Here is a 69,143-nt window from a genome sequence, read left to right as displayed (position 1 = left end):
GCTCCCTTGAGTAGGCTAGGTGGCTATTGAAGCCACCTGAGCCATAAGCGACGCAGATCCAGGAGCCAAAAACTGAAGGTTGTGCCCTCATCAAGCACAGCGCTGGTGAAGTCGAAAGATGCCATCGAGTTTTCCGGTGGATGCTCGATGAACACCCCTACCTAGCGCACCAGCTGTTGGTGTTTAACCTCCAAGCCCACCGGAGGATATCCCCGAGGTGATAGATTGTAGGTGGGGTGTCGCCGATATCTGGAACTTGAAAGTTCAAGAAACATGAAACTTTAGACAGGTTCGGGCCGCAGTATGCGTAATACTCTACGTCATGTGTGGTGGTTTGTATTGCCTTAGATGTGTATTTTGGAGGGGGTCGATGCCCGTCCTTATATAGTCTGCGGGACAAGGTTACATAAAAATCTTAGCGAAATACTAACGAAATACTAGCTTAGGAGTCCTACCTAAGTACTACTTGGTTAGTTTCTTTTTTTTGACCAGTCCTACTCCTGTACTTGTAGTTACAACTGGTGTAGAGTGTGGATCATGTCTCATCTCTTATCGTAGAAAATATACGCCATATGCATAGTTCCGTGACCTCGGGTCTGACACCCTGTGAGGCTGCGGCGGAGTCCCGAGAGTATTGAACCCTGATCGCTGTTTTCTTTGGTACATTCCATCAGCAGCTCAAGCAGAATTTGCAATGGTATTTTATTTATCATATATAAATATAGTTCAGGTGATGCAGACAGTGGAAATGTCTTAGTCCATATATCAAACATTTTCCATGCACAAGATGTGATGGACCAAAGGTTAGGGTGGATCCAAACTATACTGAGAAATTAGAACAAATTGAACATTAGCAAGTCAAGTAAGATAAGCATTAAGGACCTAGAGACTTTTTGAGTTTTGCTCCGATGGTTCCTTCCATGAAGTTTGCATGAATATTAACGCAGCTAACAATTAATTTTATTTTTTTCCACCTATGTATTGTTTGAGCTCGGCTCTACCCATGCACTAATGAGGCCCGGCCTAGGACCAAGGATAGGTACCCTGGACGGAGCTGCAACAACGTATCTGCATAGATTTAACCCATGCTATCCTTAAATGTTCCTTCAATCCTCATAACATCCTGAACACAGATGCAAGTGTATCACTTCTAAGGGAGCGTATCCAGTGCAACCCGATTGGGGGTGCAATCGGTGCAACCTTTCAACGGTAGCGCTTCGATTAAAATTGAACGGACCAACTCAATCCCGCAAACAATTTTACAATTAACCCCCCGCGCCCTGGCAATTGCTCCCAACGCGGCCCTTCCTTCCCGAGGAAGCGAACCGGTACGCTCGATCGATTGGAGGCAGAGGGGAACGACGCAGCGGAGAAAGAAACCGGCAGCCGCCCCCAAATCACGCGCGCTCTCCGGCGGCCGCAGGTCTCCGGGGGCCGCGCAGCTCTCCGGCGGCCGCGCGCGCCGCAGGACTCCGGGGGCCGCGCCGCTCTCCGGCGGCCGCGCGCTTCGCAGCTCTCCGGCGGTCCGGCGGCCGCGCGCTTCGCAGCTCTCCGGGGGCCGCGCCGCTCTCCGGCGGCCGCGCGCGTCGCACGTCTCCGGCGGTCCGGCGGCCGTGCGCTTCGCAGCTCTCCGGGGGCCGCGCCGCTCTCCGGCGGCCGCGCGCGTCGCAGGTCTCCGGCAGCCGCACCGCTCTCCGGCGGCCACGCGCGCCGCTAGCCTTGCCGTTGTGCATCCCGAGGTTGCCCTCCGTCGAATCCACGCGCCGCCCCTAGCTAGCTGTGCGCGACGTCAAGCGCCTACAGCTTCCTCGCCGAGTGGCTCTCGGTTCGCTCGGCTCGGACCACCATCCCCTGGCGAGCCTCGCGCCTACAGCAAGAGCCAAGAGTGACGTTTTTAGCTGTGGAGTCATGCTCCTGGAAGTCTTCACTGCAAGGCGACCCATAGGTCCTATGTTCACAGGAGAGCTGAGCATTAGGCAGTGGGTGCATGAAGCCCCCAAATCTCTGTAATCTCCGGCAGCCGCCCCAAATCGCGCGCGCGAGTGACAGAAGCGAGCGACGCGCCGGCCGCCGCCTGGGCGTCCTCTTTGCAGGACGATCGCCGTTGTTTCCATGGCCTCTGCATCGAGTTTCCCCGCCGCGTCGCCCACAGCCGACGGCCTCGCCCCGAGTTTGGGGACGGCATCACCTAGCCCCGCCGCCTCCTTCTCCATTAGGGGCGGCGCCTCAGCTTCTGTTAGGGCTGTCGTTTGTTCCGCCTCTTGCACCCCAAGGCCCGCCGCTGGCTCTGCCTTGACTCCCTGCGCCATGGACGACGCCTCCCATATGCCTGTGGCAGCCATAGACGATGCCTCCGATGTGCCTGTGGCAGCCATGGACGGCACCTCCGATAGGCTAACAGTAACAAATGTAATGGGCAACCGCTTGAGTTTTTCTTCAAATATTATATGTTCATTACAAAACATTTTCATCATGTTTCCTGTGTTGTTATTTTGTAGGGTTTGTCATATGTTCGCGATGTTGATTCAAGTTCAAAGCCTGTGATTGGGATGACATTTGATAGCATTGAGGATGTGCAAAATTTTTACAAAGACTATGCGCATGATGCTGGCTTTTCGATTCGTATTGGTCAGCAAAGAAAAGAGAATGAGGAAATAATAGCGAAGTATTTTTATTGCTCAAGGGAAGGCTATAGGAAGGAGAGGAAAACAAAAATTGTTGATCAAGCTGGAAAAAAGAGGAAGCCACCTAGTGTGCTGGAAACAAGGTGTGGGTGTCAGGCACATATTTATGTCAAGCTTGGTACTGACAAGAAGTACCAGATAACTTCCATGGTTGAGCATCATAATCATGGTCTTGTTTCCCCAAATAAGAGGCATTTGCTTAGATCGAACCGCCATGTTAATGAGAGGGTCAAGAGTACATTGTTCAGCTGTCATAAAGCTAGCATTGGAACCTCACAGGCATATCGACTTCTCCATGTGAGTGAGGGTGGATTTCAGAATGTTGGGTGCACATTGAGGGATTTGAAGAACTATTACCGTGACCTTAGGTCACGAATCAAGCATGCGGATGCGCAGATGTTTGTGGCTCAACTTGAAAGAAAAAGGAAGTGAATTCTGCTTTTTTTTATGAGTTTGAGGTGGACGCGCAAGGAAGGCTGATGCGTGTGTTTTGGGCGGATCCAACGAGTAGAAAAAATTATAAGCATTTTGGTGATGTGGTATCTCTGGATTCGACATATACCACCAACCAATACAACATGATTTTTGTACCGATCACTGGAGTCAATCATCACTTGCAAAGTGTTTTTGTAGGAGCAGCTTTCTTGTCGAATGAAAAGATCGAGTCATATGTGTGGTTGTTTGAGACTTTCCTTAAAGCCATGGGTGGAGTGCCACCTCATCTAATCATAACAGATGAAGATGCGAGCATGAAGGCCGCTATTAGTAAGATTCTACCAGATACAACCCACAGACTTTGCATGTGGCATATCATGGACAAAGTACCTGAGAAGGTCAGCCCATCTTTGACAGAGGACCGCGAATTCTGGGATAGATTGAACTCGTGTGTTTGGGGATCTGAAACTCCGGAGGAGTTTGAGAGTAGTTGGCCTTCTTTTATCAATGATTTTCAACTCACTGGAAATGAGTGGTTCTCCACAAGGTATTTGATTCGAGCATCTTGGATTCCGGCGTATTTTATGGACGTACCCCTGGCAGGAGTCCTTAGGACTACATCACGCTCAGAGAGTGCAAATTCATATTTTAATCGTTTCATTTGTCGAAAATTGTCTTTGGTCGAGTTTTGGTTAAGGTTTGATACAGCTTTGGAGTGTCAACGTCAAGAAGAATTGATAGCTGACAACAAAAGCATGCATAGTGAGCCGACTTTGAAGACATCATGGGCCATGGAGAAGCAGTGCAGCACGATATATACACATAAAGTGTTTGCCGAATTTCAATCTCAATTGCTAGCTGCTAGAGACCATTGTTTCATTCAAGGCATTACCGACAATGAAGAGATGAAAAGTGTGATAGTTAGCAGCCGTTCTAGAAAGGAACGAGTGGTTACTTTGGATAAATCAACCATGTTTTGGAAGTGCTCATGTAAATTTGAAGAGTCCTATGGCATCCCATGCCGTCATATCATACAAGCGCTAAGAACTGAGAAGAAAGATGAGATACCGGTGATTTATATTATGAAGAGATGGGAGAAACGATGTAAAAGGTACATATCTTTTTGCCTATTTGTTATACCATTATGCCGGTGATTTATGTGTAAGATTCCTGATATAGGTTTTTATTGTGTAGGGAAATTTTCTTTGATGAGGAAGGTAACATACTAGATGAAAAACCTATAAATCCTATGGAGTTGTCAATGAAGAAAAAATTTCAGATTCCCGTAACAAGTTTGAAGATCTTCTCCAAATGGCCAAGCAATCCGAGCAAGGCTTGGACTATTTGTTTTCTAGTATGTGCAATCTACATGATCCCCTCCAAAAGATTGTCCCTCATGCAAGTACTTCCAAGCAAGATGAATTCGAAGCTTTCATTGGTACAAAGATTCCAAATGAAATCAATATACACCTTCCCAACGATGTCAAGTCCAAGGGGAGATGCAAGAGGATCAAGAAAAGCAAGGAGATGAAGCAAGGAAATAAAAAACGCACGTGTGGAAACTGCAAGCAACTAGGCCATCATGATGCACGTACTTGCCCAAACAAAGTGATAAGCAATGCTTCATTATGAAACTGATGTATTTAGTGCTAGCAATGTTGTATTTTGTGCTAACAATGGTGTATTCTGTGCTTTATTTTGTGCTAACAATGGTATGATCAAAGATTGGTTTCACTTATCAATATTATGTGTATGTGCTGACTCTTTATCAAACATCAATTATTCAGTATTGCTGATCTCGATTTCAGGTAATCCCTTTTTATCTTCTTCAGTGTCACGACGAAGTCGACAACGTCTCATCCTTTTGTCAGCTGAATCACCTTAGCAGATCAAACCCAGCCCGAATCACTCCTTAGTCCGTACAATCTCTCTGCATCATTCTCCAGTTGTTCAGGGGCTGCATGCTTTGCTCTACTTTCTTCAATTACCTAGAAAGGCTGATGTGCTCCTAGTCGAATATGACACAGAATCAGCACTGCTTATTGGTGTGTACTCAAGTGAATACTGAATTCTACATTTCGCAGGACACAGACTTATTTCGGACACGACCAGGAGAAGTAAAAGATAGCTGATGATGTTCTACTTCTGAAGAGATACGCCTGCAGATGAATACTTTAAGGATAATCGCAAATCGGTTCTCACAGAGTGGCGCTCTGCGTGCTTGCTGATATCAAGTTGGCGTAGTTCTTCTTGATTTTCTTCAGTGCTACCATCACATCCCTCATTGTGATCCTTTGGTTAGGTGAGTCACTTGAGAAATTGCAAACCCAGTTCAAACATCGATGAAAGAGTGACATTCAGGTCACGGATAGAAAGTGCTTCAGCTTGCAGCAGTCGGTTGTCCAGAACAGAGGCAAGCTAGGCGCTTGACGTCACGCGCAGCTAGCTAGGGGCGGCGCGTGGATTCGACGGAGGGCAACCTCGGGATGCACAACGGCGAGGCTAGCGGCGCGTGTGGCCGCGGGAGAGCGGCGCGGCCCCCGGAGACCTGCGACGCGCGCGGCCGCCGGAGAGCGGCGCGGCCCCCGGAGAGCTACGAAGCGCGCGGCCGCCGGACCGCCGGAGACCTGCGACGCGCGCGGCCGCCGGAGAGCGGCGCGGCCCCCGGAGAGCTGCGAAGCGCGCGGCCGCCGGACCGCCGGAGACGTGCGACGCGCGCGGCCGCCGGAGAGCGGCGCGGCCCCCGGAGTCCTGCGGCACGCGCGGCCGCCGGACCGCCGGAGAGCTGCGAAGCGCGCGGCCGCCGGAGAGCGGCGCGGCCCCCGGAGTCCTGCGGCGCGCGCGGCCGCCGGAGAGCGGCGCGGCCCCCGGAGACCTGCGGCCGCCAGAGAGAGCGCGCGTGATTTGGGGGCGGCTGCCGGTTTCTTTCTCCGCTGCGTCGTTCCCCTCTGCCTCCAATCGATCGAGCGTACCGGTTCGCTTCCTCGGGAAGGAAGGGCCGCATTGGGAGCAATTGCCAGGGCGCGGGGGGTTAATTGTAAAATTGTTTGCGGGATTGAGTTGGTCCGTTCAATTTTAATCGAAGCGCTATCGTTGAAAGGTTGTACCGATTGCACCCCCAATCGGATTGCACTGGATACGCTCCCCACTTCTAAATAGAACAAAAACTCAATGTAGAAGGTAGTCTGAATCATGTCCTTATGCAAAGACAAAATGGTAAAAAAATAATTGAAACATACATATGCAAGGTAATCTTACTACCACTTAACTGTCATTTCTTTCAATCCCATCTGAAAAGGAGTAAATTGGAAAAGACTCTGAGTTCTTCTCACTCATGGAAACACGATACAACCTGAACAGGAGCATACTATTGATGGATCAGGTTTCAAGATATCCAATTAAATCCAACAAATTATCTAGCATTCTTCTAAAAAACGAATTCATCTTGGGCAAGAAAAGACATGCTTTTTATATTGGCATAAAAAAGGAGTTGAGGATTTGTGCCCTACATCCAATACTACAGCTCATCTCCCCAGTCCAAAATAACCATTTATTTTGACAATAAAAAAATCTTCTCCCAATATACATCTCACCACCATGAAGGTATTGTTTAGATTGTCTTCAACTCTTCATAGTAAAAATTCGCTTTATCCCAAATAATATCGCAACTCTGTGCTTATGATTGTATTTCCACTTAGAGGCCAAGCATATGCAAACATGGTAAACTGAAGAAGCTGCCTAACAAACTTTTTCCCAATATTATATCACTATCCTAGTAGCACTCGGACTGCAATTTGGGTCGAGTGTTTGAAATATTGAAATATCCTCAAATGCTAGACTAGCAGCTTTCACAGGGCTACTGGTATATAGAACTGATTCATTTTGATGGGAGAGAATATAGAGAACCCTATAAGGACTTCTTAAATTGTGTCATTACATTCTTATATTATTGCAAACAAGGTTGATGATGGATCATACTTCCAGCTTTGCAACCCAAGGGTTCAGCTCTATCTTGACTCCATCATCATCAGCTAGACAGTGCAATTGCAGGTGTATCCAGCCTTGTCTCCATTGGAGGCAGGTGGCCTCAAGTCCTCAACTAAAACAAACAAACAAACAAACATAATGGCCAGTCTCGGCCGAGCTATGGATGTGGATGTTTTTCCTCTCACATGATCTTTTTTTCTCAAAAAACAGAGATTCTCCCTCACATCTTGTTGCTTGTCCAATTCCAATTGATGCTGGAGCATGGGAGTACAGACCATGGATAAGAGAAAACAAGTCATCATGCTCATCAATAACTGGGTTTGCCCTATACATCCAAATGTGTTGGATATCACCAAACAATAATGAGATTATGAGAAGCCATGAGCGCGAACAATCTCATCTGTTCTTTGGGCAAAAGAATATACTTTCTCCGTCCCCAAAAGAATGCAACTCTCACTTCTCAAGGAGTCAAACAATTTCAAATTTGACCAAATTTATACAAAATAATATTAACATTTATATTACCAAATAAGTATCATTAGATTAATCATGTAATATGATTTATACTAATTCTGTTTGGATATATAAATTTTAGTAACTTATTATATAAATTTAATCAAATTTAAAAATTTTTGACTCCTCTGGCCGAGAGTTGTATTCTTTGGCGAACGGTAAGTATGTATTTTTTAAAAAAAAGAAAAGAAAATTCGAGCAGTGCTGTGTTTGCTCATTTTTGGCCCATCGGATGACTTTCTGGCCCAATAGCCCATTCCGGTGCCCTAGTGCCCTTCCTTAAAACCTAGCTCCATCCCGTCCCCCACCCACTCCCCAGACGCAGCCGCCACAAACCGGGAGAGCACGAGCAGCGACGCGAGGGGCACCGTCACCTGCGCCTCCTCCTCCCGACGCAGCCTCCTTCTCTTCCTCAGGTGCCGTTTCTTCTTGGCCCCTCTTCGCTTGATCTGTGCTACCCGATGCTGTCGCGAACGGGATCGATGTTATCTTGTGTCGCCTCTTTGCGCTTGTGGCGATTTGGCGGTCTGGTGGTGACTGGGTTGTTGGTACTCGTATCACCGATTCCGTAGGGTTTGTGGGTCTTGCGCGCTTGGATGATTCGACGATATGATTCTTATGGTTGGATTTCGTCTGGATCCGTATAGTTACGTAGATACTTTAGGTTGATTTGTTAACTATACTGCCTTTCAGATTCGGTGCTGATACTTGCTCGTTTTCTCTGTTTAGTATTTCTAACAACCGATTCATCTGGTGCAGCGGTTTAAGCTTCACACGCAGCCATGGGTAAGGAGAAGTCCCACATCAACATCGTGGTCATTGGCCACGTCGACTCCGGCAAGTCGACCACCACCGGCCACCTGATCTACAAGCTTGGAGGCATCGACAAGCGTGTGATCGAGAGGTTCGAGAAGGAGGCCGCTGAGATGAACAAGAGGTCCTTCAAGTACGCGTGGGTGCTTGACAAGCTCAAGGCCGAGCGTGAGAGAGGTATCACCATTGATATCGCCCTGTGGAAGTTCGAGACCACCAAGTACTACTGCACTGTCATTGATGCCCCTGGACACCGTGACTTCATCAAGAACATGATCACGGGTACCTCCCAGGCTGACTGTGCTGTCCTTATCATTGACTCCACCACTGGTGGTTTTGAGGCTGGTATCTCCAAGGATGGCCAGACCCGTGAGCATGCTCTCCTTGCTTTCACTCTTGGAGTGAAGCAGATGATCTGCTGCTGCAACAAGGTATAATCCCAAAAATCCCTGTGTCAGTTTTGTTTGTAGGGTGAGCTGAATATGCATGTCAGTTCTTGAGGGTCCAGCATTTGTATAATTCTGTCTGTTCCTTAAGTTTGATGCTTCATGTTTCAAGGAAAAATATGAGCATTCGAGTTGTTTACTGAATTTAGTACACGGTTTAAATGCATGCATATTGACTGCATTACAAACCATCAGTTTCCTGTACATTTATGCATGATAGTAGTTTAGTCTTAAATTATTTGCCATGAAGGTTTTTAGTAATTTAGTTTTAAAATCCTGCTCACCTATTCGAGTATTGTTCTGATCCAAGTGGATACTTAAGTTGTCATACAAATTTGAGCACAAACTGCTCATCACCTATAAAAATGCTTGCTATTGTTCATATGCTGTTTTCCTTTTACTTGAATGTTTTGTCGTATATGCTGAGAAATCTGTTTGTCTGCTGTGTTACTGGGATATGGTCATATACCTCATGATGTCTGTAGAAGTACTAGATGTTTGCTACTAGGTTTGTCCATGCTTATCTACCTGTATACATTTGCTTATAGCTGTTGAGATGCCATTTTAAAAAGTTGATTCTCTGAAACAGTTTTGGTTGGCCAGTGGATTGTTTGATGTGTTCTCTATTCTCTTGTGTAAAATGTGAATTCTTGCTGTTGAGATCACTAGTCTCATGAACTAATAGTTATGATTTGCTGCTTTTCTCTTTGTAGATGGATGCCACCACTCCCAAGTACTCCAAGGCCCGTTATGATGAGATTGTTAAGGAAGTCTCCTCCTACCTGAAGAAGGTCGGCTACAACCCTGACAAGATCGCCTTCGTCCCCATCTCTGGTTTTGAGGGTGACAACATGATTGAGAGGTCCACCAACCTTGACTGGTACAAGGGCCCAACCCTGCTTGAGGCTCTTGACCAGATCAACGAGCCCAAGAGGCCTTCGGACAAGCCCCTGCGTCTCCCCCTTCAGGATGTGTACAAGATTGGTGGTATTGGAACTGTCCCTGTTGGTCGTGTTGAGACCGGTATCATCAAGCCTGGTATGGTTGTTACCTTTGGTCCCAGCGGCCTGACTACTGAGGTGAAGTCCGTCGAGATGCACCACGAGGCTCTCCAGGAGGCCCTTCCTGGTGACAATGTTGGCTTCAACGTGAAGAACGTTGCCGTGAAGGATCTGAAGCGTGGGTATGTGGCCTCCAACTCCAAGGATGACCCTGCCAAGGAGGCTGCGAGCTTCACCTCCCAGGTCATCATCATGAACCACCCTGGACAGATCGGCAACGGCTACGCCCCAGTGCTGGACTGCCACACCTCCCACATCGCTGTCAAGTTTGCTGAGCTCGTTACCAAGATCGACAGGCGATCTGGTAAGGAGCTTGAGAAGGAGCCCAAGTTCCTCAAGAACGGTGATGCTGGTATGGTTAAGATGGTTCCCACCAAGCCCATGGTGGTGGAGACCTTCTCCGAGTACCCTCCTCTTGGTCGTTTTGCTGTCCGTGACATGAGGCAAACGGTTGCTGTTGGAGTCATCAAGAGCGTGGAGAAGAAGGACCCAACCGGCGCCAAGGTGACCAAGGCTGCTGCCAAGAAGAAATGATGTGTCTGGTGGTTGATTCCGTGTCTTTTTTTGGGATACCTAGATGATCTATTATCATGACTTACTTTTTGTCCATGGCCATTTCTGTTATCGTGTGAACTGTTAGTTTGCCTGTGAATTGCGCCTTTGGTCTGTCGTTCTATCGCTGTTTTTGTTATTTCGGCTTAGGAAAAACTGGAATGCTTGGACTGATTAGTGCCATTATCAACCATGATGAATCTGAGTCTTTAACTCTTTGTATTGCTATAAGTAACGCTTTGTTTTCTTATGTTGCTGTTTCCCTCTTGATATTTTTGTCATTATCATTGATTTCCTTTACACGTTTGATCTGATGCCCTGTATGCTACATCCAAAAAAAGTTTTCAGTTTACTTGGATTGTATGTGGCGTCTACAACTACTTGTGTTTTTATACTCATCCTACCTGACATTTTAAACTTGTGCTCTTTGTCTGAGAAAGGTTCAATCTGTACAGTTTTGCATATTTTCTTTGTCTTTTGAGTGCAGACTTGATCTTTCAGGTTTGCATTTAGCTGGTGTTTGGTTTGCAACGTTAAAATGCGAAATGTTTGTGTTCTTTGCTGCAATGTCGCATTAGTCCTTGAAGAGGTGTGGTTACCTCTAGGAAATGCTAATTTCCAGATTCAGACTGTTGCAAAAACTGATTTTTCTCAGAAACAACTGTAGTTATGCTTGTAGAACTGAGAATTACAACATCGAAATTTGGATGGCAGTGCTTGAGAATTAGAAAATACTGAAATTTGAATCAACAGCGCCTAAAATTGAATGCCTTACAGCGGTTAAGATGCCTGCCAACCCAAAATAATTATGTTATTCAGAGTTCATGGCAAGTGAAGAAAAACAATTATGTTACACATTTAAGTAATCGCATACTTAAATCAATTCTGACCGAGTAAACAGTCACAAACACTTACCCTACAAATAGAAACATAATCAATTGACGCAAGTGCTAATCTATTGCTGATATAAGAAACAAAGAAATGAAAAATAGATCAATAGGAGGCAGAGAGAAGCAAAATATTGCATTTCATAGTTCTACCCCTGAGAGAGAAAAAGCGAATGACTTTCTTGGACTAAAAGAAGCTACCTCTTACAAAATGTAGCACCCATTTTTGTTGTGCAATATAAAATATAAGGAAACCACCAGTAGATAACAGTGCAATACACTCTGTAGTCTCAGGGACCAAGAAATAAAAACTAAGATTGATCAATCATTATTAGAAGAATGAATGAAAGGTGAAAAATATAGAGGCTGCTTCCTTTTCATGTGCCCAAATCCAAAAGGACTGAAGATGTTGCCTAATGTAATGAAAGTAAGGGAATGGTCGCAATATGCAAGTGTGAAAATCTTCAATAGGTTTTGAAGGCTATTCTCTCAGTATTTAACTAAACAAATCTCCCTTAGCATTGCCGGACATACAGAACAGGTGCTAGCTGGACCACAAAAATTAATTTCATACCACAAAAAAGTGCATCAAATCATCCATGTCCACGGTCCACTGGAACGAAAGATTGGATATCCAACTGTTACTAAATCATTTATTGTTTATCCATAGTTAATTTCAAAATTCAGATATTTTACTCAAAGTTTGAAAGGAAATATCAATTATTTTAGAACTTTTGATAGCACAGGCACTCGATGGGATTGCGAGGTCAAGCCTTGCTGCCCTGGAGCTGAGGACGACCGTGAACACAATAGCTCTGGGGGATAACAGATAACTTGCTTGATGTTCCTGATTACAACCCCGGCTTACATAATGCCGGATGATTCACATGCCCTGCTTTCAAGCCTACAAACTAATCTAGATTTCAATATGCTTTACTAGATCCAATCTAGAGTTCAATATGCATACTAAATCCCCATCCTAACGACCGAAGCAACTAACTTGAAGCAACTCAAAACAACTATATAACTTCGCCGCCAGCCAATCCATGTGCTTCACACACTCTTCTTGCGACATTGCCCATATGTGCGGCCCCACATAACAACTTTCGAGTCTACAATAAGAAATTCTCATTGCTTTATAACTAAATAAAAATATTTTAGCCAACCTTCAACTCATCACGATGCTCCTGAAGAATATTTAGATCCCAACAGCATAACAATATTTGTATCATGTCCACATCCATGCATCTTACCAAGAACTTTTCTCTTGTGTTCCCGTTCCACACTTTCCTTTAAAACAAGGCATCTGTTATAACTAATGGACAAATACAGACTATTGTAGTTCAGTTTGCACTACTGAAGTTTACCACAATTAAACTATTGATAATAAATAACTGAGAACTGATACTTAGAAAAGGTTTAAATTTAGGGTTTAGTACATTGAGAAGCAGCTCTCCACATATATTGAGTGTATTAATCAATTGGACTGTACAAGTTATGGACCTATTGCACCAGGAAAATGTATGCAGCACACATTAGAATCAGGTTTTTCAAGAGCTGGTAAAACAGAAAAGAAACCGGATATTGTTGGTACATACGGACAGGGATACCTCCTGCGATGGTGTCCGGCTCCGGCGTGTGCGCCAAGCGCATCGTGGTGGACACGCACCACCACATGATGGGCCGCCTTTCCCCAATCATCGCCAAGGAGCTGCTCTACGACCTTTCCCCAATCAGAGCAGATCTGCGTTTCCGGCGGCCTCGTCCGTCGGTAAGTCATCCGACAGGGTATCCAACCAGATGGGCGTAAGTTTATCCGTAACCTCGCCCTTGTCCTCCGGGTGACGGGGCGTACGACCCGGGCCTGACAGCTGGGGACATAGTCTCCGGACCTTCCCCCCCCCCCCCCCCCCGTGCTCATATAGGTCCGGCGCCTCCACATGCCCACAATGACATGGTGCTAGGGTCTGGCCTCCACAGGCCCGGACCCCCCAGGGGGTCCGGCACCGCCACGTGTGGGAGCCAGACCCCTATGGGCTTGTCCACCCGGACTGGCCTCGGGGGCCCGGACCTCCCTTTCCCCCGGGAAGGGGGTCCAGTGCCGCCACGTGCTGCCACGGGAGGCGACGACGGGGCCATCCCTGCCACGTGCCCGTGGCAGAAGGCATCCCGTGGGGTGCCAGCTCAGCTACCGCATTAAATGCGGGTAGGTGGGCTGCGCGTGCCCAAGTCAGGGCATGGCCCACCCACTGACACACTGGGCAGGTGTGCTGCCACCACGGTAAGCCCGCCTATTTCCAAGGCGGCGCGTCACTGTGCTCTGTGCGCGGGCGGACGGCGTGTAGTCACATCACGGCGCCGCTTGCGCGAGTAATGATGGCTTGCTACAGGAGAGCCGGGCGTGCGCTGCCCCAGTGTGCGTGGAGGCGACGGCGCGGCGGGTCAGCGCAACTCCTTCGCCTGTCAGAAGGTGCTGACCCAACGGCGACAACACGACTTCCACTGTGCGTAGTCACTGACAGCAAGTACTGTGCCGGTAAGGCGGCACATGACCATATTCTGGCTGTAGATACGCACATCAACTTCCCTAGCGAGAGGACTACAGGAAGGAGCTGGAGAAGAAGATCACATATCTCTCATATTACAGGCTCCTGTCGCCGGGCCCACCTGTCGGGGTCCCGCTCAGTGTATGCACCTCCCTTAGTCTATAAAAGGGAGAGTGCGCTCGTTAGAACACAAAGGGAACAAGTCCATAAGATTCACAAGGCCCAACAATTTCACAAGCTTTCTCAAGCAATACAACACTCAAGTGGACGTAGGGTATTACGCTCCGGCTGCCCGAACCAATCTGAATCCTCGTGTCTTTCCCATGTTCGTCCACCCTTTGATCAAGCGTTCCTAGGTCTCCCCCAAACTTTTCCTAAACTAGGATTAGGCGGGTGCATTCCGCCACCCGGCTGGATATTTCCTCCGACATTTGGTGCGCCAGGTAGGGGGATTTAGATTTGGTTTGCGCTTGATCAAAGCTCAAGACTGCAATGGTGCAGGAAAATGGGCATCATGACCTCCTCTTGGGCGAGGAAGTGGCGTCATCCACGCCACACGCCACGCGCTGTCCCCCATCCAGGGTGGCAGCGCGTGCTGCACCACAGCGTGCTGTGGAGCGGGCCTCCGTGGCCCAATCGCTGCCTGCACCAAACGGGCCGCTCGAGGCAGCCAGGGTGTTGCTCCGCAACCCGCCTAGTGAGGCAGCCTCGCTTGACGCCCAGAGGCAGTGGCGTGACGACGTCGACCGCCTACTCAATCTGGCACAGGCCTCCCCAGACTCAGCGGGGGGATCTGCGTCCAGACAGCGCCGTCGTCAGGGCAGCGCATCCGGCTCTGTGCACTCACCATCAGTAAGGAGTGCAAGGACCGAGGATCTCCAGGCATAGCTCAACCGCAGACGTGTGGGAGAGGATGCCCGCGTCTCCATCGAGCGAGCACACAACCGCCGACTCAACATTGAGGGTCGAGATCTCGTTCCCGAGCTCAACGCGGCCCTGGTGAGCCAACAGGGACTCGCCCAGGCACCGGTGTCGGGGGTGGGCTGTGCAGTGCTCGCAGACCACCTTCGTGCGGTCGCCTGGTGAAGCGCCCCGACCCAGAGGATCGGTGCCAACAATGTATTGATATACCAGAAAACAGTCTCTGGTACAATACATTACATAGGTGGAACCAAAGTCATACAAGCTTTATTTTTACACAGTTCATCACGAAGATTACAATCACTAGAAACACGATCACAATCATCATATCGGCACTAAGCTGCTCTTCACACGTCATCGGCACTACCGCTAGACTATGGCTCCACGAACACAGACTTGGGTGCGGGCACGGACTACTCGACGTCTTCTGGAACGTAGTCAGGATCTTCTGAAAAATATATCAGCAACAGGGGTGAGTACAAAAGTACTCAGCAAGTCCCACCTCGCCCTTACGGAAGGGGGTTAAAGCAGATAAACAATGCAATGATCAAGTAGCTAAATAATGCAATAACAAATGCAACAAAAGGGTGACAAATAACAAGCATTCCGGGTTTATCTCACCAATGACCATCACATAACAGGGCTAGAATAGGCTGGATAGACACCTCGTTGTTATGTCCACACCGTAACCTGTCCTGTACCGAGGACACGGCCATTCGAATGGATTTGTACACTCTGCAAAGGTAGCACGCTGTACCCACACGCACGATACTACCAGAGACAGTATCGATATAGCTGACACCCAGCCATGGCATAACCTCACCTAGCCGCCCACGTACCCTCGGGTCCTGACCACTCTCGGTCTCCACCCATTCATAAACACATCCACCTCGGACGACTACCAGGCTAGCCAGTGGGATTAGGCTAAGTCCGTCCCATTCCGGAACGCGTGGTCGCACTGAACATAGGTTAGGTGAGATGGCAAAACAACTCGGTCCTTGGGTTTCACCAGGGCAGTAACCATCCTCAACATCACAACCTCGAGCCTACCACCACGGTAGCACTCGAACGTAAGTCTACCACCACGGTAGCGCTTACACATCCACTGTCCCACACTGCCCCGGTCGACATCTCATCTCATATCAGGTTCAACTCAACATATCCAAGGACAATAGGCAATCATCATGCAAGACATCATAATAACATGCTATCAAGGTAGTAACTAGGTCCATCTCAATCACTCGGTAATTATCAGCAGCACCTGCAATGACCTATACTAAAGGTTATAATAGGTAGTTCATCACAGTAGGCGCAATATGATCAAGCAGGGATCGATGAGACTTGCCTTCGCTAGCGTAGCGATCCTCCGCATCGAACTCCGCGTCATTCGGTTCCTCTGGTTCTCCTTCGCGTACGGGTTCTGATTTTGATTCGTAATCACGCAAACAAACCACATTCACATACAAGGAAATATCATCACATCATACAAATATTGGTTTCATTTGATAGCTCTTGATTTTATATGAATTTAGGAAAAAGAATCAGGTCAATCGGAGTTCGGATGGGTGAGATACGGTCTAAACAGTGTCGATGTTTGGTTAACTACGAAAATAAAAGGAAATGGATCGGCTTGGGCTGCACGAGTGCATTTGGCCTGCTGTGCAATCGATTTGGATCCAGTTAATTAGTGTACGTGGGCTTAGGCATGGTTAGGCTGTGTGGGCTCCATTTACTCAGCCCATCACGTGGTGACTAATTGGCCTCAACGGAGAGCCTGTGTCTTCTCGGCTGCCATTGGAGAGCTCAAGCGAGCTCTGGCCAGCATGGGGGAAAGGGAAGGAGACGGCCAGGGAGCAGGGGAAATCAATCCTTGGTTCACAGCTTGCTCATTTGAGGTGTCAGCTCGGGGAATGGCCATGAGAGACAGCAGCTGCGTCGGGGAGCTGTGGCCATGGATGCAGAAGCTCGATGTGGCCTCGGGAAGATGACGGGCAAGCGATTCAACAGAGGGGATAGGTAGAGAAGGAGCTGCTGGTGCTCACCTTGCTCTCGGCTGGCTCGGAGAAGACTCGCGGTGCAGATCGATGGCGGCGACTGCGACGGCTCGAGGTTGAGGAAGAAGTACGAGCTCGGCTTGTGGTTCACTGCAGCTGGTCTCGGTGAAGGCAGGGCAGAAGCGACACCGAGGCAGGCACTTTATAGATAGGCAATGGCGGTGCGCTCGGCAAAAATCTCCATCGGTAAACGAGGCTGCTGTGCGCGCGTGCTTGAGCACAGTCCGAGCGTGGACTAGCTCGAAGCGGCGCTGCCCGACGGGTCGCGTCGCGGCCAGCGGACGGAGCTCGGGATGGGTCCGACTGGTTCAGCGGTGATTGCGGTTGCGGCTTGGTCTCGGGGGTGCCCGCGGCTGTCGACTCTTGCCGGTAAAAATCTTCACCGCGGCCGCTGTGCGCGCGGACGCACACATAGTGCAAGCGCGGACTCGCTCACCCACAATTCAGACTGAGCTGCTCAACGGGTCACGACATAGTTAGGAAGGTGGTGAGTCCCTATGGCGTGCAGAGGTACTGGTGACCGTTTACCGGAGTAAAGGTTGCGTACGGCTGTCTTCCGAAGGCTTCGGCGCGTGCGTGAAATTGGTGAGGTGCGCGGCTGCCGAGGCTATCGGTCTCGCCGTCGCGGCGTGCGTAAAAGCAGAGGGGGAAAACAGGCAAATTTTGCAAAACACTACGCAAGGCTAGCGGGCATGCTAGTGATACTTCATCGGCTTCGACTAGAGGTAAACGGTGAATGAGATTCTACGTTGTGCGGTGGACTCGGAAAAATTACAGGGATGGCGAGCAAGAACGGTGAGCTCTACTGATGATATTCTGGACTGAGGAGGAAGAAGGGTAATAGGATTAGAAGATTAACACGGTCATGTCGGAATGAGATAGAAGGAATTCAGTTGGGTTTCCAATTTAATCAGATGGAGGTCAAGATGAGTCGGATTGTGGGTTGACAAGGAAAAATACAAGGGACGGGTTGCATTTCGGATGAGAACAAAGTTTGAGCGACTGACATTATTTTATCCCGAGTACTTTTATTAATTTAATTAATTACTTAATTCTTAAGTACAGTTTTAAGCATGCGTAACATTCGGGATGTTACAGACCTACCCCACTTAGGTGGAATCTCGTCCTCGAGATTCGGGTGGTTCCTGAAAAAGGTGGGGAAACTCGGCTCTCAGCGCTTCCTCTCTCTCCCATGTCGCTTCCGCTTCTGAGTGCCTGCTCCACTGGACTCGGCAAAGCTTGACGGTGGACGTCCTGGTCTTACGAGTCACAGTGTCCAAAATCTTAACGGGCACCTCTTGATACCTCAAGTCATCTTGCAGATCGATGGTGTCCCGTACCACTTGTTCTTCTGGCACTCTTAAACATTTTCTCAGCTATGACACATGCAAGAAATTGTGCACATCTGACATCTCCTCCGGCAGCTGGATCTTATAAGCTACGGCTCCCACTTTCTTCAAGATCGGAAAAGAACCGATAAATCTTGGGGCCAGCTTTCCACGCACTTGGAATCTGCGCGTGCCACGGATTGGAGAGACTTTAAGATACACATGATCTCCAACCTCAAAGTTGAGCTCACGCCTTCTCTTATCCGCATAGCTTTTCTGGCGTGACTGAGATGCCTTCAAATTTGCTCTTATCTCGGCCACTTTGTCTTCTGCTGCTTCAATAAAATCCGATCGTTCCACGATGCGATCCCCAACTTTAGACCACATCAGTGGGGTCCGACACTTCCTTCCATAGAGAGCTTCGAACGGTGACATCTTGATGCTGGTCTGGTAACTATTGTTGTAGGAAAACTCGGCATATGGCAGACTATCTTCCCAGTCCTTGCCATAAGTGAGGACACATGCTCTCAGCATATCCTCTAAGATCTGGTTAATCCTCTCAGTTTGGCCATCTGTTTGAGGATGATAAGCCGAACTGAAATCCAGCTTAGTGCCGAGTGCCTCATGCAAACTCCTCCAGAACCTCGAGGTGAACTGGGTCCCTTGATCTGAGACTATCCGCTTGGGTACGCCATGCAGCTTTACTATACGGTCGATGTACAGCTTAGCTAGCTTGTCACCGCCGTAAGTGGTGCGCATAGGTATAAAGTGGGCAACCTTTGTGAGACAGTCGACCACTACCCAGACGGAATCATTACCACTCTTGGTTCTGGGTAGACCAGTAATGAAGTCCATACCAACTTCATCCCATTTCCAAACTGGAATTGGCAAAGGCTGGAGCAGTCCACTGGGCTTCTGATGCTCAGCCTTGATTCGCCGACATACATCACAGTATGCTATGAACCTAGCTATGTCACCTTTCATTCCATTCCACCAGTACTTTTCCTTGAGGTCCAAGTACATTTTGGTGGCACCAGGGTGAATAGAGTAAGCTGAGTTGTGTGCCTCATCCAAAATGGTTTGACGGTAATGACCTTACTTAGGCACACACAACCGCTTTTTGAACCAAAGAGCTCCGTCCTTATCCACCTTGAAATCTGGGGCCTTGTTTTCTCCTATTTGGGCCTTGATCTCCATCAACTTCTCATCATCCTTCTGAGCCTTTTTGATCTGATCATCCAAAACTGGTCGAACACTAAGGTTGTAACCATAGGAATGGGGTACAATACTTACGTTCAACTTTTGCATTTCCTCACATAACCGAGACTCCTGGGTAACCAAGTGGTGGCAATAAGCTTTTCTGCTTAAGGCATCTGCCACTACATTTGCTTTACCCAGATGATAATGGATCTCCATATCATAATCCTTAATTAACTCCAACCATCTCCTTTGCCTGAGATTAAGGTCCGGTTGGGTGAAGATATACTTAAGGTTCTTTGATCCGTATAGATCTCACACTTATTTCCAATCAGATAATGCCTCCAAATTTTCAGAGCATGCACTACCGCTGCTAGCTCCAAGTCATGAGTCGGGTAGTTCTGCTCATGGGGCCTTAACTGACGGGAGGCATAGGCTACAACTCTTCCTTCTTGCATAAGCACACAGCCTAAGCCTTGTCTGGAAGCATCGCAGAAAATGACGAAGTCCTTGTGAATGTCAGGCAAGACCAACACCGGAGCGGTAGTTAGCCTTTCCTTTAATTCATGAAAACTTCGCTCACAAGCTTCTGTCCAGACAAACTTCTTGTCCTTCTTGAGCAACTCCGTCATTGGCCTGGCTATCTTAGAAAATCCTTCAATGAATCTTCGATAATAACCAGCTAATCCAAAAAAACTTCGGATTTCTGAGACGGAGGTTGGCTGCTTCCACTCTGACACTGCAGCTACTTTCTCTGGGTCTACTGCTACTCCTTCAGCAGTCAGGACATGCCCAAGGAAGCTTACCTTCTGTAGCCAAAATTCACATTTACTGAACTTGGCATACAGTTGGTGGCTCCTAAGCTTGCCCAAAACTACTCTGAGGTGCTGCTCGTGCTCTTCGGCACTTCAAGAGTAGACTAGTATGTCATCGATAAAGACAACGACAAACCGGTCTAACTCCTTCATGAACACCTTATTCATGAGGTTCATGAAGTAAGCAGGGGCATTGGTTAAACCAAACGGCATTACCGTGAACTCGTATTGACCATAACGAGTCACAAACGCCGTCTTAGGCACATCTTCCGGCCTAATCTTTAGCTGGTAGTATCCTGACCTTAGGTCTATCTTGGAGAAGAACTTGGCTCCTTTCAACTGATCAAACAAGTCATCTATCCGAGGCAACGGGTACTTGTTCTTGATGGTGACTTCATTAAGGGCTCTATAATCCATACATAACCTCATGCTTCCATCCTTCTTCTTAACAAAAGGACAGGTGCTCCCCACGGTGATGGGCTAGGTCTTATATAACCTTTCTGCAGGAGCTCATCTAATTGCTTTTTCAACTCGACTAGCTCTGGGGCTGCCATCCTATAGGGTCTCTTGGCAATAGGGGCTGTACCAGGGGCTAGGTCTATGGTAAATTCTACTTCACGCTCTGGAGGCATACCCGGTAATTCTTCAGGGAACACATCCATATACTCTGCTACTACCGGTACCTCCTTTGGGGTTTCAGCCTTTAGGTGGTGCAGCATGGGGCCTGGTCTACTGACCTTAACATGGCAAGTGACCGTTTCTCCATGATGATTGGTCACGGTCACTGTCCTTTCTGCACAGGCTATGCTTCCTCGGTGTTTGATTAGCCAATCCATCCCAAGGATAACATCTATCCCTTGGGAGTTGAGTACCACTAGGTTGGCTAAAAATACTACCCCACTTAGGTTAATAGGGATGCCATTAACTCCTAAGTGGCAAGGTATGTGGCCTTCCGGAGACTGAGTTATTAATGGCCTCTTAAGGGCTACCGTATCAACATCATTAGCGTCCACAAAACTTGACGAGATAAAGGAATGGGATGCACCAGAGTCGAAAAGCACAGTTGCAAGGACTGATTGGACTAGGAACTCACCGAGTATCACTCCAGGGGCATCCTCAGCTTCCTCGGCGTAGACATGGTTCACTTTGGCCTTTCCATAAGACTGCTGAGTCTTTGCTGGTGCTCCACAGCTGGCTCCAGATGTCTGCTTTGGTCCATTCACTGAGTTGGAGAAGACGGACGGTGCTGGCTTGTTTTTGTAGGGACAGTTGGCAATAAAGTGCCCTGTCTCTCGGCAGTTAAAGCAAGCCTTTGGGTTGGTCAGCTGGCTAACACCGGTTGATTGAGTGTGGTTAATGCCTTGAGTCTTAGCAGGTGCAGACTGAGATGGCTGCCTGAAAGATGCAGTAGGCACCTTGTAAGACACCACACTATGACTCTTTGGTCCAGAATAAGCTGGGTGCTGAGTTTTCTGGGCTTTCTCCTGGTAAAACACCTTCTTGCCTTCAAACCTTCTCTTTTTGTCCTTGATTTCCTCCTTCTTGTGCTTTGCGGTGGTGATGGCCTTGTTAACCAAGGTGTTGAAATCCGGATAAACAGAAACTCCAAGCAGGGTCCTTATCTCCGGATCCAACCCACAAAGGAAAGCATCTTGCTTCTGCTCATCTGTCTTCAACACCTCTATGGCATAACAGGACAGCTCTGTGAACTTGTGCAGATATTCCGTCACCGACAAGTTCCCTTGCTATAGGCTCATGAACTCCTCCAACTTGAGCTTCATCACACTCTTAGGGATGTGATGCTCCTTAAACAGCTTAACAAATCTGTCCCAAAGCATGGTGTTGGCATCTTCATTCATCTCCCTGTAACTCTGCCACCATGCCAAAGCTGGTCCTCTCAGTTGCTGGACAGCCAGCAACACCTTATCCCTGTCATCAGCATGGACCACTTCCAGCTTCATCTCAATTTCCCTGATCCAATCATCCGCTTCAATCGGGTTGTCGGATCCACCGAACTTTGGCGGGTTCAGCCGGTTAAAATCTGCAATCCGGTTGTTGTTCTGGGGAACGTTTGGCCGGAGGTTAAGGTTGCCATTATTGCCTTGAGCGGCCAGGGCATTCGTCAGTAACTCAAGAAGTCAAGTCTGACGATCCAGAATGGCCATCAGATCAGGGGTGCTAGGGGTGGTGGCGGTGGTAGCTCAGGATTATTCTCTCCCACATCATCCTGGTTGCCAACCGCCGCGGCTCTCGCTCTCTCAGCTTGGTTGACCTCATCCTCGTCCCTAAGAGCTTGGTCCCTCCGGACTTGGCTCGATCGGCGGGACATCTGCGGTCAAGCACAAGCAGGTTTAATATTATTACCTTTATTATTATATAGCACACACACAAAGCATCACAAACAAGCACCAAGCAACACAAGCATTCATTCAAACAAGCAAAACACAAGATACAACGAGCGTAACGCTCCCGCTAAGTACTATGGGTCGACAGGCACATCAGCCTGGCTATCCTCTCCTAACGCTTGCTTCGTCGGGTCTTCTCCCTCGTCGGCTTTGTCTTCTCGGGGAGACGTTGGAGGGGTTGGTGGAACAGGTTCGCAAATCCTCCTTCTAGGACTTGCAAGATGGTACATCGGTACTCCCTCCAGGATTGGAGATTCATCACCATTCCCGGTGCGATTCTTCCTCTTGGCACGGTCTACAAGGTAGACACCCCTAAGGAGCTGACTGTGGCGGTCGGCTTCCTCCCTAATGTCTTCTTCTGCCAAGACATCTCTACTTTCCGTGTTGGCGGCTTGGGCTTCGGCTTTAGCAAGCACCACCCACGCTTTTCGCCAACGGGTTTCAGCCTCTTCAGCACGCTTGATGAGACTCCTCACGCGTTGGCCCAGCTGATCGCAAAGATCATCCAGGGCTAATAAATAGCCTGACATGGCCACAACGGTGGAATTATCTTCGCGCTCTCCAGGGCTCTCCAGGGCCCGAATCCTCGCCACCCAGGCGGGGCGATTGCGATCCAAAGGCAGGAAGTACTTCATGGGCATGGGGACCAAGTGCCATTCATACATCTGGCACAAGTACCTCAGAGCTTTGCGAGCTACCTGTCAGACCCGGGGCCACCGGGCTGGGCACATAACGTAGTTTAAAGAGGTCTAAGAGATTAAGTCCGTCTTATCTCTTATTCATCTTGTTTATCTCTTATTCATTCCGTTTAAATAAGAGATAAGACTAACCGATACAGGGGGAATCTACTCGAGATATGTTCTGATACGATTCCTTAGCTGGTATTGGTTAGTATCTTTGTAACCCTGGCCTCTCGGATATATAAGGGAGGTCAGGGACCCCCCTCAAAACAGAAGATCATTAGGTCATTCTACACCAAAGAGAATACAAACCACCATACAGGACGTAGGGTGTTACGCTCCGTGCGGCCCGAACCTGTCTAAAGTCTTGTGTTCTTTGCACCTTCGTGTTCCTGATCTCGGCGTTCCCTCACCCAAAACTTACCACCTTGGGTATATCCCTCGGTGGGCAGCCGGTTAAACACCGACAGCTGGCGCGCCAGATAGGGGAGCGCGTCAAAGATCCACCGGCGAACTCGATGGCATCTTTCTAGCTCACCAGGTGGTGGATTGCTACCTTCACGCATGTGCATCGATGGATCGATTCATCGAGTTCGAGATCGGATCCTTCAGCGAACGGCTACATCGATCTCGACTACTCGGCTCGACTTCACCTTGCGCTGCGACGTCGATGCACTGCGGCCGTCGACCTCGACGACCCGGCTCACCTTCGGCTTGTGCCGCAATATCTGCGCGCGGCAGCAACGTGTTCAACTACTTCGACTTCGCGAGGATGATCGGCAGCTCGCCGACGACTACATCAACTACTCATCTTGACTTGAAAACTAGTCGGAATCGGTTCCGACTAGTCGAGCTTCATCAACAAATCGTCGCAGCTTCATCAACGAGCTCCACGGCTTCGTCGACATTCGTCCACGAATCGAGCTAAGTGATTTATACCTTTTCCGACTTGTTCTTCACAAGATCGGCTACCTTTTTTGGTACGCCTCTCGACGGGCATGAAACCCTCGGGGGCTACACCATGATCGACTACTTATCCGTGTACGACTCTCGATGGGCATGAAACCCTCCAGAGCTACACTTCGCCGACTATCTTTGCGCACTGCGCATCCTCTTCGTCGCATGACGACTTCTTTGTCTTCTCTTAACGGTTGCTAAAGTACTCGGGTAGCACACGCCTTAATCCGTGAAACCTTGACTCTTCTGTAAGTCTATGCTCCTACGCGTGCATGCGGCTAAGCTCCCTACGCTATGGTCTACGGCCATTAGGGATCAGGTGATTAAACGTAACAGGCTAACTGCCCGGGGAAATTACATGGCCTAGCAAGAGCAAGACGCGAAATTTTTACACCGAATAAATTTTGGTGTATTTATATTATTACTGAGTACTACTCGGTATCTTCGCATTATGCTACATAATGTGTGCATTGTCTTTTTTCAGGTCAAGATTCAGCAACAACCCTCCAGGCAGCGCGGCGTGCTATCGTAGTTTCGCTAGTTCCCAGGCTCGGGGGGCGGGCGATGCGCACTACTCGATATGACTCATTCGGCTCTCCTGGCTTGTAAGCTCGGGGGCTGGACGCCGTAAAACTACTCGAAGACGACTCATATGAAGACTGAGAGTGCAGAAGAAACTCTAAGCCACCGCACGGTTAAATAAACCAGCGGGAGGCTTAATTTCACTATGCAGAGGCGAAGAGTTTTTCTCAGAATTCCAGAGTAACACCAATGCCACGGTTTTTAGATCCTTATCTCCATATTTGTGGGATTTGGATTTAAGGCTCGGGGGCTGCGGGGTACGTGGCATCGACTACTTATTTTTTAAATTTCTTTAAAGGATAAGGAGGGTTACAGATTAATGGGACCCTCAGCCTGATTCTTCGATTCAACCTAAGGCTCGGGGGCTACTCCATATGGAGTGCGATTTTTAAATCGCACACCATAATAAAAATTCGGGGCATGAGCATCTCATAGCTTCGATGCAGCCCAGCAAGTACTCGAAGAAGGACTTCAAGATGAAGATCCAGAAGAAGTCGAAGACTGCTTCGAAAGTACTCGATAAGCCTGCAGTACTCAGCTACGAAGAGCTCGGGGGCTTGTCAGACCCGGGGCCACCGGGCTGGGCACATAACGTAGTTTAAAGAGGTCTAAGAGATTAAGTCCGTCTTATCTCTTATTCATCTTGTTTATCTCTTATTCATTCCGTTTAAATAAGAGATAAGACTAACCGATACAGGGGGAATCTACTCGAGATATGTTCTGATACGATTCCTTAGCTGGTATTGGTTAGTATCTTTGTAACCCTGGCCTCTCGGATATATAAGTGAGGTCAGGGACCCCCTCAAAACAGAAGATCATTAGGTCATTCTACACCAAAGAGAATACAAACCACCATACAGGACGTAGGGTGTTACGCTCCGTGCGGCCCGAACCTGTCTAAAGTCTTGTGTTCTTTGCACCTTCGAGTTCCTGATCTCGGCGTTCCCTCACCCAAAACTTACCACCTTGGGTATATCCCTCGGTGGGCAGCCGGTTAAACACCGACACTACCAACTCGTATGTGTCTTTCAGACGACACCCAGTGGCAGTGACACTCCACGGCTTCATCTCTAAAAACTTGTCACTGGTACCAACGTGCACCGTGACTTCGCAGCTCTCTGTGCCACGCTCCACATATTCACGACCCACGTACTCCGGGTGTTCCGGTATACCAAGTCGGATAGTGGCGGCGTAGAGCACTTTAGGGAAGCCATCTTCCTCGGTGCAATAGGTGGTGGTCCAATCTCCAGACATCTGATTAACAAGCAAAAAGGGATTAGCACATCAAAAATGAACCTATTACTGAGGCTCGAGGGGGTTTCTTGGGTTCCTATGGGGGTTGCCATCCTAACGGGACATCCTACGGTCTCACAAAGCCTACGGTCCGCGTCCTACAGCCAAGTATGGCTCTGATACCACCTGAAGCGCCCCGACCCAGAGGATCGGTGCCAATAATGTATTGATATACCAGAAAACAGTCTCTGGTACAATACATTACATAGGTGGAACCAAAGTCATACAAGCTTTATTTTTACACAGTTCATCACGAAGATTACAATCACTAGAAACACGATCACAATCATCATATCGGCACTAAGCTGCTCTTCACACGTCATCGGCACTACCGCTAGACTATGGCTCCACGAACACAGACTTGGGTGCGGGCACGGACTACTCGACGTCTTCTGGAACGTAGTCAGGATCTTCTAAAAAACATATCAGCAACAGGGGTGAGTACAAAAGTACTCAGCAAGTCTCACCTCACCCTTACGGGAGGGGGTTAAAGCAGATAAACAATGCAATGATCAAGTAGCTAAATAATGCCATAACAAATGCAACAAAAGGGTGACAAATAACAAGCATTCCGGGTTTATCTCACCAATGACCATCACATAACAGGGCTAGAATAGGCTAGATAGACACCTCGTTATTATGTCCACACCGTAACCTGTCCTGTACCGAGGACACGGCCATTCGAATGGATTTGTACACTCTGCAGAGGTAGCACGCTGTACCCACACGCACGATACTGCCAGAGACAGTATCGACATAGCCGACACCCAGCCATGGCATAACCTCGCCTAGCCGCCCACGTACCCTCGGGTCCTGACCACTCTCGGTCTCCACCCATTCATAAACACATCCACCTCGGACGACTACCAGGCTAGCCAGTGGGATTAGGCTAAGTCCGTCCCATTCCGAAACGCGTGGTCGCACTGAACATAGGTTAGGTGAGATGGCAAAACAACTCGGTCCTTGGGTTTCACCAGGGCAGTAACCATCCTCAACATCACAACCTCGAGCCTACCACCACGGTAGCACTCGAACGTAAGTCTACCACCACGGTAGCGCTTACACATCCACTGTCCCACACTGCCCCGGTCGACATCTCATCTCATAACAGGTTCAACTCAACATATCCAAGGACAATAGGCAATCATCATGCAAGACATCATAACAACATGCTATCAAGGTAGTAACTAGGTCCATCTCAATCACTCAGTAATTATCAGCAGCACCTGCAATGACCTATACTAAAGGTTATAACAGGTAGTTCATCACAGTAGGCGCAATATGATCAAGCAGGGATCGATGAGACTTGCCTTCGCTAGCGTAGCGATCCTCCGCATCGAACTCCGGGTCGTTCGGTTCCTCTGGTTCTCCTTCGCGTACGGGTTCTGATTTTAATTCGTAATCACGCAAACAAACCACATTCACATACAAGCAAATATCAGCACATCATACAAATATTGGTTTCATTTGATAGCTCTTGATTTTATATGAATTTAGGAAAAAGAATCAGGTCAATCGGAGTTCGGATGGGTGAGATACGGTCTAAACAGTGTCGATGTTTGGTTAACTACGAAAATAAAAGGAAATGGATCGGCTTGGGCTGCACGAGTGCATTTGGCCTGCTGTGCAATCGATTTGGATCCAGTTAATTAGTGTACGTGGGCTTAGGCATGGTTAGGCTGTGTGGGCTCCATTTACTCAGCCCATCACGTGGTGACTAATTGGCCTCAACGGAGAGCCTGTGTCTTCTCGGCTGCCATTGGAGAGCTCAAGCGAGCTCTGGCCAGCATGGGGGAAAGGGAAGGAGACGGCCAGGGAGCAGGGGAAATCAATCCTTGGTTCACAGCTTGCTCATTTGAGGTGTCAGCTCGGGGAATGGCCATGAGAGACAGCAGCTGCGTCGGGGAGCTGTGGCCATGGATGCAGAAGCTCGATGTGGCCTCGGGAAGATGATGGGCAAGCGATTCAACAGAGGGGATAGGTAGAGAAGGAGCTGCTGGTGCTCACCTTGCTCTCGGCTGGCTCGGAGAAGACTTGCGGTGCAGATCGACGGCGGCGACTGCGACGGCTCGAGGTTGAGGAAGAAGTACGAGCTCGGCTTGTGGTTCACTGCAGCTGATCTCGGTGAAGGCAGGGCAGAAGCGACACCGAGGCAGGCACTTTATAGATAGGCAATGGCGGTGCGCTCGGCAAAAATCTCCGCCGGTAAACGAGGCTGCTGTGCGCGCGTGCTTGAGCATAGTCCGAGCGTGGACTCGCTCGAAGTAGCGCTGCCCGACAGGTCGCGTCGCGGCCAGCGGACGGAGCTCGGGATGGGTCCGACTGGTTCAGCGGTGATTGCGGTTGCGGCTTGGTCTCAGGGGCGCCCGCGGCTGTCGACTCTTGCCGGTAAAAACTTCACCGCGGCCGCTGTGCGCGCGGACGCACACATAGTGCGAGCGCGGACTCGCTCACCCACAATTCAGACTGAGCTGCTCAACGGGTCACGACATAGTTAGGAAGGTGGTGAGTCCCTATGGCGTGCAGAGGTACTGGTGACCGTTTACCGGAGTAAAGGTTGCGTACGGCTGTCTTCCGAAGGCTTCGGCGCGTGCATGAAATTGGTGAGGTGCGCGGCTGCCGAGGCTGTCGGTCTCGCCGTCGCGGCGTGCGTAAAAGCAGAGGGGGAAAACAGGCAAATTTTGCCAAAACACTACGCAAGGCTAGCGGGCATGCTGGTGATACTTCATCGGCTTCGACTAGAGGTAAACGGTGAATGAGATTCTACGTTGTGAGGTGGACTCGGAAAAATTACAGGGATGGCGAGAAAGAACGGTGAGCTCTACTGATGATATTCTGGACTGAGGAGGAAGAAGGGTAATAGGATTAGAAGATTAACACGGTCACGTCGGAATGAGATAGAAGGAATTCAGTTGGGTTTCCAATTTAATCAGATGGAGGTCAAGATGTGTCGGATTGTGGGTTGACAAGGAAAAATACAAGGGACGGGTTGCATTTCGGATGAGAACAAAGTTTGAGCGACTGACATTATTTTATCCCGAGTACTTTTATTAATTTAATTAATTACTTAATTCTTAAGTACGGTTTTAAGCATGCGTAACATTCGGGATGTTACACCTGGCCGTCCAAGTTTCGGCCGCACCTGCCGGAAAAGTATGACGGGTCAACCAACCCGTCAGAAAGGGAGAGTGCGCTCGTTAGAACACAAAGGGAACAAGAACAAGTCCATAAGATTCACAGGGCCCAACAATTTCACAAGCTTTCTCAAGCAATACAACACTCAAGTGGACGTAGGGTATTACGTTCCGGCGACCCGAACCACTCTGAATCCTCGCGTCTTTCCCGTGTTCGTCCATCCTTTGATCAAGCGTTCCTAGCTCTCCCCCAAACTCTTCCTAAACTAGGATTAGGCGGGTGCATTCTGCTACCTGGCTGGAGATTTCCTCCGACAGACATTGATTTTAGTATTGCCCAAGAGAATTTCGGAGGGAAAAAAGACACCATACTCATGACTCGTGCACACAATAAAACTAAATCAAACCGATGAAATTCAAGAAGCACGTAATAATTATGCAAACCACAGATATCACATATTTGTCTCATAAGCAATTATTAATCACCACCTGAAACATGATTGAAAGCTCACTTGATTGTTACATATGTATGCAGGCAGCTCATGATTCATCCCAGAAAGCTAGAGTCTTTTTTCTGTATGTACCAAATCAGGAGGGGTAGCTAGGGAACAACCAAGTAGTAGTTTGGCACCTCTGTCTCCCTTTTCTTACCAGGATATCTGCCAGCAACTATATACGCAAACTCAACATACTTTACAAGATTATTTCCATATTGCTAGTGCTGGCCCAGATGATCATTAGTCCTTACTTTGCATCGCTGCATACAATTTATATGAGACAAATATGTTAATTCTATCTATTTCAAAGGTTGCATGAGTCCCGGAAGTCTAGTTGCTTTCTGGTGTACACAACAGTTCTTTGAATCCCCGGCGTTCATCTTCCATTGACCACAGTCAAAGTTGTTATATGACCGCTAGAACATAAGCATTCAATTAGTTTTATAATCCATGTACGATTGGAACGATTTCAAACAATATAAAATATATTACATTGTGTGGCATGATAAATGAATTATAAGCCTATGGGAGCTTCAAAAATACGTGATCCCATTTCAAGCATCAACAGTTGAGCTGAACTTATAAATTACAAAATAAATAAGTAAACTAACATGATCTCATTCCTTGTAGTCCACGAGCCCCACTTAAAAGAGCCCTGTTCCCTGGTAAGAAAGATTATATTTGTACTATCAAAAATAAAAGGAGCAAATGTAACTGCATCTGCATGAGATCAAGTATTCAATGAAAGGCATCAATAAAGTTATTTGGTGGACCCGTAAATGAAGTTAAACAATGTACCTTCAGAATCAATACGCTCATAACTCATGCTAAAATGCTAAGTGAGGCCCAATCTCAAATTGCACAGTAAACAAACAGGAAAACACTGGTTCACTAATAATTTCTCTGTGTTGACTACTAAATAGCAAACTTTTATGATTACAGATTTTAAGCTTCCAACCTAATAAAAGTATGATGCTTAATTTACAACATATGATCCTAGGTCAAAACTGAAGATCTAAAACAGTATAATTTAATGCTCATTTTATTTAAAAAGATCTATGCCTAAGAATGGAGAATGCTCTTAACATTATCACAATGCACAACACCAACCAACATATGTCACAACATCCTAACATTTCCCCTCTAACACAAGTGACCGAAGAAATCAATGTAGGCATGACTTATCACAATGCAACAATTGATTGCTAAAAGACCACAATTGCAAGGAGATCAACTTAAAATCAGTATTCCCATCCCATATTCCACTACTGAAACTCATTGCCTACCTTCACCCGCCTTGTTGTTGTTCTAGTTACCGAGAATGGCAAGGATCATCTACGGGGCCGTTCGGGAGGGCTTCTCCTAAAATAGCTTCACTGGTGAAGCCAAGGACAGTGAAGCCAAAAAAACTGGCTTCAGTTCATTTTAGTCCGGAATTACAAAACGGCATCACGCTATAATACCTCGATTTGTGCAAAACAGATGAAGCCGAAGCTAGAATAAGCCCTGCCAAACAGGCCCGCCCACCGCAACGGCTAGCTGCACATAGATATGGCCCCACAAGCTATTAACTCACCGCTCTTGCAATGAAAAAATACAGCTTATGCCACACAGCATTCCATGGTGGCAGGACCAAGTGCTGCACTGTCAATAGTCAACACAGGCTAAATGCAGTGGTGTACTGGTGTACTACATAAATCAGTTGAGTTCCGATAACTCGTCAAAGATGCATGGTGACAAGATTCAACATTACTGATGAATGGATCATACAAATTGAACCTATTCAAATTCCTTCGAACTCTCAATTGCAAACAACTGAGTACAAGCTGGCTTTGTTTTTCTGAATGGGTCGATGGTAACGAACTTGAACTGCAAACTTTGGAGCCATTTCAAGAAGAAACGAAGGGGGTGAACTTGAACCGTGAATAAAGACCACTCTAATAACACCAAACCTGACAGATCTACTCTGCTCCAGTAAGGGTATCTTAACTCGCAACTAGGCATGAAATTAAGGTCTCGGAAGAAACAAATGATCAGAAATTTACCAGCGAATCAGCGGCAGCTGAATCAAGATGCAGTAGCACAAGTGTACAGCAGTTGAGGGCAGCAAGTTTGACAAGGAGTGGCGACGGAGGCCGCGGTGGCGAGGAGGCCGGCCTCGGAGAGTGCTTTCGGTCAGCACCGATGGACGACCGTGGTGGTTGACTCCACTATGGGCCTCAAATGGGTTTCACATATGGGCCCTCGGACAGGGCCGTACCAAAGTTTTTATGCCCTAGGGCCTGATTGGTTGAGTGCGAAAACGTGCCCCACCAAAATATAAGCAAATCCATAAATTTTAGCATTTGTTTAGTTAACTTCCAAAAAATTGGCATGACTCAGTTTGTGCCAATTCTTCCCTCTTGTCATACTTGTATTTTGGCATAAGCCAATCGATGGTTAAAATTTTGGCCATCACATTTTGGTACCCAACCAATTGCTAATCTTGCCCATATTTTGGCAAATAAATCTGGCATACCTATATTTTGACATGCCCATGATTTGGTAGGGCAAATTTTGGAACCCAACCAATCAGGCTCCTAGTGCGAAATGCAAAATGTGGCCCTATATTTAGAAAAAAAATACCTAAAATATATTTGAATTTATTATATAACTTAATAGTAATACTATGAAGTATCATAAGCAGTGATGCTAAAGAGAAAAAAGACGAAACCTTCGTACTAAAAAATTGAGAGAATTTGCTTTTAGTCAAACTGATACAAAATATGATGGTATAGGGGTTAATTGAACCAAAGGCTAGGCATCCATGGATGTACTTTCGTACCGGCTTCCACTCTAATTGAGAAACTAGAAATTAGACAAGAGATTGAGAGCAATAAGGGATGGCCCCAGCCATAGGGGCAGAATTACATATTCGGCGATACGCGGAAATGGCGACGACGGCAATCAGCAACTTGAAACTCACGTTCGTGGTGTCAGCGCTGCGAACGTGACTTGGTTAGATGGTTGCAGTAGTACTTGTTAGGTCCTGAGTTCGACTTCTCATGGGAGCAAATTTTAGGCTAGGGTTAAAAAGATCCTTCTCATTGGCGCGACCAGGGTTCGAAGGTTTTCTCGACCAGAAAACCGGTGGCTTCCTCTTGATAAAAAAGGTGGGACCGTCATACCCCTTTTTTTGCACCAGCGCTGGCAGCGATCGTGGTATGCCCTGCCGGTCATGTGTGGCCTTGTCGAAGGACGAAGGCGAGGAATTCTTGTGTGGCTGTGTCGAAGCACCACGACTATATATCGTCTATGCTACAAAATCGCGATCCATCATCTAAAGGACGCGCGCACGGTCCAATAGTCAATCAACCAAGTAAATATCTAACAGCCTAATGTATTGATTTGTCGCACGCTAGTGGGCTTGCTAGGACTGCGGTGCTGTGTGATTTCCTGACTCCCTAGGCCGGTGCTGTTATCATGCTAGGAATGCAGATCTAGTTGCATATAACCGCATGCAAAGCTGTTTGAGCAAGCACCTGCATGGCATGCAAAGGGGCACCTTTGTGTCTTTCTCTGTTTCCTTTTCTTTGTTTTTTCTCTTTTGTATTGATTTCCTTCCTATCCACTTTTTACTGTTTATTTCCAATGCTCGGTAGATATTTCTTTTTCATTTCATTTTCTATGTTGTTTATGTTTTATTTCTTCTAATATTTTCCTCCATTATTCTCTATTTTTTCTATGGATTAAGTCAATGAATGCTATAAATATAGTAACTCTTAATGTTTCTTTTTTTATGTTTTCCTAAGGTTTGTCCCTTATTTTCCTATCTGATATTCATTCCTTTGTTTCTTATTTCACTATTTTTTATTTAGTTAATGTTTCTCATGTTTTTTATTTAGTTTTGATATTTAGTTTTCTTTTATTTCACTATTTTTCATCAATCCATCATGGGAAATAACCGAGTTTGCAGTGTACATTCAATATGCTGGATATCAACAAATAATAATAAAATTATAAAAAGCCATGTGCGCGCACAGTCGGCCTCGTTTGGTAGGGCTTCTTCACCGGTTTCTCCATCGGCTACCGGTGAAGCCCTACGAAACGGGTAAAAATAAAACGGCTTCACTTAAGAAGCCCCACATCAAGCCCTAAGACAGCTTTGCAGCATAGACATGGAGCTAAAAAAATAGCTTCACCAGCTTTTCTTCCCTTCTCAAGTATTAAAGAGCTCTTGAAGCTATTTTACCAAATATTTTTTAAAAACGACTCCAGCTCCACCATAGAACTGCTCCACCAAAGGAGCCACAGCGGGAGCCGTTTTAATAAAAGGTGAAGCCCTAGAAAATGGGTCCCTCGTATAGTCTTGGGGATAGAATTATATGGAAGTCCTAGCCAAATACGAGCTCACAAGTCCTATCCGAGTACTATTAAGATAATTTCTTTACGTTCCGACTAGTTCTACTCCTGTACGAGTAGTTTAGTTATAACTGATGTAAAATATGGACCATATTCCTCGTCTCTTTGAGCGAAAGAACATATGTATTATTTTCGAAAAAAAAGAAAGATAAGGAAATTCGAGCAGTGTGCTGTGTTTGCTCATTTTTGGCCCATCGGATGACTTTCTGGCCCAATAGCCCATTCCGGTGCCCTAGTGCACTTCCTTAAAACCTAGCTCCATTCCGTCCCCCACCCAATCCCCAGACGCAGCCGCCGCAAACCAGGAGAGCACGAGCAGCGACGCGAGGGGCGCCGTCACCTGCGCCTCCTCCTCCCGCCGCAGCCTCCTTCTCTTCCTCAGGTGCCGTTCCTTCTTGGCCCCTCCTCGCTTGATCTGTGCTACCCGATGCTGTCGCGAACGGGATCGATGTTATCTTGTGTCGCCTCCTTGCGCTTGTGGCGATTTGGCGGTCTGGTGGTGACTGGGTTGTTGGTACTCGCATCTCCGATTCCGTAGGGTTTGTGGGTTTTGCGTGCTCGGATGATTCGAGGATTTGATTCTTATGGTTGGATTTCATCTGGATCCGGATAGTTACGTAGATACTTTAGGTTGATTTGTTAACTATACTTGTGGATCGGATGTTTAGAGTGTAGGGTTGCTGTAATTCCTTTATTTAGGAGGTTGCTGCTGTGTATCCGGCTGTGCAGTTGATGTTTATGTAGTTGCAACGTCCTTGTTTGATCTAGTTTCGGATCTGGTCTGTGAAATTGTTTTGTCTGCTGCCTTCAAGTGTTTATTATATTATACTGCCTTTCAGATTCGGTGCTGATACTTGCTCGTTCTCTCTGTTTAGTATTTCTAACAACCGATTCATCTGGTGCAGCGGTTTAAGCTTCGCACGCAGCCATGGGTAAGGAGAAGTCCCACATCAACATCGTGGTCATTGGCCACGTCGACTCCGGCAAGTCGACCACCACCGGCCACCTGATCTACAAGCTTGGAGGCATCGACAAGCGTGTGATCGAGAGGTTCGAGAAGGAGGCCGCTGAGATGAACAAGAGGTCCTTCAAGTACGCGTGGGTGCTTGACAAGCTCAAGGCCGAGCGTGAGAGGGGTATCACCATTGATATCGCCCTGTGGAAGTTCGAGACCACCAAGTACTACTGCACGGTCATTGATGCCCCTGGTCACCGTGACTTCATCAAGAACATGATCACGGGTACCTCCCAGGCTGACTGTGCTGTCCTTATCATTGACTCCACCACTGGTGGTTTTGAGGCTGGTATCTCCAAGGATGGCCAGACCCGTGAGCATGCTCTCCTTGCTTTCACTCTTGGAGTGAAGCAGATGATCTGCTGCTGCAACAAGGTATAATCCCAGAAATTCCTGTCTTACTCTTGTTCGTTATCTGAGATGCTCTTAAATATACATTTCTGCAGTCCAGCTTTATTTGTCTTGCATTCTGTGTGGTGAGGATACTCAATTATGTTTCTATGACAATGCTAGTATAGTAAGTAGTATGTGAGTTGTATTCTGAAAGCATAATAGTATGTGATAAGTGCCAATGCTTCTACTGATTAACCATCTGTTTCCTACATATTTATGAATCATAGCAGTTCATCGACATTGAATTCCATTTTCTGATATATGTGCAGGGAGATGTTTTTTTTTTTGTAATTTTGGTATAAGTTTCTTGTTCAACTGTTTTGAGTAATGTGCTGAAGTTACTATAATACTTGTAATGCATGCAGAATTCAAAGACAAGTGTTGCATTATTTAACTGTCTCATAAGATTGATCTTATTACTTAATGTGCTGCATTTTAGTAATGGGATGTGTGACATACCTGATGAGGTCTTTATTTGTACTTGCTTTATATTTGATACTTGTTACAGGCTCACAGCCTGCAGTTGCTAACTTGGATACGCACGTGATACATGATGATCTACCTATGTATAATTGGTTGTTACTGTTGAGATGCCACTTCAAACTACTTTATTTCCTAAAGAAGTGCAGTGTACTAGTTACTTTTGATTAATGTGATGTTCTCGTGTATGTACTGTTTCCTTGCTGTTCATGCGATCTCTTACATTAAGCTAATACATGTTATGTTGCTATTTTGTTTGTAGATGGATGCCACCACTCCCAAGTACTCCAAGGCCCGTTATGATGAGATTGTTAAGGAAGTCTCCTCCTACCTGAAGAAGGTCGGCTACAACCCTGACAAGATCGCCTTCGTCCCCATCTCTGGTTTTGAGGGTGACAACATGATTGAGAGGTCCACCAACCTTGACTGGTACAAGGGCCCAACCCTGCTTGAGGCTCTTGACCAGATCAACGAGCCCAAGAGGCCTTCGGACAAGCCCCTGCGTCTCCCCCTTCAGGATGTGTACAAGATTGGTGGTATTGGAACTGTCCCCGTTGGCCGTGTTGAGACCGGTATCATCAAGCCTGGTATGGTTGTTACCTTTGGTCCCAGCGGCCTGACTACTGAGGTGAAGTCCGTCGAGATGCACCACGAGGCTCTCCAGGAGGCCCTTCCTGGTGACAATGTTGGCTTCAACGTGAAGAACGTTGCCGTGAAGGATCTGAAGCGTGGGTATGTGGCCTCCAACTCCAAGGATGACCCTGCCAAGGAGGCTGCGAGCTTCACCTCCCAGGTCATCATCATGAACCACCCTGGACAGATCGGCAACGGCTACGCCCCAGTGCTGGACTGCCACACCTCCCACATCGCTGTCAAGTTTGCTGAGCTCGTTACCAAGATCGACAGGCGATCTGGTAAGGAGCTTGAGAAGGAGCCCAAGTTCCTCAAGAACGGTGATGCTGGTATGGTTAAGATGGTTCCCACCAAGCCCATGGTGGTGGAGACCTTCTCCGAGTACCCTCCTCTTGGTCGTTTCGCTGTCCGTGACATGAGGCAAACGGTTGCTGTTGGAGTCATCAAGAGCGTGGAGAAGAAGGACCCGACCGGTGCCAAGGTGACCAAGGCTGCAGCCAAGAAGAAATGATGTGTTCGGTGGTTGATCCTGCGTCTGCATTTGGCATACCTAGATGCTTTATTATCGCTTAAGTTTTGTCCATGGTCATTGCTGTTATCTCGTGAAGTATTATTATCAGCTGGCAATGTGCCCTCAGTCTGTGCGTCGGAAACATACGGTTTTAATGTTTTGGATTCGGCAAAACTTCAATTACCTGAGACTGATTTGTGCTCCTTTCGATGTTTGTTGAATGCAAGTGCTTGGGTATCTTTTAAGTTTTCTCTTTCTCTGGTCTGGTGATTGAATTTGATTGGTAATTTGTTCAGAGGTTGAAATACATCATCTATGCTCGTCTTGCATTTCTTACCTGGTACTTGAGAAGAGTAATACTGATATGGCTATTTCTTCCCTGGTACTTTAGTAATACCGATATGGGATAAATATATCGGTCTGTGCCTGCATTTTTCATCGAACTAGCTGGTGATTTTCACAATCGAGAGAAATGAGTATGCAATGTAACGCAGGTTACAACTTTTTTGGGGGCCGCCAATCCCTGCATGATCTGTTTCTAGCCAAGTTACGCTGAAAATCGGGATGACACTACTCCCTCCAAGCTCATCATTCAAACCAAACACAACCTAAACATCTGACACAATTCAGCTAATGATTAAATTCCCAGTGATAAAATAAACAAAATTACAGCAAGGAACCTTTATAGCTTCACTAAACGCATAAGAAAAATATTTTGAATTGGAAGGCTTTACCGGCCCCTGTGAGGCTGCGACGGAGTCCTGAGAGTATTGCTCCCTGATCCTATTTTCTTTGGTCCATTCCATCAGTAGCTCAAGCAGAATCATATATAAATATAGTTTAGGTGATGCAGATAGTGGAAGTAGTCTTAGTCCATATATCAAACATTTTCCATGCACAAGATGTAATGGAGCTGAAGTTACGGTGGATCCAAACTATACTGAAAAATTAGAATAAATTGAACATTAGAAAATTATGTAAGATAAGCATGTAAGGATCTGCCTAGATTTAACTCGTGCTATACTTAAATGTTCCTTCAATCCTGATAACATCCTAAACACAGATGCAAGTGTATCATTTCTAAATAGAACAAAAGAATCCATGTAGAAGGTAGTCTGAATCATGTCCTTATGCAATGACAAAATGCTAAAAAAAATTGAAATATACATGTGCAAGGTAATCGTACAACCACTTAACTGGCATTTCTTTCAATCCCATCTGAAAACGAGTAAATTGGAAAAGACTCTGAGTTCCTCTCACTCCTGGAGGCAATGAACACGAGCATACTGTTGATGGGTCAAGTTTCAAGATACCCAATTAAACCCAACAAATTATCTAGCATTCTTCTAAAAAACGAATTCATGTTGGGCAAGAAAAGACATGCCTTTTATATTGGCATAAAAAAGGAGTTGAGGATTTGTGCCCTACATCCAATCCTACAGCTCATCTCCCCGGTCCAAAATAATCATTTATTTTGACAATAAAAAATCTTCTCCCTACATACATCTCACTACCAAGAAGGTACTGTTTAGATTGTCTTCAACTCTTCATAGTAAAAATCCGCTTTATCCCAAATAACTTATGATTGTATTTCCACTTAGAGACCAAGCATATGCAAACATGGTAAACTGAAGAAGCTGCCTAACAAAAGAGAATGTTAGGAGATTATTACTTTTTCCCTGTATTATATCACTATCCTAGTAGCACTCAGACTGCAATTTGGGTCGAGTGTTTGAATATCCTCAAATGCTATACTAGCAGCTTCACAGAGCTACTGATATATAGAACTGATTCATTTTGATGGGAGAGGATATAGAGAACCATATAATGACTTCTTAAATTGTGTCATTACATTCTTATCTTATTGCAAACCAAAGGTTGATGATGGATCATACTTGCAGCTTTGCAACGCAATGGTTCAACTCTATCTTAACTCCATCATCATCAGGTAGACAATGCAATTGTAGATGTATCCAGCTTTGTCTCCATCAGAGGCAGGTGGCCTCAAATCCTCAACTAAAACAAACAAACAAACACAATGGCCAGCCTTGGCCGAGCCAAGATGTTTTTCCTCTCAATCTTTATTTCCCGAAGAACAGAGATTCTCCCTCACATCTTGTTGCCCGTCCAACTCCAATTGATGCTGGAGCATGAGAGTACGAACCAGGGATAAGAGAAAAAAGTCATCATGCTCATCAATAATTGAGTTTGCAGTGTACGTTTAATGTGTTGGATATCACCAAATAATAATGAGATTATGAGAAGCCATGAGCACGCACTATATCATCTCGTTCTCTAGGTAAAAGAATATACTTTCTTTGTCCTAAAAGATTGAAACTCCCACTCCTCGAGGAGTCAAAAAAATTTGAAGTTGACCAAATTTATACAAAATAATATTAATATTTATGTTAAAAAATAAGTATCATTAGATTAATTATATAATATAATTTATACTAATTCTATTTGGAGACATAAATGTTAGTTTGATAAAATTTAAAATTGTTTGACTCTTTTAGAACCGAGAGTTGTATTTTTTAGGGACGGGCAATTATGTACTAATTTTTTAAAAGAAGAAAAGGAAATTCGAGCAGTGCTGTGTTTGCTCATTTTTGCCCCATCGGATGACTTTCTGGCCCAATAGCCCATTCCGGTGCCCTAGCGCACTTCCTTAAAACCTAGCTCCATCCCGTCCCCCACCCAATCCCCAGACGCAGCCGCCGCAAACCGGGAGAGCACGAGCAGCGACGCGAGGGGCGCCGTCACCTGCGCCTCCTCCTCCCGCCGCAGCCTCCTTCTCTTCCTCAGGTGCCGTTCCTTCTTGGCCCCTCCTCGCTTGATCTGTGCTACCCGATGCTGTCGCGAACGGGATCGATGTTATCTTGTGTCGCCTCCTTGCGCTTGTGGCGATTTGGCGGTCTGGTGGTGACTGGGTTGTTGGTACTCGCATCTCCGATTCCGTAGGGTTTGTGGGTTTTGCGTGCTCGGATGATTCGAGGATTTGATTCTTATGGTTGGATTTCATCTGGATCCGGATAGTTACGTAGATACTGTAGGTTGATTTGTTAACTACACTTGTGGATCGGATGTTTAGAGTGTAGGGTTGCTGTAATTCCTTTATTTAGGAGGTTGCTGCTGTGTATCCGGCTGTGCAGTTGATGTTTATGTAGTTGCATCGTCCTTGTTTGATCTAGTTTCGGATCTGGTCTGTGAAATTGTTTTGTCTGCTGCCTTCAAGTGTTTATTATATTATACTGCCTTTCAGATTCGGTGCTGATACTTGCTCGTTCTCTCTGTTTAGTATTTCTAACAACCGATTCATCTGGTGCAGCGGTTTAAGCTTCGCACGCAGCCATGGGTAAGGAGAAGTCCCACATCAACATCGTGGTCATTGGCCACGTCGACTCCGGCAAGTCGACCACCACCGGCCACCTGATCTACAAGCTTGGAGGCATCGACAAGCGTGTGATCGAGAGGTTCGAGAAGGAGGCCGCTGAGATGAACAAGAGGTCCTTCAAGTACGCGTGGGTGCTTGACAAGCTCAAGGCCGAGCGTGAGAGAGGTATCACCATTGATATCGCCCTGTGGAAGTTCGAGACCACCAAGTACTACTGCACTGTCATTGATGCCCCTGGACACCGTGACTTCATCAAGAACATGATCACGGGTACCTCCCAGGCTGACTGTGCTGTCCTTATCATTGACTCCACCACGGGTGGTTTTGAGGCTGGTATCTCCAAGGATGGCCAGACCCGTGAGCATGCTCTCCTTGCTTTCACTCTTGGAGTGAAGCAGATGATCTGCTGCTGCAACAAGGTATAAATTCCAATTCTGCTTCCTGATATGAAATGCCCATCTTTATTCATTTGCACTGAATTGCACTCTGTACGTTCCAATAACAATGCTAGTATTGTATCTTATTATCTGAGTTGGGTATTAAATATGACAGTGCATTAAGTGCTTATATTTCTAAACCATCCTACAAATTGATGTTTGATATTTGTATGTATAGTGCATTTCTCATTCAAAAGTTATGGGTAATGTTCTGAAGTTTTGTGAACACTTGTATTGCACACAGAATGCAAACAAGTGTTGCGTCATTTATATGTCTTCATATGATTGGTATTATTGTGCCTTGTTATGATTTAATAATAAGATGCGCAACATACCTTGTGAGGTCTCTATTTTGTACTTGATTAGTTACTACCTGCACTAGCTAACTTGGATTTGCATGTGATGTATTATAATCTACCTATATATGTTTGGTTCTTACTGTTGAGATGCAATATACCAGTGAACTTTGATTGTTATGATGTTCTTGCATATGTAATGTTTGCTTGCTCTTCATTCAATCACTTCTATTAAGCTAATAATTATCCTATGTTGGTATTCTGTTATAGATGGATGCCACCACTCCCAAGTACTCCAAGGCCCGTTATGATGAGATTGTTAAGGAAGTCTCCTCCTACCTGAAGAAGGTCGGCTACAACCCTGACAAGATCGCCTTCGTCCCCATCTCTGGTTTTGAGGGTGACAACATGATTGAGAGGTCCACCAACCTTGACTGGTACAAGGGCCCAACCCTGCTTGAGGCTCTTGACCAGATCAACGAGCCCAAGAGGCCTTCGGACAAGCCCCTGCGTCTCCCCCTTCAGGATGTGTACAAGATTGGTGGTATTGGAACTGTCCCCGTTGGCCGTGTTGAGACCGGTATCATCAAGCCTGGTATGGTTGTTACCTTTGGTCCCAGCGGCCTGACTACTGAGGTGAAGTCCGTCGAGATGCACCACGAGGCTCTCCAGGAGGCCCTTCCTGGTGACAATGTTGGCTTCAACGTGAAGAACGTTGCCGTGAAGGATCTGAAGCGTGGGTATGTGGCCTCCAACTCCAAGGATGACCCTGCCAAGGAGGCTGCGAGCTTCACCTCCCAGGTCATCATCATGAACCACCCTGGACAGATCGGCAACGGCTACGCCCCAGTGCTGGACTGCCACACCTCCCACATCGCCGTCAAGTTTGCTGAGCTCGTTACCAAGATCGACAGGCGATCTGGTAAGGAGCTTGAGAAGGAGCCCAAGTTCCTCAAGAACGGTGATGCTGGTATGGTTAAGATGGTTCCCACCAAGCCCATGGTGGTGGAGACCTTCTCCGAGTACCCTCCTCTTGGTCGTTTTGCTGTCCGTGACATGAGGCAAACGGTTGCTGTTGGAGTCATCAAGAGCGTGGAGAAGAAGGACCCGACCGGTGCCAAGGTGACCAAGGCTGCTGCCAAGAAGAAATGATGTGCCTGGTTTTGCTTTTGCGATACCTAGATACCTTTTCATTATCCCATAAGTTTTGTCTGCGGTCATTGCTGTTATACCGTGTGAACTTTTAAGGTCTGCTGGCGCTGTGCCATTTGTATTCTAGGTACTGTGTTGTTATTTCAGCTTTGGCGAAACTTGGAATGCTCTAAGACTTATGGTGTGCCCTTTTGGGCGTCGTTAAACGTATTGTCAGGAGTCGTCTTGTTTATCTTTATGCATTTGGTTTCGTGTTTTCTTTTTTATTGTTCGCTCTTCTGATTTGCATTTGGGTTGTGGCTGTGGTTTCTGAAGCCTTCCTGGAACCGAAAGTATAGTTTTCTTACTAGTGTTTGCTCTTTTGATTCCGATTTGGAATATCGGGCCGCGGCAGTTTTGGATCGTGGTTTGGGAAGCGTCGTCTGCCTTGTTCAGTTTTGGCTCACGTTGCCCAAATGTTGATTATGGCGGCGTGCCGGCGTGGTATTGATGACCATCTGGCGCGGAAAGTAACCCCCACCCAGCCCAGAAGATCATCACGGCGTTGTTGAGAGATTCTGACCGCGCACGACGCGGTGCGACAACGACCCCTTTCCAGTCTCGAACTGTCCATGGCCTGTGGGTGGGCGGGCCCGAATGCACGACGGGCGCTCGCGCGTTGCTCTCTCCGCGTGCGCAGCCCGTGGTCTAGTCCCCCGTGCTTGCTGGCCAACGCCGCTGCGCGCCTGCGCTTCCTCGATATGCTACGGCTTATGCCGCGAACAAACCTAGCAATGAGCAGCAAACCAGAGTGTGACTACCGATACCAAGCCAAAAACTTGGTCTCGATTGGTTGTCCTGGTAACATAGATTGGTGCGAGGGGGCCGCTACGTCGCCGGTTAATTTTGGAGACCGCCCGCCGTGTCCCCACTTACGTGCCGGGTACAACTGCACACCCACCCACTCGCATGCTAGCCGGCTGAGGGCGAGCCTTCTTGGTTCCTTCCGAAATCAACTCGCCTTCCTATTTTTGGCAGTCAATCAACGCAGAGACGCGTAGCAACAAGTTTTTTTCATTAGTGGATAAAAGGCAAGGATCTTCATCGGAAGGGATACGGAAGGAGCACCCCCTCTCCACCGATTTCCAGGCGACCTCTGCTGCTGGTGCCTGGAGGCCTCCCTCCCGGTATAAATATCGGGCCGCGGCAGGGCGAAGGTCAAGCGTCAAGGCATTTGCTCCTGGTCTCTTCAATTTCGGTCCATCGATTTCGAAGTTTCAGTTGGTAGCCATCGCCTCAATTTTTCTAACGTTCGGGAGGGAAGGCGGACAGAGCGAGGTCGGGGGATGGGTGGGTGCTTCTCCGTGGCCGGCGACGTCCGCGGCGGCATGGAGGCCGTCGGCGGGGGCGGCGGCGGGCGGAGCCACGGGGGCGCGGCGGCGGCGCAGCAGGGCGGGCCCAACGACGCCGTCGACCACTTCTTCGAGGCGCGCGGCCTCCGCGGCCTCTACACGCCCGTCGAGGTAAGGGAAGCACGCGGCCGGCCCTTCGACGGCCATGAATCTGTTCCCCGATGGCTGAATTGGGAGCGGGGTGGGGGCGGTTGCGGTTTTGGGTTTGGGAGGAATTGGGGTTTTGTTGCTGTGTTTGGTGGGTGTGCCTACTGAGTAGTTTCGAACCGGTTAGGCGGGATAGGAATTGGAATCAGGATTCTCGGCTGAAATGTCATCGTGATTTTCGAAATGTACTACACTGAGCTACTTCGCAAATGCGCTGATTAAAATTTTGATGTGCCACCTTCCTGAAGTGCTTGCGCTTGAAGTGGTGTTTGGGGTTTTCGCTTACTGAGGCGGCACTGTAGGTTTTGGTGCTTCGTTTTGGGAAGTACACTCCGTTCACGGAAATCGCTCGGAGTCAAGCGGGCCAAACTTTTTGTGTGCCAATATAATGCCGCCGATTCCAGTTGCCCCCTTCTGTTTTTGAGAACACGGAAAACTTTTCTGGTTCTCAGTTGCATACCTCGATCGATTTTGTGTTCCTTTCTGTTGGGAGATTTTGCATGCATGCTTATATGTTTCTCTTATGAATCGCTACATCATCATACAGAATTGCATGTGATTTGTAATTTGTTCATCACTCATCAGCCCCATTCTCGTGCACGAACTAGACCATATTATAATACATTTTTTCTCAAATGTTGATTGCGTATCGTAGCATTGTGTCAGAAAACTTCTGTATGGTACCTTTCATACCGGATGCATTGTCCTGAAAGGGATTAGGAAAGGTCAAATACATTTTAAGTTGGAGTGGGTGGGGGAAGGAAATCTTTTGCTTTATAACAAAACCATGGGACCTGTGCAGGGACTGTTCGGTACTAATAGCTTTTCTTTTGACGTCGACCTGGTGACCTTGCTTCCTATAATTTAATATGACCTTGCTTCCTATAATTTAATAAGTAGTTAGTCAATATTTTATTTTTGTAGGATTTCTATTTCTCTGATAAAATTTAAAACACTTCAAACTATATAATAAATTTACTATCTGCAGCTCATAAGAAGATGTTTGGGTTCATGAATTGCTTTTCTTAATTCTATACTCATCACTCGGATCTTGTTACCACAACCCTAGTCGCAAGTGCATGCACCATGATAGTTGAATATAGGAACTGAATGGCTATAGTTTGAAGGGTGGTGTGCTAACTAATGATGCAGCTTTTCAGTCTACATGTCACAGCCTACTAAACATGTTCGCAAGTTGATTGTGGGTGGCAATATCACGATCTGTTCTGATACGCTGTTTTCTTCATTTATTTACAGCTGTCATTTTCGGCAACGAAGTTACGGAATATGGACGCGTTTTCAAAGGTGCAAAATAGCATTTTTTTTGAAATTCTTTAATCTCAATAGTCCTACTTCCATCTTGGTAGTACAGCTCGTTCTCCAGAGGTTTAATAACATTACCTTGAAAAAAATAAAATACATCAGCCCTGGATGGTTGTCTCTGACTTTTGTAGGTGTTGTGGAAAACGATCATACTAAAAGTTGGTAATTCTTTATAATTTTTATTCCATATTGGTATGCTTGTCTTTTACGATTTTACCGACAAGTGGAGTAGACAACCTTCACTTATTTTACATCTAACCCTCATAACTTTAATTATTACAGTGTATAATTATTGAAACTGCATGCACATAGCTTGATTCTGCTTGATTACTTTGTAAATGTACTTTTTTCTTCAGAAGTTAATATGCTATATGTTTGCTCTAGAGTGATCCTATGTTAGTAGTGTACACTAACATAAATGGAAAGCTAGAGGAGATTGGCCGTACTGAAGTGATTTTAAATTCACTGGAGCCCTCATGGATCACTAAGGCTACAATGTCTTACCAGTTTGAGATTGTGCAACCACTTATGTAAGTTTCTTATGATTTAAATGATTTTACTTGCAGAAAGCTCTTACTAACTGCTACTGTTTCCCAAATCATTGTAGATTCAGGATATATGACGTTGACACAAAGTACCACCACACTCCAGTGAAGGTATAAGTATTATCGTCCCCTTAATTCATCATTTTACCTTTTGGCTCTACTCAAATTGAAAACTTAATTACTTATGGGATATGGGTTTAAATCAGGCAACAGTTCTTTCTTATTTAAATATAATATTCTGCACATGGCCATATATGCCAGTGTGTATCTTCTAATCATATGTTCTATATATTACATGCATACAGTAAGTATTTTCTTCAGAGAAGATGGATGAATAGCTGGCAGAACATTTTGTGTGTGGAAAAATTTAGCAACTATAAAATAACCTAGAATAGTTTCCTCTTTCCTCAATCACTTGGATCCATTATTTTGTTATGAAAAGTTTCGTCAAGTGCCAGTGGGAAAATGATTTCAGGCCCAAACCATAATTCCTTGAAAAAGGGATGACTTTGTAACAGAACTATAGATTCATGAGACATTAATTTCTATGCACCTTACAAAATCCGCATTTGTTGATCCATGCAGATGTTGAACTTGTCTCAGCAAGATTTTCTGGGGGAAGCATGCTGCAACTTATCAGAGGTTTGTATCAGATTGCAACTAACATGAATAGCTTGTTGCAGCATTTTCTGTATTAATTATACAAAGTCATCAAACTTTTGCAAATTAAGAAGTCAAACAAGAATACCTTGTCTGATGCTTTGTTTTCCTTTCACAGATTGTCACAAAATTTAACCATAGCCTGACATTGAAGCTTCGAAGTGATTGCGGACATGGTCTTCATGGAACATTGACAGTATATGCTGAAGAAAGTGACTCCTCTAGAATGGCAATTGAGATGACGCTGCATTGCCTGAACTTGGAAAACAAAGATGTGTTCTCCAAAAGTGTATGGATAAACTTCCTTCACTACAGTAATGTAAAACCTGATAAATAGTCACAATTCTCAAAATTCTTACTTGATATTGATTACACAGGACCCTTTCTTAAGAATATCGAAACTGGTAGAAACTGCTGGTCCCATTCCTATCTGCAAAACAGAAGTTGTGACTGACAACTTAAACCCTGTTTGGAGGCCAATCACTTTAACATCACAGCAGTATGGAAGCAAGGCAAGTGCAATTTTACTGATATGAAGATATTTCTCTTAGCACTGATTAGGACATGCATAATTCAATGTTGACCTAGTTTCCCCCCATCTATTGTGCTAAACTGCTATATATTTCAGGACAACCCACTGCTAGTTGAGTGTTTTGATTTTGATTCCAGTGGTGACCATGAACTGATAGGGTATGTGAATAGTCATTGAAGTATTTTCTATCCTTTGCCACTGGGAGAACTTTAGTAACCTTGCTTTGTCTGATAATAGGGCCTTCCAGACAACTATTACTCAGCTTGAAAATCTATATACTTCCAAGTCTGGAGCAAATTTTTACAGCCACAAGGGACAAAGAAAGGTTTGAGTTTTCCTATATGATGTGATACACTAAACAAAGGAGTCACTCAAAACTAACTTCTCTTCATATCATCATATGTCTAAACTGATTTCAGATGAAAGGACAATTGTTTGTGGATAAGTTGCAGGAAAAAGTACAGCATACTTTCTTGGACTATATATCCAGCGGATTTGAGCTCAATTTTATGGTGGCTGTAGATTTTACTGGTTAGTTTGATTTTTCAGCTTTTGTGGTCCATATAATATTTGTAGCTCTGCCTTTGTTTAAGTTCTGTGGGTTTTCTCTCCTTTCCAGCTTCAAATGGTGACCCCCGTATACCTCAGTCCTTGCACTACATTGACCCCTCTGGCAGACCTAATTCGTACCAACAGGTTAGGATTTTTCTGATTTTCTAAATGTTTTTAAGGCAACAAAAGCTTGATAATTGGTTCATACACTAGGCAATACTGGGGGTTGGCGAAGTTCTGCAGTTTTATGACACCGATAGGCGATTTCCTGCATGGGGTTTTGGAGCAAAGACACAGGGTCATGTATCACATTGTTTTAACTTGAATACAGCTACAAATGACTGTGAGGTGAGGTTCATGTCTGCTGAGCATATCTTTTGACTATGCTGAACATTTTTTGTGTTACATCACTAGCATTAACATTTGAATATGTGATAGTATAGTGTGTATAATTTCCAGGTCATCACTGATGTCAAGGTTTTGTTTATGAACACAGGTTGTTGGAGTTGAAGGCATCATGTCAGCATACACCTCTTCTCTTTACAGTGTTTCCCTTGCTGGGCCAACTATGTTTGGGCCTGTTATCAACAAAGCTGCTGAAATTGCTACCCAGTCCCTTCAATACTCAAACAACAAATATTTTGTCCTGCTCATTATCACGGTATGCAATAAAATTTCTGCACATGACCTCTGTTGGTCAGTGTTATTTACCTGAGCATTTTTGCAGGATGGGGTTCTGACTGATATTCAAGAAACAAAAGATTGCATTGTGAGGGCATCAGACTTGCCATTGTCGATTCTCATTGTCGGCGTTGGTAATGCTGATTTCAAACAAATGGAGGTAGAGCAAAATTTCGGAAATCTCCATTATTGACAAATACAAAATATTCTGAATATTTCCCTGTCATCTTCACCCTGATCAAACACTATGCACATTTACTTTATGCTGTAAGAGAAATCATTATATAGACAAAAGGACCCAAACACCTCACGATGTTTACTTTTTTCCTAGCTGAGCTGTTGCATGTTGTCTCTGTCCATATGGGTATAGTGGTTTAGTCTGGCGGTGCATCGCAGCACGGCTCTGCACTTTCTTAATGGCCCCTGTAATGTAGTACCATGCAGTTGATGAATCATAGGCACACCTTCACTGCATATGCCAGAAAGTTTGTCTACGTATGATGTATACTTTATTCTTTTCTGATCTATAACAAATGCTGTTGGATTGCAGTTCACTGTTCTATGATCTTCTTTTCTGTCTTCTTAACAATCCTCCACTGCAGATCCTGGATGCTGACAACAGTAAGCGACTGGAGAGCTCGACCGGGAGGATCGCGACACGCGACATCGTCCAGTTTGTCCCCATGAGGGAAGTCCAAGGTCAGAAGCAATCTGCCCCCATCACATTCGCTCTCGTAACCATCAACCAACTCCAGCTGCCACGTTACAGCCACAGAATATTAGGGATGCTTCTTTTTTCGCGAGGAGAATATTACTGTTGCTGATGCAATTTCGTCCCTGCCGATTTGATGTCCTTGTGCGCAGGTGGCCCGATCTCCGTCGTGCAATCTCTTCTGGAGGAGCTGCCCGGCCAGTTCCTGCAGTACATGCGCACCCGGGGGATCAAGCCGCAGCAGCAAGCGCTTCCGGGGCACGCTTCAGCGCCCGTCTGCCCTCCACAGCAGTGACCCGCCGCGCTCTGTGCACGAGCTGGTACTTCAACCGAAGAAGTGTAGATTCCGCGAATGCCCCGTGGTAGCGTAGTGCTCCTGTTCATACAATCTCTGCTCTGCTTAAGGCCTCTGTCAGCATTAGATGCTGGTGAATTCCATTTACCGCTTTCCTCGTCGCTGTAAGTTCCTAACAGCGATACTAACTGATTCTGTCCCAAGTATCACGCCAGCTTTATCATCCCCAGCTTTCATGTTCCTCTCCTTGTTTTGAGGTTTCGTAAGCTACAAGTGGAATAGATTAGCTGGGGCCTTGCACCCCTTGTCTGGTGATGATAAAAAAAGAAAGAAAGAAAGAAAGAAAGAAAGAAAGAAAGAAAAGGGGAGGGACGGAGGGTGTCTTTGGTGGTGGTTATGAGTTGACCGCAGCTATATGCTCCATGATGGCCCCCAGCGGCTGGCCGGGGGAGGCACGGGGCATGTGCGTGTTAGCCTGGAGGCCAGCCTAGAGCTCGTGGGCATGTTAGCCTGGAGCTCACAATCACCGGGCAAGCGCGCGGCGCGACATGCTCGCGCACCCCCTCCCCTGGCAGCTCTGTTCCCTCGTATCTTTTTGGTCCTCTTCCACAGCTCGAATTCGCTGGAGGCGGCACCCTGCCGCCGGCCGTCTCAGTTTAATTCGGCAGGAATTTCTTTGGTTGCTTACCGGGCGCCTGCTGACCGTTCTCAGTCACTCGTTTCGTGACTGAAGGTCTGAAACCGTTCCATCTTGCCAAGTCAATGTTTTCGTAGGCCCTGTTCAGATGGCAAACATTTTGCAGGAAACGCAAATATTTTACTATAGGAAAAGAAAAATCTCTAGTGCTGCCTCGGATATCGCGCAATAATGCGCCAGATTCGTTAGATTCTCCATAGATGTTTAAGGGTGTGTTCGTTTCCTGGAGTCTAAAGTTTAGAGGGATCACATCAAAGAGAATCTTGTTATTTAAAAGTATTAAATAAAGTCTAATTATAAAACTAATTGCAGAACCCCAGTGCTAATTCGCGAGACGAATCTAATGAGGTATATTGGTCCATGATTAGCGGATGATTACTGTAGCATCACTGTAGCAAATTATGGATTAATTAGGCTCATTAAATTTGTCTCGCAAATTAGCACCCATCTGTGCAAAAAGTTTTGTAATTAGACTTTATTTAATATTTCTAAATGACAAGATTCTCTTTGATGTGATGGGTCTAAAATTTAGAGGGCAGGAAACAAACATGGAAAGCGTTCCTGTGAACGTGAGATGGACATGCAAGTTGCAACGTCTACGTAAGTGACAGTGCCGAACATTGTTATTGTGGACTTGCGGTGAATAGATCAAGTTCTTTTTTTGTTTCTTGCGAGACTTCTTGCCTTGAGTTGACTCGTTTTCCGGGATGATTTTTTTTTTTTGTTTTAGAAATTGGAGTACGCCCAAACGGGCTCGCACAACAAATTGGAGTATGTGAAAACAATGAAGAGAAGTGGATTGTATGTTGAGTCCCAACAAAATTGTTGTTTAGGAAGTCTAAGCAGACAGACTCTGAGGGTACCTTTTGGTTAGTAGTGCCCTGAATCATTTTGAGACAACGGTGAACTCCCCGTATCCTATTACACATCACTATCTTTCCCTTTTGTTAACGAATGCCAAAGCAACGGCACAATCATGTGGGATTGCTAGGTGCACCATGTGTATTATTTCCTTTTCTTTCCTTTTCTTTGGCACCATTTATTAATTTCAACGTAAGCCTCCCATTTCTTCATTGGCACTTCAGCTTTATTAATAGCATTTCTATCTTTATAAATTCCCTATTGATTATACCGCACCTTCTCATTATAAACAAATCATTCCCTCTAGCTAATCTTATAAAAGGTGGTGCTCAACATTACACCAGTATTCTTGCCAGCCTATCCAGAACATTTGATGTGTTAGCATTATTAATATGCATCTCTAGAACTAGAGAATCCAAACTTTTCTTGAGCTAGTTCACATTTGAATTAATAATAACAAAAAGGAGGGTACAGACATTGTTAGGTAGTGATCCACTGCTGTTTTCATATTATTTATGCATGGAAAATTACATTCCACGGTAGATTTCTAGAAAACACATCAACAAAATTTATCTTTTGCACATGTTCAAAAGTACCTATTTGTATACACTAGTACTATTAGACAGTAACTTATTTTTCACCATCAGACTCACATGTGCCATCATTTGGCTCCATAAGTTTGGTGTATCTAGCAATTTCTTGCTGAATAAGAGTCACGTCGTTTTTAGAGTGGCATGCCAGCTCGCGGACAGGAGGTTTGAGAGGGAAAGTGTGAAGCTTCAAATTGTCAAGTTTCAGCGCAGCTCATCTGTCCCTTTCCATAATACTAGCATGATTGGTAAAAAGAATTCATCATATGGTTAACAAAGCTACTGTTGCCGTTTTTGGACACTAGAAGAACAAACCGGACGCGAACTTTGACAAATTGCATCTTCATTTTGGAAAGAAAAAAAATTCTTATTTTACATGTCCTCCGTTAAATTTAAGACGATTTATAACTAAACTAGGGTCTTTTGTGAGGGTTTCAAAACCGGTGAAGTTAAAAAACGATGTTACCAGTTTCCAGCTCATTTGGTCTAAGCTTACAAAACAATTTTATGTTATAGTGTTTTGATTTCCGCACAACACATGAAGACGAAGCTGAAGTAAGCTCTGCTATACATGAGTATTTTTTTTTAAAAAAAACGGATGGAGTAGTTTTGAGCCAGCCGTCATCGTGCAAACGTTTGAGAACACGTTACCCGGAAGATTTTAAATGGCAAGGCTCCAGGAACCTAATTTAACCGGACATGGTTTTGGCTGCCCCCAGGATCGGGACAAGCCTTGACAGAGGAAGAAGACAAGGGAGAGCGCGCCAGAGCGGCAAGAAAACCGTTGGAGGGCTTAATTGGGCAGCCTGCAGAGACCGAGATCAATCAGAGTCACAGCCTCACAGGCAGCACACCACGGCACCAGCTCGTGTCCTCCCTGGCTTCCCTCCCCTGCCTTCTCCTCGCGCCCCCCCCCCCCCCCCCCCCCCCCCTCATCATCACCATCGCCAGTTCGCCACGCCACCCTAATTTAATCGCCATTTATTTACTAACTGTATTAATCCCGGCTCCGCCTCCTCCTCCGCCAAGAGGCGACCAACCAGCCCCCCATCGCAGCCCACGCGCGCAAACCCTAGCCCGGCCAGCCAGCCTGCCAGCGCCCGGCCAATGGCGGAGGACGGCAGCGACAGGGACCAGCAGCAGCAGCAGCCGGCAGGGGCGGCGGCGGCGGCGGCGGCGGAGGGGCGCGGCAGGGAGAGCGTGAAGCTGTTCGTGGGGCAGGTGCCCAAGCAGATGTCCGAGCCCGAGCTCGCCGCCATGTTCGCCCGCGTGGCGCTCGTCGACGAGGTCACCGTCATCCGCGACAGGGCCACCAGGGTCTCGCGAGGTAACGACGGATCCGTACGCCTCCTCCCCGACCCCGCCTCCCGGGCCCCGGCCTCCGCCCCCGGGATCCCTCCGCCCGCGCCGCCAATGCGGCTCCCGCGCCGGGCGGCTTCTCCCGGCCCGGGATCTGGGCCGCGGGGAAGCTCGGGGTGCTCCGCCGCCCGTACGCCGCCTTTCGTTTTCGGGAGGGGTTTCGTTGCTCTTGGGGGGCTCTCGGCTGGGTTCTGAGCTTGGTCCGGGGCAATGCCGCCGCCGAGCTCCAGCTGCCGCGCTCCTGCTCGCGGATGCTCCGGCGGGGCCGAAAGGTCTCGTGCTTTGCTGGGAATTGGTTGCTTGACTGCCCGCCCCTGTGCAATGCGGTGTGGAATTTCGCGCCTTTTGGGGATTTTGGTACCTTTTGCGCTGGAGTGGATTGGTGGTACTCTTGTAGTCTTGTTCTCTGTGGGCGCTGGAGAGATCCGACGACGTGATGCCAACTCCATGCGGTCGCTTACCGTCGTGGATATGTACAAGTTGCTGCTTTTTTTTTCCTTGAAACTCCCTGGTGTACTGGGATTTGAGCGCAGGGCCTTTCTCTCTTTGGTATTTGTTTTCTTGAATTAATGGGGCTTGACCCAAAGCTGGCGTGTTGAATTCTTGCGATTTACTCCCTCCATCCCAAATTACAATTCGTTTTGCCTTTTCTAGATACATGTATTTTGTTATGCATCGACATATATATTATGTCTAGGTGCATAGCTAAGCTTATGAATCTAGAAAAGCCAAAACGACTAATAATTTGGGACGGAGGGAGTAGATGCAGTTGAGCTTCAATTTGAACAGGTTGATTTCACTTGGCCTGCTGAATATAGTGGTCTTTGGTGGCACAGACTAACTGAGAACTTAGAAAAGCTGCATTTTCGTGTACATATGATTTGGCTAAAATTTAGTGACAACCGAATTGCACACATATTTGCTGCTTCTGAAGAATGAAGATTTAAGAACTTAATTGCTCTCATAAAAGAATTTATAGTAATCTGCTGTCCAAACTTCTTTGGCGTTACTTTAGTATTGTTCTGATTGTTTTCAATACAACAGGGGAGTGGAGTTTTCTTTACTTTGGTTGGTGTGAATTTGTGTGGAGGGACTGATTCAGTATGACCCTGCTTGTAGCTGTGTTTGTATTCTCCCTTGAAGGAGTCATATGTGAAATGATAGTGAATGTTGTTCCATGTGCAAATTTCAACTGGAATTCCATTTAGCACAAATTTAGAAAGTTTGATGTAATATAGTGTGAATATATAATCTACAGATGGCAAGCTGCTACCCTTTTGCTCCTTTATTTGATCTTTAATCTAATGTCTAAGTGTAATGGGACTGTGCAGGCTGCTGCTTCCTGATCTGCCCATCAAGAGAGGAGGCAGACAAGGCAGTGACCGCGTATCACAACAAGTGCACCCTACCTGGGGTATGTGAAGAGAACCATGCTTGATTCACCTACATTTGCCTTAGTGTGGTGACTGATCCATCTGTAGGTTGTCTTCTTTGGGGTCACAAGTTGCTGCAATATTGTAAATTTTTCTTAAAAATTGTGGGAGCTGATACTGCCTGCATTCAAATATGTTTCTATATAATCTACAGCTTACGTAATAAGCTTAGAGATCTGAACTCAACCCTAGCGTTCCCATATTGTTGTCTAGTTTTTGTTTTGTTTTTTTGAAAACTTATTGTTGTCTAGTTTGAAAGATGATTCCATACATGTATTAATCAATCGGTCCTAAACCCCGAAATATATGAGCAGGTCAATAGTAGAGTTGTAATTTTGGAACCTGGATAAAGCGAAACAAAACTTGCCATTGCTGAATTAATCTGACTTTGATATATTAGCATGCTTCTAATGATGGGCAAAATTTGAAATGCTTCTAAGAAAGTTTCAAAGAGTCTCCATATAAAATTGGAATCCATCATTTAGGAATTATTTAATATTCCTAACACGTATTATATCTTGTGATTCTTGTGAAACATATTTTACTTCTCTCCAATGCTTTAAATGTTTCTCTTTTTCATCTTTTCTCTATTTTAAATCAGGCCTCAAGTCCATTGCAAGTAAAATATGCTGACGGAGAGTTGGAAAGATTGGGTATGATGCTCTCATAATAAATTTGTATGTTGATCTTGGCTCAGTTATTTATCATTTTCACTGACATGTCTTGTGCTATTACTTTCAGAGCACAAGCTTTTTGTTGGAATGCTCCCGAAAAATGTAACAGATGATGAAATGACCGATTTATTTTCACAATACGGGAATATCAAGGATTTGCAGATTTTGAGAGGTTCGCAACAGGCAAGCAAAGGTATATTTATCTTGTGAGGACAGTTGATAGGGAAGGAAGATCGCTTATTCACTTTTGTTACACTTTCCTGCATATTTAACTTCATCGTCAACTGTGAATGTTGCAGCTGGCTGTGCCTTTCTGAAATATGAAACAAAAGAGCAAGCTGTGGCTGCGATAGAAGCTCTAAATGGAAAGCACAAGATAGAGGTTTGTTAGAATAAAAAGGATTTGATTTTTCCTTGTCTGTGCTGGTGATATTTTACTCCACTTCTCCTGAAAACATATCACAGAACCCCACCTACTTGTAACTGGGTTATGCCAGTTTTCTTCAGTCATTAGACTACTGCCGCAACTCCACAGGCATGATCCAAATTGTATTAACAGAGTTAGCCCAAATCTCGTGTTGGTGTTGGATGAATATTGCACTCACTGTCATTGAACTTCAAAAATACCAAAAGAAGATGCTCACACAAAGCAACATGCACCTGGCCAAATTGTTTAGCGCAATGCAAACATCACCTTAGTTCAAAATTTTCATATGTGTTACTGACATGTGACCTCAGGCCCCACTTATCAGCCACATATTGGATGCTATTTCTACATCGTTTGATGGTTGATTATTGTGCTAGTTTCCTATATTTAGAGCCAGAAATTCTGGATTCCACTTCTTTCATTACTTGAACATAATATCAAAGATTCAAGCAAAGTAAAATTATGCATACCGGACTCCAGTCTTCTAGAGAAGCTATTGTGTGCAATTATTTTAGATGTTTCCTTCATGACATTTTGCCTTACATTTGATGGAGATATTGATGCATACCGTGAATCATTAATACCTTGGCATTATGTGATGTTTGATAGTTTCTATTATTGCCTCTGAAATTTCATGACCAGTTGCATGAATCTAACACGACCTGTTCATTTTTGTTAGGGTTCAAGTGTTCCCTTGGTTGTCAAATGGGCTGACACTGAAAAGGAAAGACAGGCTCGAAAAGCACAAAAAGCTCAATTCCAGTCTTCTAACATGTTGAATGCAAATGCCATGCAGCAGACCTCATTGTTTGGAGCTTTACAGATGGGATATGTACCTCAGTACAACGGATATGGCTACCAGGTAAGTTATGCATAAATTGTCTTGGTTAGGTTAGTCCATGATACAGCAAGATAGCTCCATGGAATCTTTTGAACTGCTCAGTTTGCCATCATCCTTATGTTTGTGTCCTAGCAGTATACTCCGAATAACCAAAATAAGAAATGCTGCATGAAACTTTATTTGGATTTTATAAAATATGCAATGAAAAACTTAATTATGCAGTATGGCAATATGCATGTAAAGTGCCAGTGCCACAACAATACTTCCAGTATTTTACTTGTTTGGCATTGTGGATAATATTTTTCTTATATTGCTCTGTGCAGCCACAAGGAACCTATGGACTTATGCAGTACCCTCCTCTATCTCCTATGCAAAATCAAGCTGCCTTCCAGAATATGGTTCAGCCTGTTAATCAAGGAAGCTCAGTCCGTGGAGCTAATTCTGAACTTTCCCCTAATTCAGTTCCTAGATCATTTAATTCAACACAGTTAGGAAGCCCCTATTCACCTCTGCCTGGCATACAGTATCCTGGGACTTATCCTGGTGGTGCTATTAACAATCGTCCTTTTGCAAATTCTCACAATTCAGTCAAAGTTCAAAATCCAAATGCTAATTCACCCACGTCTTCGGGAGCCAGCAGCAATCCTGGTCCCCAGATAGAAGGTTTGCTGCTCATGAGATTTCACTTGTTTTATTTTTTATATGTTCTTAATTCTTTTTGTAACAGAATTTTTGTTTGTATTAGATGCATTATTATTTGAAGATTTCTGTCTTAGAAATGGTTGTCACATGTGCAGGTCCTCCTGGAGCCAACTTGTTCATATACCACATACCACAAGAATTCAGTGACCATGATCTTGCAAGTGCATTTCATAGTTTTGGTAGAGTTTTGAGTGCTAAAGTTTTTGTAGACAAGGCAACTGGTGTTAGTAAATGCTTTGGTAACTAGTTCTTCCTAGCTTGAATTTTGATGATAGATCGTCTAGCATACATGGTTTGCTAACTTATTCCTGGACCTATACAGGTTTTGTAAGCTATGATTCTCCAGCCTCTGCACAAACAGCCATTAGTATGATGAATGGATTCCAATTAGGTGGTAAAAAATTGAAAGTACAACTCAAGCGAGACAACAGCAAGCACAGTAAACCTTTCTGACAAAGCGATTCCAGTGTAAGCTCACACCATCAGGAAAATCAGTACATATGTGTTATAATTGATCGCTACATTGTTTCATCTGGCCTCCCACCACACTGTTGTCGGTGGCGGCTCTTGTATCTTTGTTCAATTCACATTCTTGTAAGCTGTCATGTTGTGTATTTTTGTCGCAGCATAGTTGTAGCACTTGTACCATCAGACCCCTTGTACATCAGACATTAATTCATTCAATTGTTATTTTATTTCTCCTCTCGTGAACCATTTCATGTCTGAATATCTTTTTTATTTGTGGGTATGACATGTTTTCAGTGTATGCTTTCATCCTTGACCTTGCAGCAAATCTTCTGGTAGCAGTTCACTTAAATGGGTAATTATAAGTTCTTTCACAGCTTGTTAAATTCTTTGGAGGCCTTTTTTTTTTATAACTGGATGTGTACTGGTCACTGACCATTATTATAGATCTTGCTAACAAGGCCTATTGACTGGATGGTACTGCATTGGCCAAAGCTTGAGAAATTTGTTTCCCAAGAATATTTAACAGACAAAAAAAATGTGAAGCTGGGCAAAACCCAGGCGGCAAATAATCCATTTGCTCTGAATATGTTAATTGGCACTGCCCTGGTTTAGGAACATCCAGATTTTTCACTCTCTACTTGCGGCAGCTTTCTTCCAGGAACACAAGAGCTCATTTCAAAGTTTCGCAAGCGTATATCGGCCAACGCAAAGTCCGAGTCTCAGATAACTGGAGGCAACTCTTTTTGTATAAGCGCCTATACTGGATTCCACCGTCTGTGTTTTGGGCAAACACACACAAGGCCTGCCGCATCTGGCTTTGCCCATTATACACATACGCACAGATGCCCAGCTGCTGCTTTATATCCCCGATCCATATACACACGCTCTCTAGGTATACAGCATCACCTCCAGCCTGGGTGCGTTATTCTGCGCCTACATCCATCTCGGAACAGCAGTTCTGCTTGTTCTGGACTATTTTTAGTCTCGAACAGCTGCCCTCATCATGGCAGACCCATCAGCATACACATGAGCAGTGCGAGGGCCCACTGCCAAAGGCAAGAATGCCTTTGTGTGGCATATGCTGCAATTGCACAAACAATGGATGGTCAGTAGCAAGTGAGGAAATGTTGATAGCATTTGAAAAAGGAGATACAAGGTAGCAATTGAGCAGTTTGTACTCCAGGCCTACAGCATGGTGGCAACTCGCAAGGACAATGCAGTGAATGAAATGAAATCAGAGAACTTATTTAGACCGCGTTGCACTATTGTAGTTCCATTCAATGTGTGACCTTGCATTGCTACTAGCAAAATTACTACAGTTGAAGTACAGAAGTTTCACCGGCAAAATTACTACAGTAGAAGTAGAAAAGTTTCGCTGATTGGATATTCTTCAAATTTGGGATTAGAGCTACAAGAAGAAAAAAAAAGAAAATAAACCACCAACACTGAAAAATCATATCGCCCATAATCTTTATAAACAAGTATTTCTTTAAAATAGTAACACCTGCTAGTTGTGAAAACATAAATAAGGACCAAGGGGGAAATGACTCACATGAATGAGGAGCAGGGGCCACAGCTGGCGTTGGAGTAGGATGATGTCTATGAACGCGAGGTGCTGTATGCAAATGGGGCTTCGCAAGTGCTGGAGAAGGACTGAGGGCACTGTTGTGTCTCCCTGGATTATTAGGAGAGTGATGAACGGAAGGCGATGGACTAATGGATGGTGGTGGCACTGCACAAGGTATGGTTGCAGGGGAAGCATAATATTGGTTACTAGCTACTGGTTCAGCAGTTGGGGCTACAGGAGCTTTATTCTTTGGCTTCTTGGTGTATCCGTATGGACAAGATGGGGATGGAGATCTATATTTGGGCTGTTGGACAGGAGAATATACAGGAGCAGGAGATGGAGCAAAATGCTTCTTGTCCTCATGACTATTGTGATGGTGGTGGTGGTGTTCATGGTGATGATGGCGGTGGCAGTGGTGGCGGCGGCGGTGGTGGTGGTGAGGATGATCTTGATAAGGCATAGGTGCTGGGCTAGGTGCATCAGTACCACCCTCACTGTGCAAAGAATGTCTAAGATAAGAAGAAAGGCTTATCTGCTTTACTCTGCCAAACACAGTGTGATTCAGTCCCAAGTTTCCTGAGGACGAATTAGCAATTGTTTGGGCCAACTGCTTCATCCTTGGAATGGATGGCTGATGATTCCCAACTTCAAGAACAATGGAGACCTCAACAATTGTTGGAGGAGCAACCGTTGAACCTTTTGAATTCGTCAATTTGATGTAGAGGTTCTGCAAAGTACAAGAAAGGAGACTCAGTTGAACAAACAGGAACAAGATCTAACAGTGAACATTGAACTGGTGTGGCCTTTGCAGCACGTCATTTCCCCATCCCAAATTTTTTAATGTCCAACAAATAAGAGTCATTACTCATTAGTCCTAAGGCAAGGAGCAACTGTGAATGACAAAAACAAAAATAGTAGTGATCTCTCCGCATTCTTCATGCACTACACGACCACCTCTTACTGACTTGCTAAAACATTTGTAATACATAGAGAAATATCTACTTTCATTGTTACTTTTTAATTTTTTGCCCAAGTTTACTTTTTAAAAAATGGTAACCAGTATCAGTTCAGACACCAGCATAGTAGTTACTATATGGAATAACCAGTGCGAAAGCATCCTAACCAGCCATTATATGATAATAAGTATTGGTGCCCATCCTTGTGTATGACACCTAGCAAACCCATTTTTACACCATCACATTTCCTTTTGTAAAAGTACAAAGTTCTAGAATAACATCCTGTAGTCCATATATAATGCTTGCAAGTTCTTCTGTTCTCTTATACATGCACAAGTGCTGCCACATAGACCATATACACCCGATTCACGAAGGACAAAATGAGGCAAGCTATATTCCATCAAGTGCCCAGTTACTCACACACAAGTACAAGGAACATGCATATGCATGCTTATTAATTGCATGCCCATCAGGTCATAGAAATTAAATGTATGGTGCATGTTTACATGCAAGATCAGGAACCCAATGAAAACAAACAAGCAAGCAGTCAAACCATTCAGGTATAGTCCAGAACAATTTGGGGGCAAAAAGATGAATACACTACCAATAGTATAATACTGCAGATAATAATGATAATAGTAAAAATGGGTAAAACAGAAATTTAACCTAACTGATACTAACCTCGTAGGGATTGAGACGTAGTCCGGATTTCATTTGGTGTTTCAACTCATTTGTTTTCTCTTGTACTTTGTAGATCGGGAAATTCAGAGTGAAGTTGAAAGATGCATAGGGTTTCTGAAGAAGAAACGCAGCCTGTGGAGGGATAATGGTAATTCCACCAGGGAACTTAAACACCTCGAAGTTTGTTGAATTCCCAAATAGAGACTCTGTCAAGTGGAGTTTTGACTGCTCTACAACCAAGGACATAAAAGAAGCCCTAAGGATGCTCAACCAAGTTGGTGACATAGTTGAGAATATTGGATAAGGAATAATACTGAAGATCACATATGTCCAGTTTGATGCACCTAATGGTTGTAGAAAATTTATAGCCACCTATACAATCATATGGAAATCAGCATGATAGAACATTGGATCCACTGTGCATGACAAGAAGAACATAAATAATGCACAACGTTGTGACTTACAGTTGAGTTAGGAATGCCAACTTCCTCATAGATGTCAAATTCAAGCTTAGATGTACTTCCACTCAGCTCAGAAGCTGTCTTCTGTAGCATAAAGCTTGCCACAATATCAGCTGCCAAAATAGCATGACTTGAACAGTAAAAACACTGGCATTTATCAACAGATGAAACTAAAAGCTACATCTAGTATTAATGTCAATCTAATTTTAGTAGTTATATTCAAGAACATATCTAGTGCTCCCAATGGGTTAGACGCTCCCATGGTTACGATGCACGGTTGAATATCTAAAAGTGCAGGAAAAACTCCAACCAAACTTTTATGATGTTGGCATGATGCTCCCATGGTTGGAATTTTGATGCTTCTAGAGTTCCTAATCCCTGGGAGCACTAGATATGTTCTTGCCAGTTCTGCGACACAGATGCTGCACAAGCCAAAAGCGAAACCAGAATAGTATCTTGCACCATGGAACTACCTGAATTAATGTTTGAACACAATTCATAGCTTTGTATACATGCGGAAGATAGAAGTGTTGATATTCATGATCGTTACTGGTCATCAAGTGAATCATCAAAACCACCACCCTACATCTAATCAAGAAAATAAAAGTATCAACTTTCCTATTCTTTATGATCAAAGCAATTTTGACAGATCTCATTCATAGGGATGCAAGTTTGGATCATCGGGTAGACCTAAACTCATCCAAATGAATTACTCAGGATTTCAAAGCAAGAAAAATGGAACAAAAATGATCTATTGTAGTGATCCACTACTCACTAGACATCCACTTGCATTCCTACCCATACAGCATCCAATATCATAACTAACAGTAAGGACCCTGTTGTGCGTTGAATACCCCGGTTGACTATATAGCTGGGACTATACAATTTGGTGGTCTTGACAATGGTAATTTACTTTATTGAATGTACTGTTGCTATCCGACATAAGCCAATAGCTCTATTTAGAATGAATTAGCAAAATGTAGATGCAACCTAAACTCATATTCTTCTAAGCATTAGTAACATTTTAATTTATGTAAAAAAAAAGAATGAAAAATCTATACCTCCTAGAGTCCTAGTAGTCAAATAGTCACTTCCAATAGTAAATGCTGCTTATCATCATTGGATTGAAAGATGGAATACAATTTTTCTCTTCCAAAACAATGCTGCCAATTTGTAATGTCGCTTATTCGCTATTTGAAGGTTGGGCTACTCCATCATAGAATATTTGTCAGCTTAACATCACCACTCCATATGCAATGGCTTCTGTATCACGGCAAATTTTGTCGAGATCTTCTGACATTGCCATTCAACAAACTATGGTGTCCTCAACCGCGGCAGTTTTTGTCGGACCTTCTAACATCAGCATTCAATAGAAGTGCTATCCATTCTATTTTGGAAGTTTGCCAAAGCTTTGTAATATAACTATTTCATATAAATCATTGCCTTTGCGCGGCAATTTTTGTCGGTATCTTTAAAGTCCAACATATCCAAAAGATAAGTTAAGGAAATTAAAATATTTCCATCAGCGGCACCAACTAAGAAACTTATTTCTTTTTTTTCCGAGCACAGAAGAAAATATTTTCTCCACTTGGCTTCTAGAGAAAATCCAGGGAGAGAACAAGCCACCACTCAACGCATAAAATTGATCATTCGGTTTGATAAGAGTTAAACCCTTGAAATTCTTTTTAGTAAGTGTTCACAACAGCCGGCCGAAAGGCACATACCAGAAGCACCACAGAGACTACCTGAAAACAGAATACAATGGCCCAACCCAAATTGGCAATCCACGCAAAAATCTCCGACCAGCACCATATGGGGAAATGCTGATATGGTAAAACGAATATGGCATCACCCAACCATCCAGGGAACAGAACCATCTTTTTCCACTAGGCACATATATTGGTTGGCCTCTTATTTCCTATCCTGTCCACTATCAAGAACGGCACTTGAAAACAGGTGCACTGCACATACATTAAGAGCAGCACAGCACGGATCACATCAATACAAGCGAGTCCTTTGGCTATGCCACCTAAATGTTGCGCTAGAATCTAGCATTCACAAACTAATAACAGCGTATCTAAGAAAGTGACATAAGCGCACGGAAAGCGGCCAAGTTGCTCCGGCAAAGAAACAGGAGACGCAAATGAAAAATTCGTCGAATTTGATCAAGTTGCCCTGTAAGGAGACGAACTTTGCAGCTTCGCTGCAGATGAAGAATCCAAGAGCAATCGGGCACGGCGCTCCAATCAGCACGAACTACTGAGCTGAAAGCTAACAAGGAAATCGCTAATTCACTGCCCGTGGAGTCCGTACGACGAAAGAGATTTTTAAAAAAAAACAAAGGAGGAAGACGGAAGCAAGGCGAGCGAGATCCCGCAATGCGGGTCTGACCTGCGAACGCGCCGCCCGGATCCGGCGCAGCGGCGCCGCCGCGGCGCCCCGCGAAGGGCGGCAGCAGGAAGAGCGCGGAGAGCGCCACGGCGGCGCCGAGCAGCAGCGCGGCCACGCATTGCGGTCGCGCGGCCCCGCGGCACCAGCTGCTACACCGCCCCCCTATTCCCCTTCCTCTTCCTCCGCCTCCTCCGCCGCCGCTTCCTCCTTGCCCTCCCTCCGCTGGCGTCGGCTGCTGCCGCCCCCCGCCCTCCTCCTTCCCCATGCCGCGCTCCCTCACGCATCGCCGCCCGCAGCCATTGCCGCCGCTCCGGCGAGGCTGAGATGGCGAGGGCCCGGTTCTCCTCGGCGCACGCGGTGCTGCCGGCCTGCCGCCGGCGCCGCGCACGGGTGGGGTGGTTGTGACTGGTGAGATGGTCGAGCGGGGGAAGAAGAGGAGGTAGAGGAGGGAGTAGTGCGTCGCGCAGTGATGGCCGCTTCGGCCTTTTGTCCGAGCCCGTGAGCAGACGTGCGTGACTTGTGGGTGCGTTGGCTGTCCAGCCTAACGTTTGCGTTGGGCGTTTGAAATTTACGGCGATTTGTGTTTGCGGTTCATTTGTCTAGTGTAGCTCAGAATTTGCTCGGGGTTTCATGTTTGTGTCTTCTCTCATATGATGGGTTTTGTCTCGTGTTAAGTGTGAGGTAGGGTTTTTTTTGTTTGAAGAGTGAAACCTCTCGAGATAGATCATCCGCGGTCAGTGGACAAAGAATGTACGGGTTTGTTATGATTGAGATATAAATGGGTTTGGGTTTAGTTTTATAGCAAGTGAACGTGTTAAGCTTTTAAAATACATATAATTTAGAATATATATTTTAAGACCTCTTCTATAAATATAATTCAGAATATGTATTCTAAGGCATCTTTATAGATGAAAATATCTCGTATACAACATAAGGTAAAACTAAAATGTGCATTTATTGGCGATAGTCATCTTATCTATTTTTCCACGACCGTTTAGCATAGCTCTATGGCTCCGTATGCTCTTCTAAAGAAGCTGGCTTTAGAGGGGGGAAAAGATAGCTAGGTTGAAACAATTTGCTTGCCACCAGGTTCACTACATCACATGCCAAATTATGGAATGTACAATATCCAAGCTTTGGAGTTTGGATTGTTTAGTTGCTAGTTTTCTCTAGCTCTGATGAAGAAGCTCAACTTTAGACCTTGACACAGATCTTTCAAGAAAAAACTACACCTTAACATAAATTGATGATTCACCTTTTTTGCGAGAAAATTGATGATTCACGTGTACCGAGAAAACCCACAATATAGCATTATCTCTCTTCATTTTACTGTGGTGCCACACCTAATATTTTGTTAGTTTGTTTCTTCACCCCGGTACAAGCCTATGTTGAAAGCTAGGCTAATGACATATTTGAATTCAATCTTTACTTTAGCAGTAGCGGAGCCAGAATTAAAATTTACCTATGGCGAATCTACTGCTACTAATTTATTTAAAGAAACACGTACATGTGATAAGAGGTTACAATGCAATAAAATATAGATATTGTCATCAAATATGCGTAAATATATTACTGATAAGCTTGTGAGTCACAATTGTATGAAAATATTAAGCATTGTGGTAAATGATGATTGGATAAATATATTCTACAAGCACTAAGTGTGATATATGTGATATATGGCTGCCGCCACGGCTCGCCATACTGATAGCTTCGCCACTGGTTTTAGTATTATTATGCTTATCTCGGGGTACACCATTACGTTGAAAAAAAGTTGGGCTCTGATTTTTCTTCAAGTATCCGATCGCCAGGCAAGTCAGGGTGCACCGCCGTGCAGCCGCGGGCCCGCAGAGGATCCACGGCGGGTGCATGACCGACCGTGGAGCGCGTGAGGACGTCACGGTCCTCACGCGCACGCGCCAGCCGCAGGCCGCCAGGCCTCGAGCTGGTCCTGGACCGTCTCCGTAAACCCGGTCCACGCACCAGAGCATGGCCCACGTGCTCCTCCTGGCCCCACGGGAACCCTTCCTGTCAGGGAAACGCCTGAAACCGCTTTGCCGTCGGGTTGGGATGATGACAAGTCAACTGTCAACTACTCCATTTGACTTGGGCCAGGCTCGGGTCAGGAGGAGGATCGGTGCCACAGCTGTTCCAGGCCCACTCCGCCTCGTTCTCTGCAGTCTTCAAGTGGGCCTGAAACGAGCCTTCCGACACGGCCCAAAGCCACCCCTGCTCCCCGCACAAATAAAGCCCCCGAGTCAACACGCCGCAACGCCGCTTCCTCACGCTCTCACCAACACGCCTCCATTCCCTTTCCTCTCCTGCCTAGGGTTCTAGCCCCCTCGCAGCCGCCCTCCGACACCGACCATGACGGCCGAGACCGCGACGCCGGAGGAGCAGCTCCGCGCCCAGCTCGAGGAGCAGAAGATCCACGAGGTGAGTCGCGATGCGATCCCCATCTCTACCCCTTCCGCTTCCACTCCCACCCCCGTCCCAGGCGCGGCCGGATCACGGGCGCCGGCGAGGGGACGATGCGAGTTTGGGGGGTTTTAGGGTGCTAGGCGGCGGTTTTCTGGCTGGATCTCGCGGGTTTCATGCTGTGTCGGCCGTGGAGTGATGTAGCGAGGGGATGGTGACGCTGGGGGTTGCTGTTTGGTGCTTTTGTGGGCCTTGTCAACCACTTCTGTTGAGCTTCTACTGTAACGCAAGAAGTTTAAGCATCATACTGTTTTACCCTGCGTTGCCTGCCTCGTTTGAGCTTGTTGTGCTCAAGTCCGTTTTACTGATTGTGGTTTGCCTGTTGTCTGTCGTCTGATTGGCATGTTGTAGACTTTAATAGTTCATGCCCACTTCATAGATACTAGATCACATGTTTTGAATGTGCTGGTTCTGGTAGTTCCTGCTTCCCTTCATACAGAGCACCACAAGAATTAGTAGCGAAAGGGGAGAGATGATGCATTAAAGGTTCCTACAGAACTTGTTTGCTTGATGAAATCTGTATTCCTGTCCAGGCTGCCTTTTGCTTGTATTATAACTTACATAATTTGCATTAGTTATTTGATTCCTCAAGTAAACTTGGTGCTATTTATAGAGGCATGTTAACTGAACAATGGTTTGTTGTTGCTTAATTGTTTTCATCTATTTAATTTCTTTTCTTAACTGAGCTGTTGTACATATATTGAAATAAATCATACTTTTATTTCTAATGATCTGAATGGTGGAATCCCTCTGTACTTCCAGGGAGATGACCCGATTATTGAGGATGACGATGATGAGGAAGATGACGATGATGAGGATGACAAGGATGATGATGATGCCGAGGGTATGTGAAAGTTGTAGCCACTCTGTTAGCTATGGGTATCCACATGTGCTGTGTATATGTTGTCAGTGTTGTTTATTTCTCCGACAAATTTGCATGCCAGATTCATTTTAGTTACATCCATTTTTGCACTGTCTTCCTTTTGCTTGATATAGATCCTCCATGTATTCAACTTTTTTGGTTGAATAGCTAAGTTTTTGTGCAAACTTTTCTTTGTACACCTGGCGAGACAACATATTTACTGAAGTGAATCTCTACTACACTCACTTCATGATGTAAGTTTCAAGAAGCTTGAGGATACCAGATCATACCCCATACTCCTTTCCCATTTTTAATACTTGGTTTCCATTACGTACATGAGTGCACTGTCTATAGTTACTGCAGTTGTCAATACAAACATGGTATCTGAAAACATTGTCAAATTATGGTCCAGCAGTTGTCATTGTGCAGTGTCAGCCCAATCCCATAATATATTTGTTCTAGGAGTTCTTTATATGCCCTTCTAGTTCTAAGCATATGTGGATTTCTTTTTGTTAGCAACTCAAAATTCCAATGTTTTTAATGAGCAGGAGTTGATGCTAGTGGGAGATCTAAGCAGAGCCGCAGTGAGAAAAAGAGCAGGAAGGCCATGCTGAAGCTTGGCATGAAGGCCATCACTGGTGTAAGCCGTGTAACTGTCAAGAAGAGCAAGAATGTAAGCTTCTGACTTCGGTTTTTTACTGAATATTGTTGGTTAGGTTTCTGTTGATATATCCAACTTTTGTTCCATTTCCAGATGCTCTTTGTCATCTCTAAACCGGATGTCTTCAAGAGCCCTGCATCAGACACCTATGTGATCTTCGGGGAGGCCAAGATCGAGGACCTGAGCTCGCAGCTGCAGACACAGGCTGCAGAGCAGTTCAAGGCACCGGACATGAGCAGCGTCCTGTCAAAGCCAGAGGCCTCCACAGCAGCCCAGGATGATGATGAAGCTGTCGATGAGACTGGTGTTGAGGAGAAGGACATTGAGCTGGTGATGACCCAGGCTACCGTGTCGAGGGCTAGGGCGGTGAAGGCGCTGAAGTCGGCTGATGGGGACATAGTTACTGCAATCATGGAGCTGACAAATTAGCCAGTTGTGCGCCTACTTGTGATATTATGACAGTTTTATCTTGTTTAATGGATCTATGATCTGAACCGCATGTCGTCGCGTTGAGCTGTTCTGCATGTTGTATGATTGGAAACAAATGGAAATGTCTTCAAGGCTCTTTTTCGTGCATTGATTTTGTCTCTACATTTGCACGCATTCCATGTCCGGTTAGGATTTGTGCTTCATAAATTTGACGAATGATGTTGGTTTGTCGGAATGCTCTGATCGAGATTTGTGATAGGCGCCAGAATAAAATATCATTTTAGTCCACAATAGCAAAGCCATTTTGAGGTCTAAATTGACCTTTGTATTAATTTTTAAGTTTAGGGGATACAGATGTTTTTTTTAAGTTCAAAGATCCAAGTGGTTAGGCAGTCTTAGAAGTTTAGAAAATTGACCTGTGCTCATGAGTCGTGACAGCTTAACCGATGAACCCTGAAAGAACTTGAGGTTCATGGGACGAATTCGAGTGCTGGACTGGAACTATCACGCATTCACCATTGATGTGCGTGAAATAAAATCGGTTTCCATGGGGTCCTCTGCGTTCTAGGATGAGCATAATTCCTGACCGTGCCGTGAATCTGTCTTGTAATCCGGGAGGGAGACTGCTATCACGGATCGATTAAGACGACGGGTAACGAGGCTAGCTGACATGATAATCCTGCAACTTATCCAGCGTCAGCAAACCATGTTGGAAACACGACATGACGAATTTCTCATTGTGTATTGTACCTCACAGTTATAGATGTCCATTCGGGCCGCCCGGCCCGGCCCTGGCATGGCCCGATCAACTTCGTGCCGAGCCTAGCCTGGCACGACTCTCCACCGTGCCGTGCCGGCCCACGGGCTGCATCTACAGCCCAAGCCCACGCCCACGGGCATGTTTCGTGCCGGGCCCACCTGTAAAGCACGAGCACATGTAGCGGGCCGGGCCAGACCACAACTCACCAAGTCATCCACCAGACCACCACTGCCTCAACTCCAAATTTCACAACCATTCTAATTTCACAAACATTCAAGTAAAAAGGCAAAATAAGCAAAAGATCACCACTTCAAAAGAAATTACATGTGGCAAAACCAACCTGAATTACCCCGATTTAGGTGCACTGATCCTTTCTCGAAAGTCAGTAAAGGCTCAACTGCACTTCAAACGGTATAATTCCGTGATCTGTCGGGTAAAGTTCCGATAAAACCACCTAACTCAGGATCAAAATAAAGTACCTCGCACGAAGGCGAGTCTAGAGATACAAATG

The 69,143-nt window shown here is 45.7% G+C and overlaps 7 protein-coding genes across 9 annotated transcripts; 6 read left to right on the top strand and 1 right to left on the bottom strand.

The window, feature by feature from the left end:
* Positions 1-7,893: 7,893 nt before the first annotated feature.
* On the top strand, positions 7,894-10,707 carry LOC112885957 (elongation factor 1-alpha). Its single transcript, XM_025951679.1, has 3 exons — positions 7,894-8,035; positions 8,379-8,863; positions 9,592-10,707. Exons 2-3 carry the CDS (start codon positions 8,402-8,404, stop codon positions 10,471-10,473), a joined length of 1,344 nt encoding a protein of 447 aa, XP_025807464.1. The 5' UTR covers positions 7,894-8,035; positions 8,379-8,401; the 3' UTR covers positions 10,474-10,707.
* A 23,739-nt stretch (positions 10,708-34,446) lies between these two features.
* Positions 34,447-37,470, top strand: LOC112885958 (elongation factor 1-alpha). Its single transcript, XM_025951680.1, has 3 exons — positions 34,447-34,570; positions 35,094-35,578; positions 36,339-37,470. The coding sequence occupies exons 2-3, from the start codon at positions 35,117-35,119 to the stop codon at positions 37,218-37,220; spliced, it is 1,344 nt and encodes a 447-aa protein (XP_025807465.1). The 5' UTR covers positions 34,447-34,570; positions 35,094-35,116; the 3' UTR covers positions 37,221-37,470.
* Positions 37,471-39,875: 2,405 nt separating this feature from the next.
* Positions 39,876-42,737, top strand: LOC112885960 (elongation factor 1-alpha). Its single transcript, XM_025951682.1, has 3 exons — positions 39,876-40,025; positions 40,549-41,033; positions 41,618-42,737. The coding sequence occupies exons 2-3, from the start codon at positions 40,572-40,574 to the stop codon at positions 42,497-42,499; spliced, it is 1,344 nt and encodes a 447-aa protein (XP_025807467.1). The 5' UTR covers positions 39,876-40,025; positions 40,549-40,571; the 3' UTR covers positions 42,500-42,737.
* A 729-nt stretch (positions 42,738-43,466) lies between these two features.
* Positions 43,467-49,585, top strand: LOC112885872 (protein BONZAI 3). 2 transcript variants are annotated; one of them, XM_025951557.1, is made up of 17 exons: positions 43,467-43,721; positions 43,811-44,001; positions 45,295-45,342; positions 45,745-45,890; positions 45,968-46,016; positions 46,491-46,547; positions 46,684-46,854; positions 46,943-47,077; positions 47,194-47,255; positions 47,335-47,422; positions 47,517-47,628; positions 47,717-47,793; positions 47,863-47,997; positions 48,146-48,310; positions 48,377-48,490; positions 48,933-49,029; positions 49,195-49,585. In XM_025951557.1, the coding sequence occupies exons 2-17, from the start codon at positions 43,825-43,827 to the stop codon at positions 49,335-49,337; spliced, it is 1,776 nt and encodes a 591-aa protein (XP_025807342.1). In that variant the 5' UTR covers positions 43,467-43,721; positions 43,811-43,824; the 3' UTR covers positions 49,338-49,585. The 2 variants fall into 2 exon arrangements, with proteins under 2 accessions (XP_025807342.1, XP_025807341.1); XM_025951556.1 differs by having other exon boundaries at positions 43,467-44,001.
* A 2,852-nt stretch (positions 49,586-52,437) lies between these two features.
* LOC112885874 (RNA-binding protein BRN1-like) lies at positions 52,438-57,626 on the top strand. The gene is made up of 9 exons (XM_025951558.1): positions 52,438-52,812; positions 54,176-54,258; positions 54,879-54,930; positions 55,019-55,144; positions 55,251-55,333; positions 56,058-56,240; positions 56,543-56,882; positions 57,017-57,160; positions 57,244-57,626. Exons 1-9 carry the CDS (start codon positions 52,593-52,595, stop codon positions 57,372-57,374), a joined length of 1,362 nt encoding a protein of 453 aa, XP_025807343.1. The 5' UTR covers positions 52,438-52,592; the 3' UTR covers positions 57,375-57,626.
* Positions 57,627-57,927: 301 nt separating this feature from the next.
* On the bottom strand, positions 57,928-63,917 carry LOC112886702. Of its 2 annotated transcripts, none has more exons than XM_025952672.1 (5): positions 63,446-63,917; positions 61,058-61,167; positions 60,594-60,965; positions 58,942-59,683; positions 57,928-58,470 (listed from the first exon to the last, which is right to left on the bottom strand). In XM_025952672.1, the coding sequence occupies exons 1-5, from the start codon at positions 63,708-63,710 to the stop codon at positions 58,391-58,393; spliced, it is 1,569 nt and encodes a 522-aa protein (XP_025808457.1). In that variant the 5' UTR covers positions 63,711-63,917; the 3' UTR covers positions 57,928-58,390. The 2 variants fall into 2 exon arrangements, with proteins under 2 accessions (XP_025808457.1, XP_025808458.1); XM_025952673.1 differs by lacking the exon at positions 63,446-63,917 and adding an exon at positions 62,116-62,379.
* Positions 63,918-65,717: 1,800 nt separating this feature from the next.
* Positions 65,718-68,019, top strand: LOC112888024 (nascent polypeptide-associated complex subunit alpha-like protein 1). Its single transcript, XM_025954361.1, has 4 exons — positions 65,718-65,878; positions 66,683-66,764; positions 67,331-67,455; positions 67,537-68,019. The coding sequence occupies exons 1-4, from the start codon at positions 65,810-65,812 to the stop codon at positions 67,870-67,872; spliced, it is 612 nt and encodes a 203-aa protein (XP_025810146.1). The 5' UTR covers positions 65,718-65,809; the 3' UTR covers positions 67,873-68,019.
* The last annotated feature ends 1,124 nt before the right edge of the window (positions 68,020-69,143 follow it).

Source organism: Panicum hallii, chromosome 3, assembly GCF_002211085.1.
Source record: "Panicum hallii strain FIL2 chromosome 3, PHallii_v3.1, whole genome shotgun sequence".
NCBI lineage: Eukaryota > Viridiplantae > Streptophyta > Magnoliopsida > Poales > Poaceae > Panicum > Panicum hallii.
Note: the sequence above shows the minus strand (reverse complement) of the source record. Positions and strands in the feature narration are given on the sequence as shown.

Excerpts from the sequence above, each read along its gene's own strand:
- LOC112885872 (XM_025951557.1), top strand. The coding sequence starts at position 43,825 with ATGGGTGGGTGCTTCTCCGTGGCCGGCGACGTCCGCGGCGGCATGGAG. Across the intron at positions 44,002-45,294 it reads GCCTCTACACGCCCGTCGAG|CTGTCATTTTCGGCAACGAA; the intron begins GTAAGGGAAGCA and ends ATTTATTTACAG. Across the intron at positions 46,855-46,942 it reads AAGATGTGTTCTCCAAAAGT|GACCCTTTCTTAAGAATATC; the intron begins GTATGGATAAAC and ends TTGATTACACAG.
- LOC112888024 (XM_025954361.1), top strand. The coding sequence starts at position 65,810 with ATGACGGCCGAGACCGCGACGCCGGAGGAGCAGCTCCGCGCCCAGCTC. Across the intron at positions 66,765-67,330 it reads GGATGATGATGATGCCGAGG|GAGTTGATGCTAGTGGGAGA; the intron begins GTATGTGAAAGT and ends TTTAATGAGCAG. Across the intron at positions 67,456-67,536 it reads CTGTCAAGAAGAGCAAGAAT|ATGCTCTTTGTCATCTCTAA; the intron begins GTAAGCTTCTGA and ends TTCCATTTCCAG.
- LOC112885960 (XM_025951682.1), top strand. The coding sequence starts at position 40,572 with ATGGGTAAGGAGAAGTCCCACATCAACATCGTGGTCATTGGCCACGTC. Across the intron at positions 41,034-41,617 it reads TGATCTGCTGCTGCAACAAG|ATGGATGCCACCACTCCCAA; the intron begins GTATAAATTCCA and ends ATTCTGTTATAG.
- LOC112885958 (XM_025951680.1), top strand. The coding sequence starts at position 35,117 with ATGGGTAAGGAGAAGTCCCACATCAACATCGTGGTCATTGGCCACGTC. Across the intron at positions 35,579-36,338 it reads TGATCTGCTGCTGCAACAAG|ATGGATGCCACCACTCCCAA; the intron begins GTATAATCCCAG and ends TTTTGTTTGTAG.
- LOC112885874 (XM_025951558.1), top strand. The coding sequence starts at position 52,593 with ATGGCGGAGGACGGCAGCGACAGGGACCAGCAGCAGCAGCAGCCGGCA. Across the intron at positions 52,813-54,175 it reads GGCCACCAGGGTCTCGCGAG|GCTGCTGCTTCCTGATCTGC; the intron begins GTAACGACGGAT and ends GGGACTGTGCAG. Across the intron at positions 56,241-56,542 it reads ACAACGGATATGGCTACCAG|CCACAAGGAACCTATGGACT; the intron begins GTAAGTTATGCA and ends TGCTCTGTGCAG.
- LOC112886702 (XM_025952672.1), bottom strand. The coding sequence starts at position 63,710 with ATGGGGAAGGAGGAGGGCGGGGGGCGGCAGCAGCCGACGCCAGCGGAG. Across the intron at positions 60,966-61,057 it reads TTGGCATTCCTAACTCAACT|GTGGCTATAAATTTTCTACA; the intron begins GTAAGTCACAAC and ends ATGATTGTATAG. Across the intron at positions 58,471-58,941 it reads GGCCCCTGCTCCTCATTCAT|CATATGCCACACAAAGGCAT; the intron begins GTGAGTCATTTC and ends GTGCAATTGCAG.
- LOC112885957 (XM_025951679.1), top strand. The coding sequence starts at position 8,402 with ATGGGTAAGGAGAAGTCCCACATCAACATCGTGGTCATTGGCCACGTC. Across the intron at positions 8,864-9,591 it reads TGATCTGCTGCTGCAACAAG|ATGGATGCCACCACTCCCAA; the intron begins GTATAATCCCAA and ends TTCTCTTTGTAG.